The sequence below is a fragment of the Pinus tabuliformis genome, chromosome Q (assembly GCF_031772625.1).
Source record: "Pinus tabuliformis cultivar Carrire ecotype Pingquan chromosome Q, CPIR1, whole genome shotgun sequence".
In the NCBI taxonomy this organism is placed as follows: Eukaryota; Viridiplantae; Streptophyta; class Pinopsida; order Pinales; family Pinaceae; genus Pinus; species Pinus tabuliformis.
Genome location: NC_142296.1, coordinates 618,872,597 through 618,944,685, shown reverse-complemented (window position 1 = coordinate 618,944,685; position 72,089 = coordinate 618,872,597).

Here is a 72,089-nt window from a genome sequence, read left to right as displayed (position 1 = left end):
TGTGCTTCATCCGTCCAATGGACTTTGGGAACATTGAAAGAGGAGCATAAACATGTAGCTCCCGCAACTCGTGCCTGCCACGCAATATTCATCTTTCAATAGTAAGACAAATACAAAGATGATAGCCTTTATCTACAAAACCCTTCAAATGCATTCGAGACCCTGTGCTAGTATCGCAATTGCAGCGACAATCTACCATAAATTAGGGCGACAAAGTAAAAAAAGAGAATAAATACAAAATTGTCTTTAGCCCTACCCTGCGATTTTGCTTGCCACAGTTTTTTCAATTTGGTTCATACCACTTCTAAAACCCTTATATTCTTCATCGGAATCCAAGGAGGCAGGCAAGAGAAGGGACAGTTGTTCTAGTGTAGCCATATCAGGTTTGGTGACTCTACCCTCCTAAGTATGCTTTCTAAATGACGATCTTCAGTTGCAACAAGTTGTAACTTCCTGAAACGATGTGGTTTAGGGTCGATCAACTTCCTCAGACAATTTCCCAAAACCTCATCACACCAATTTTTGAACCATGTGACTTCTTCGTCTGATTCTGGTTCTTGAACGTGATAGAAATCACTGAGGACACGAACCATCCTAATTCCCCACATCTCGGTTTTTACCTGCAGATTCTTTACGAACAAACTGTCAAACAGCAAATAAAGAAAACATAGCAACGAGGTTTTCTCTTTCAAGCAACAAATAACTAAAACAGAGCAACAGGTTAATGTTAGAATGATTCAAGTACTTACAGGGGATTGCTGCCACAAATCATCAATGTCATTGGTCGTGAGTAGAGCTCCTCCGAGCACGCAGAAGGCAAATGAGGCGAGAATGCGGTTAGGGGTAAGGTGGTTACTGCCATAACTAACCCACGCTGATGAGAAACCAGAATAATGATGCATGTGGGAAACAGATGTCAAACGGAAAGAGGCAAATTTGTGCGAGATGTCAAACAACAAAAGATCCAAATGTCAGTCAGAGAATGAAAGTGTAGACAACTATGTTCATTCATAGGAAGGCCTATCGGCCTAAATATTAATAATACTAATATTATTAATTAATATATATTATTTCTTACTATATCATATATTGCATATTAGTCTCCCATATTTTTATATTAATCTCCTTACAATTATCAATTTTAATATTTTTTAAACTTTCCATATTCTTCCTCTTTTCTTTGGATCCACCCTTTCTCCTTTGACCTATCCATTTAGCAAAGACATCGAATCATTAATAATAATTATTAATAACTTTGGGAATTTTTACCTATCTATTTAGCAAGGACCTTTAATCATTAATAATAATTATTAATATATTGACAATAATAAATGCTACATAGTAGCTAGTTTTGTTTCTTTGTTTAAATATATCTAAATTAATGTAAAAATATTGAATTGTTTAAGTTTTAGAATTTGATTAATTTAGGTTTTACTAATTGATAAAGTCTTGATTTGTGCAATTAAAGAGTGAGACTCTGATTTCAATGCTTGTGCAAACATAGCTTTAAAAAGCAATAATTTTTGTTCACCTTGGCAAGAGATTTTGTTTTGGTCTATATGGGCAATTTTTGCATAATTATTTCCGCACCTAAGGATTGTTTTTCTGACCTCGTTGCCAAATAAAATGGAGACATGATGAGCTGAGGTCAATTGTGGATCAAGGTTCCAAATTCCATTATTATGTTTATGACCATTGGGTTTGGAAAGAGGGGTGGGCTTATGAACTGTTGTATATTGCAATAGTGGTAAGTCCTGATGAATTGAATTATCATAGATATGATTTCCCTGTAACTAGCAACATCAAGCAAGGATCTTTTTGCTTAAAAAAAAAATAGCGATTTGGTAATATTAAGGTGAATGAAATCATTATGATAATATTATATTCTAATAATATTTTGCACTTAAAAGTGTTTAAATTATATGTATAAGGCCGTAAAACTGCTTCTGCTTGGCTAAGAGCTCGTCTTCCTCGGACGTAAGGAAACAGGTTAACGGCCCAAGACCCAGAGGCATCTGGCAGGGGTGAAACCCTGCTCCCTTACGGACCACCAGTGGGTTATTACAGGTGGCGTGGTTTTCCTTGATAACAGTGATGAGTCAAACCGACATTCGCGGATAGCAGCCAGAGATGGCTGTCCTCACTGTTGGTTTGACACCCGAGTTTGATAGGTTTTGCCACCTTCGGAAAAAAAATGTATAAAAAAATTAGCTGCCAATATATGTATTTTGTTGTTCAAATTCTACATTTTTTTGAAATATGGCTCTGGTTATAGTCACCTCTAGGCCTCCTGGCAATTTCCAGAGTCACGATTGCTGACTTGCACTACTACGATCCAGAGATCAAGAGCCCAAATTGACGGTAGAGATCAAATAGCAGATATTTTTCAACCACCTTGGGCAGTTTTACTTGGACGGACTCTGTCACGTGTTTGTGGACTCGCGATATGGCCCTTTGTTTAACATTACACGTCAACCATGCAACTAACATTACACGTCAACCATGCAACTGCCCACAAAGGCACCCTTGGATTGATAATCTGAGATTTGACAGCTGACATAAGAATAAATTTCTAAATTCGAAATTCAAAAATTGGAAAGGTTTATATAATAGTATTATTTGAGGCCCCAATTTCTTTAGGGTTGAGGATAATGACGATAATGATTATATATATAACATCTCTTTGTTTAAATAAAAGTAAAAATGTTATTTTTAAAATTTAAATAATTAATACAATCAAATAAACATTGTAATGAAATCAAATAGAATCATCTCATAAAATGTTTAAACGTCATGAATTGACAGAATTGGGAAGAACGTCAATGTGGCATTTAATTATTTTCCAATAATTCGCAGTAACAACGGACAATGGTGGAGAGTTATTTTTACTCTAGCGGATGCAAACTTCATGGTTTAGTAGCGTTAAGAAATCATCTGAGCATTTTTCGTCAAACAACTGGAGGTTTGTTAAACTTAGTGAGAGTGATTAAACGGTTCTTGTTTTATTATTTTTTCCATAAATGCCTAGGGTGCAACCTCAGTACTAGTATGACAACAATGATATAAATAGTACATTGTATTAACATTGTTAAACACGCACATGGCAACGACAGAATATTAAATATAGGCAGGAGAGTTCATCTATTATTTGGCAATGATATGCATTTATAGTACATTCGTGTGACGGTTGGGTTCCACATCCCAAGGTGTCTTGGACTCTCATGGCTGTTCACATTCTACACCAACCCATAGAGGATTAGGTGTCCAATATTCCCCCCTAATCTGAAGGGTTATGTATGAGTCCAAGAAGAGAGCTGTAATACAAATTGTGCAAAAATGCATGGCAACACTACGCTGAATGTGCTCTCTGAAATGTTGGTATAAAGGGCAGTGGTTTAAGGATGACCACCAACACTGGAACGCTTAGTGCAGTTCCTAGAACTCTTTCAAGTCTGGCATGAAGCTCAAGTCTTTTGCTAGAGGAAATGCTCCTGATGTTTTGAAGAGGGAAACCTTCAACCATGAAAGGGAGGTCTCGCCCTTCATAAAGGGAGAACCTCAATCTAAAAATGGAGGTCTCAACTTGTGATGGTTTAAGGATTACCAACAACTTTGGAATGCTTAATGCAATTCTTGGAGCTCTTCCGAAACTGGCAATAAGCTGAAGTCTTCTGCTAGAGGAAGTGTCCCCAATTCTTTGAAGATGTATCACCGACTAAAGGCATGCTCAGGGGCATCCTTGTCTCTTGCTACAACTCTGAATTTGGTATGGCAGGTTGTGGCTTAGGCTCGCTTGATGTGGCTTTGAAGCTTGTAGATGACCATCATCCCTCCCCCTGTCAGAGACAAGGTGAGATGATGGAGAGAACTCAACTGCAAGACTGTTCAATACTTTAGAACAAGTTCGGACATATGACTGAAATATCTTCTTGGCTGTTGATGCCCATTGCCAAGAAGCGATCCATCCAAGATGAATTTTTGTTCTTGTAGGAGGTTTGTTTTTGAAGCATCTTTTTGAAGAATGACTGGTTTTATGACAGTGCTGACATGGATGAAGATCAAAACAATGATATTTCATATGGCCAACTCGGTCACAGTGTTGGCATTTCACAATCTGTTGTTGTGGAAGAGGGGCAGAATTTGGAACAGCGGGAGGTGAACTGTCATGAAGGAATCCAACACTCTGAAACTGGATGGGATTTGAGTAATCTGGAATATGAAAGGACACGTCCTTGTCATATCCAAGACTAGTTTTGTGCTTGTTATGGACAAGCTCTTCCCAAGGTCTGATGAACGGCTTGGGAAGTGTAGATTGAATTTTTGCGTCTGAAATGAGCACTTGATCTGAATCAACATTATTGACTTGATGACTTGCTGGTTGCTGATAGGATCCTGTTTCAAAGTGAGATAGGGGATTGTTCTGAATAAGAACAAGTTCAGAAAGATGCCTTTTCTGTTGTAACTCATCTTGCTGAAGTTGAGACTCCAGTTGCAAAAATTCAATGTTTTCTTGTGCATTTTGCAAACTGTTTTTAATGTCAGAAAGAACGTTTTTGCTAATTTTGACTGTATCATCAACATAACTAAGCATCAAAGTATTCAATAACTCTAATACTATATTAATTCTGGTCATTTTCATTGAAAAAAATCAAGTGAATCTCACCCGTGCTGCTCTCAAGTATAAAGAAATCGTTTCAACTGTAAATCAATTCCTTGTCTCTGCCAATCACAATCTATGCAATCGAATTCTTATGTTCTATTAACAACTTGTTTCACCAGCGTATCTTTGAGTGCTTTCCATCCTCAAAATGTCAACGCACCAAGGGATGCACCAGAATTAACTCCAATACATTTTAACACACAAAGCCAGTCAATGAAATCACTTCAATAGTCGTAATAGTATTCACAACTCGATCAACCTTCAATATTTGTTTCTTCTCCAACAATCCCTTATTCCAGCATAGACATTAAAATGGCTCTTCTGCCTTCCTCTTCACCAATCTTATTCCAACACGATTCTTCAGACTCTAGAAGTGGTAGCAGCCATAAATCTCTCTGGGAGATTAGAGAATACTGGGATAGACACCACTCAAACTGGGATCATTGAAGATTCTCCCGTCAAGATGCCTGGAAAAGACTGTCATGGCTAGAGGGAGAAAGGAACTCTTGAAGGTCTTAGTGGAACTTGATGAGCACTTCCTTTCGGCGTCCGAGAGCGATTATGAGGTCTCAAAGATGTTGGAAGCCAATCACTTGCATTATCACTCAAATTTTGCAGAGAATAAAGGTACAATTAATCATTTAAAACAGGTAATGCACATTATAAAATGGAACAAGTCATTTAAAACCCTGTATGGCTCAGAAGATAAGTTCGATTCCCACAGGGCAAGAAGGCAAAAAAGGAATTATAGCAAACCAAGAATTATTCATTGCACACTGCAGGAGTTTTCAACGCTGCATATATATAAGCTTCAACCAAATATATTTTATGCCACAATTCATAGTTTTCGAGTTCAACGATAAACTGCTTGATCCTCAACAACAAAGATCTTTTTCCCTCCCACGATGTTGACGTAGATGTCAATATGTGAGGAAAATATTAGGTTGCAGCTTTGACGATGAGCAGAAGTTGTTGTTGCTTTTAATTTCACCGAATGTATGAAATGATCAGTAATTTCCTCTTCTCTAATAGAATGCCATTGCATGTCTTGTTTTATTTCTCACATAGCTAGTCACATATTTCATCTTGACCATCAATCAACACATCTCAACCATGGTTCCAGCTTAACACCAATTCCTGCGTATTTAGGAAGCCATTAATGGATCCAACGTCTCTGGTCAACTCCAACAAAGGCGAGAAGAAGCTATTGTTGAATTTTCAGAAGGTTGTTGATTTTCTTCAGAAGAAACCTCAATGCTGCGCAATCTACAAAGCCACCAGGTTTTAAATCGCGGTGATGTCGAAAGCCAAAATAATGAAATTGAAGACAAAATTTTGAGCACACATCCTATCACCGAGCCTTTTGCTTCCAATGGTTGTGAAACCCCTCTTTGAAAATATTTCAAGCGGGGTTATTGTAGAAATGACGAGTTGTGCCGATTCCAGCATGTGGGATCCCAAATGTTGGACAGTTCTGCTGCCAATGGAGCCAATTGTGCAGAAACCCTTTTTTTCTCATTTCTGGCATTCTCTACAAATGTGAACGCTCTTTCTCTGCAACGTGGTCTCAAGAGGTTGTTATATGACGGTTACATTGTGAGTTGCAATAAAATGGTGATTTGAATGATCATGTAGTTCCTCATGACAATGATTATTGCAAACCCTGGTGCATCGAGCATTACTTCTTCTGGAATGGGTATGGACCGAATTACAATGAAAATGATATTCTAACTTCTTGATTCTCCTACCAAAAAGGTGTGAGAAAAGCAAAGAAGCGATTTAAGTGTCATATTGCTTAGACGAAGCGTTATCATGCAGAGGGCAGAGACAATTGTCGATGGAGAGGGTGTTGGTGAGCATGGATTTGCGTTGCAGCAATTTTAAAGCTCTTGAACAGAAAACGTGGTATCGCAGCATATTCAAACCAGGAGTCGAGTGTAATTCGCAACAGTAATCTAATCACAAAGCTCCAGAGAATAGAAAAATTGAGGAGAAACCAAACAATCAACAAATCAACAAGTAACTGTTCATGCAAGATCACAAGTAACGGTCGTTCCTGCTAATGAAATGGTCATGCAAGCTCACAAGTAACGGTTCTAAGAGATAGAGAGTAGATTTTCATTTCTAAACAACACCCTATACGCTGACAAAAACAAGCTCCACTAGTGCAGCGATATTACATAATTGATAATCTCTGGGCAAAGGGGCAGCTCAAATTTGGTTGGCAGAGGGGAAACCCATCAAAGCGCATCCGTAAATATAACTGGAGTGTCAAGGCTATTCGGAGAAAGACTACTGGAACATGACAAATCAGATACCTGCGTCACATGCATAAGAGGGACTTCTTGCAGCGCATGCAAAGGAATAACGTACTAAAAATATAGTTCTGAGGAGTATGGGAGTAGCGACAGGGGTAGTGTATGGGTCGAGGAGTATGGGAGCAACGTATATGCGTATGGTATATTCACAAATAAATTGCAGGAATCGGAGTAGGTTGCTACCTACCATATAGTCGTGACTCCTTTCTCATGCACCTCCACAATCAGCCCTCCACGACTCCATTTGCTTATAAAGACTCTGTGCTATGACCGGTGCAGATAGATTTTGGAAAGCGTATTAAGACGGTTCATGAAATTCAAGGTATGGTATAACATTCAACTCTCGACCAACTTATTCAACAACAAAGATTTGATAGAGATGGCAGCCTAGAACAGAGGTACAGGACTGACATGTATAGAAAGGCCACAAAAAAAGAAGCTCACATAAACAAGTGGCTCATACTTGCGTAGGGTAGGGGATCTCCCGCTTTGATACCATGTTAAACACACACATGGCAGCAACAAAATATTAAAGATAAGCAGGAGAGTTCATCTATTATTTGACAATGATATACATTTATAGTACATTCGTGTGACGGTTGGATTCCACATCCCAAGGTCTCGTAGACTCTCATGGCTATTCACATTCTACACCAACCCATAGAGGATTAGGTGTCCAACAAATACAAAGTAATCATTAAAAAATAAGATCATAACCAATAAAATATAAGACAAACATAATAAAATATTTTAAAATATAAATATGTATATCTTTATAATGTTAACTTTACAAATTTCTATTTGATTTTTAGTCAACTTGCAAAGTAATTGACAATCAAACTAACAATGCGTAATACCTATCAGCGGAAAGATAATAAGTTAATCAATAATAATAGTTAATGATATTATTACTACTAATAATGTTATATAATAATAATATTATAATATATATTATCATCCATCAATAACTTTTAGTTTGCTATTTATATACATTCCCTCTCATCATTTCAAACCTTTCATATCTTCCTTGCCCCTTTGTTAAATCTAACTGCTTAGACACTTTCTATTTTTTTGATTATTAATTATGGTCAAATTCTCCAATCCTAATGCTCCTCTTCAATTTATCATTACCTAATATTCTATTTAACTTGGTCTTGCGCTCATTTTTTTTTTTTTTTTTTTGCTGTGTGGTTCACGGGGCACCAGAGGTGGGCCGCTACGTCCACGTAGATAATCGGGGCAGCTCCACCCGAAGGGAACTGCCGTTCGGCCAGATCGGGCCTAACCCCGAGGGCGTCGAGGAGATTTGACCCCGTGACCTCCCAAACCGGGAGAGTACTATCAACGGGAACTCGACCATTTGAGCTATCCCTCGGGGCTTAGATCATTATTCTCAATGAAATATTTATATGTCCTTGATGATGGGTGGAGAGTCCATTCAAAACATTGGACTTTTTTTATAATCTGTGCAATTTTTTCTACAAGAAAACTCAACAAAATCTCCAACTATGAAAATCTTCATACTTAGACACCTAAAATAAAATAAAAAAACTATAATGAGTATAAATTCACAATATTTGTTGTTATAAGAAGTTAATTGTCTAAAAAAGAGTCATTATGCAAAAATAAAATATGTAAAATGGACAAAACAGAGCCCATCATATTCACCCTTGGCTTAAATTTGCTAAATCTCTATTGAACTTGACAAAATGACACAATTAAGTCTCATTTCATGTGTAATAATTTGGACCCTTTAAAAGTGTTTAGAATCAATACCATCCTTTATCACAACTATATATAATCTCGAGTTTAATGGTTGAATGGTCCTTAAAAATAATTCAGGGTTCAATAATTTTTTTAAAAGGTTGTCTTTGGCTAATTTATTAATGCTCAATTTCAGTACGCATGCAACATTAACAAGTAAGTTTAGATCTATTAATAGTCATTTTGTTGTTTCTTTTTCTATTTTTGGTGTAGACAATGATTCAAACACATCATCATCAAGGTAAATAAATTCTTCATAGGCCATTCAATTAATTCCTTATTTAACCGAAGGAAACAATAACATCATTAAAGGGTGAGGTTGGTCATTTATGCCAACCCATTCATGTTTTGCCTCCTACAATTTCTCAATGGAACAATCAACCCTATTGACATTATTTTATTTTATTTTTTTCCGAAGAAGAAAATTCATAATTTCTATTGATAAGAAATTACATGCTGTTGATGCCCATAGGCATATGCTGTAATGTGGTTTGTCGCCACTTATTCAAAAAGCAAAAAATAAATACATAGGGTTCCCATTGGGATATTGAGATAGGTACTGTGCCCATCATAAACGGTGTATAGTTGCTGTACATGAGATCATACTGAGATATACTGAGGTATATACAAGAATATAAGCAAAATAACAAAGTTCATCAAAATTTTCTGATTGAGGCCATTGCCTCACTGTAGTGGTCCATCTATATATGGTCTGTGATAAAATCTGTGCATCCCTGTGGGAGTGAATTCCTCGATCAACCAATCTCCTAGAGGACGATCTGCCACTTCTTTCGAGAGCCGGTCAGCGATTGCATTTCTTTCCCTGTAGATATGAGAAATAGTTATCTGGTCAAAAAATGTTTTGAAAAAAACAAATTCTTCCAAGATATGTTTCAAAGAATATGCATGACAAATGGACTTGTTGTTAAACCAATCAACCACAGTCTTTGAATCTCCATATATTTGTATTTGTTGGCAGTTTTTGGTCATGGAAAAATATATAAGATGACGCAGGGTCATAAGTTCTGCATGGTTTTTTGTTCCGGGTCCAAGTCCCAAGCATATCTGGAAGTAATGAAAGTCTGATAGGTGAAGAAGGATGCCACCACCACATCCTTGCCGCTGGGCAGCCCCATCAAAGTAAGCCCATGACACTTCTTTTTTTATATGTTCTGGAGTGATGCTCTTGGGCTGTTTCTGTTTGGTCACATTAGGTAATTCTGCATATGCCGCACAAATGATGGGGGGAGGAGGTTCCAATTTACAGTACTGTTCTCAAATATGATCGCATTCCTCCTGTTCCAAATATGCCAGGCCACCAAGAGGGGGAGATTCCAGGGTTTTTCTGCCGCCATTGAAGTCCACCACTGTTCCCACGCCGATTGAATGTCCACCCCCTGCCAGTCCGAGTTGATGTTTAGAGTTTGAATGACCGACGCCCAAATATCTCTGGTGGTCGAACAGGTAAGGAATAAATGGAGGGTTGTTTCTTCCTCTTGCCTACATAATACACACTAGGATGGGCCTGCGAAGGCCCTTTTCATAAGATTGGATCCCGTGGGGATTTTGTTCGCTAGTATATTCCACATTAGTAGTCTGGTTCTTGGCTGGGCCTGTAGTTTCCAAATAGCGGACCACCAGCTTTTGTGACTGTCCTGATTTTTTGCTTCGATCAATTTGTTGTATCCTAGCTTCGGTGAGTATTGTCCAGTTTTAGATATGGCCCAGATGAGCTCATCCTCTTCATCCCTTAATCTAATATGGGACTCGATTAAGGCCTGTATGTATGATTTCCAGTGTTCGTTCCACTCATATGGCAGATTCCATTGCTGATCAGTTAACCATGCTTGTGAGTATATAATGGAGTGCTGTTGGTCTCCAATCTGAGAGAGATATTTTATGCCTCTGTTGTTTAGATGGAGAACCAGCCCTTCTGGTACGTTGTGGGCATTCCCAGAACCTGGCCATGGGTCAATACCAATGCGGATAGATGAGCCATTTCCAATGCGCCATAAGAGGCTATCTCTGATAAGAGGCATGGCATTCAGAGTGGCCTTCCAAATCGCTGATATACCCTGTCTATTCCAATTTGGCCTCCGGATCCAGTCTGTGATGGTCAGAGGCCAAATATACTTGTGATGGATGACTTCCGCCCAGAGAATGTTCTGTTTTAATAATAACCATCCCTGTTTGGCTGCCAATGCTTGCGCAAATTCCAGGAGTGATTTTAGGCCCCACCTCCCCCCCACTTTTTTGGAGTAGTAATCTTGGACCATTTTTCCCAGGCGAAGATCTTTCCTTTTTTGTTGCCATTCCATAGGAATCTATTACATGTTTGTTGTATTCTGTTAAGGATTCCTTTGGGAATCCAGGATAGAGACATCCAGTATACTGGAGTGGCTTCAAGGACTATTTTTATAAGCATAAGCCTGCCTGCTTTAGATAGGAGCCGATGGTTCCAGCAGTTGATCCTCTTTTCAATTTTAGTGATGAGCCAAGTCCAGTTCTCGATCTTGTATCCATCTGGTTTTAGTCTGAAACCCAGATATTTGATGCCTTCCAACAGGTTTGTTACCTGGAAGGGGAATTTCTGGTTTGCAAGTTGAGTTTCCTGATTTGTACACCCCGAGAGGGATATAGTGGATTTCCCCCTGTTAATCTCCATGCCCGTAGCACTACAGAAAAGCCGTAGAATTTCATTGAGTGCAATGGAATCCCGGACACTCCCATTAATGAATATAAGAATATCATCTACAAAAAGAAGATGAGTGAGGAAATAGTGCTCCATGATTTTGAGTCCACTGATAACCCCACTCCTTTTGGCAGATGCGATGAGCCTGCTCAGCCCTTCCATAACAAGCAGGAAGAGAAGTGGGGATACATGACATCCTTGTCTGATTCCTCTGTTGATGTTGAATGGTGATGAGGCCGAGCCATTGATGAGAATGGCGAAGGAGACGGAAGAGATACATCCCATAATCCAGGCGATAAGATCAAGGGGGATGTTGAAAAGTGTGCAACAAGAAATGCTTGTTGAGAATGCAACAAGATGATGGAGCTTAGTGAAAAGAGTCGCCTTCACTAAGTGGGCCCGCAGGCAAATTATGGCGCAAGTTCTATTTTTGATCACAGTGTGGATGATCACAGTGTGGGTGATCACAGTATGAGTGATCACAGTGTGGGTGGCCACAGTGTGAGTGATCACAGTATGAGTGATCAAAGTCTATTTTTAGACTGGCTGTCAAAAATAGAAAAGTCAAATATTATTGTCTCATAATAATATTTGGACTATAAACTTGATCTTATTCTCTTGGAGCACTTCAGGATGAGCTACGGATGTGGTACATGCAGAGCCCAGAGGGAAATACGTGGTTACCTATGGGATGACTAATATTTTCATGCAGGACTTCAGTTAGAACTCAAGTGAGTTGAGTTTAGTGGACTGGAGGTGCAGTTGATGGAGTTGTGTTCAGTTTAACTTTGTTAAATTAGTTATATTTAGTCTAACTGATCAATAGACTAGAGATGAGTTGGGTGAATTAGTTATTAATTAATTCACAAGTTACTAACTCATAATGCAACTATAGAATACATCAGTTAACTCAGTTGCATGTCAGTGCATGTTCAGTTCCGCAGGGACAAGTGTTTGAGGATCAGATTTCTATCAGTTGTGACTATAGCTGTGCATGATGATTTGCACAATCAGAGGGATTGAGTATGCCAATGAATTGGCCAATACCAAGAATTGTAGCCTGTGCTCATGTCCAATAGAGTGTGAGTGATTATTTGCAGGTCAAATACGAGTTTGGTAAGCCATTCTCATCAGTTCTTGTGTAGGTATTGAGCTGGAGAGGCAGGCAAGCAGTGGAATAGATTTGGAGATCAGATCTGAGCTGTATTGTGTGTAACAGATGGAGCTGGTACTGGATTGCTTGTGATAAGCATTGTACTTTGTAATGTTACATGATTCAATCAATATAATATACAGATAGTGTGGGGTTTTTAGCGGGATGCTTTCCCCAGGATACATACTGTGTTAATGAGTTTGATTGATGCTTCTATGTGTGCCTGTGAATGTTTCTGCTTCTGTAAATTGATGATCAACATAGAGGAGATTATGTATTATACATGTTCCGCTTATAATTGTATGATCAGGATAATCTCTATGAATATGTGTCATATTATTCAAAATTTCTACATGGTATCAGAGCTGCTTGATTTGTAGAAGAGATTTTTACAGGATATCAAGCGAGGATTGATCATTTGATCTACTATTCAGGAAGTGTTTACATTCTATTTCTTCATGCAGAGTCTGTAATCGGGCCAGGTAGCCTCTGGATTCATCCTTCTTTTGGAAGGTGAGATATCCGGTGAATGCCCAGACAGTCAATCTTTGTACAAGAAATACTTTGTTCTCACGAATTCTAGATCGGAAGTGGTTGAGTTTTTTTGAGCTGGTGGAATTCGAATTTAATTCCAAAGTAAGAGATAAAACTCAGAAACATTAAGTGTGAGAATGGAGACAGTATGCCCCAATATCTCACGAAGTTCACCTAATGCCAGGATGCGCTGGGAAGTGTGGGGGTGACTGTCAGATGAGGATGGTGAGTCTAGCACTCCTTGACCTTCCTAACAGTTGGCATAACTACCAGGACTCGGTGAATGGAAGGGAGAAACTGCCAGGATGGGAGATACTTTGGTCGGATCTTGTGCAGGAGGAGATTAGACGGAGCACCAGAGACGGTTCTTCATCCATGCGGAATGAGGAGAACTGTGCCTTAGCGAGTAAGGTGAAGAAGGGGAAGGAGAAGGGTTCTCTTTCCGAATCCAGTTCTTCCAATGATGGGAAGAAGGTTGACAAGTTGAAGGTGAGATGCTTTCGTTGTCATGAGGAGGGTTCACGGGTCAAGAACCTGTATGCTCTTGAGGTTCAAGATGCATGCAAAGCCTTGAGTAGTGAGGCAATTGATGGAGACTTGGTGGTTGAGAGGGAGCGTATATTACCTCTCAACATGCAGAGCCAGAAGAAGTCTCAGACGATTTTGGAGGAGCCACGATTGGTGCAACAGCTTCAGGAGGTTGTGGAGAAGCCACAACAAGGGAAGCTGAGAGAAGATCGAGTAGAGACATCTACTCATGCAGAGACCTCCAATAGGGGGAAACTTCGAGCCAGGTGGGTTGAGGGATCGCATGCAGCCATACCTCCAGGTAGGAGGTGGGGTGATGTGGATTGATTGTCCCAAGGAGGAGGGGCAGGATCCTTGAGGTACCCAACCTCTTGGATGAGACTTTGCTATGGGAGCCCTAATGTGTAGTAGCAGGAACTGATTGATTGGGTAGAGACAGATGCGGATGGAGCGGCAGAGAGAGCGACAGTGCAGGGAATCCTAGGACAACACATAGCTAGCAGGCTGCAGCAATGCGAGAGGCACAAGTGTTTTGCACAGTGCTAGGTGGCACAGAGAGGTGTGAAATGGTGCGAGATGCATGGAGATGTTGCAGTAGCACAGATGTCAGAGAGGGAGCACTTGTCAGCAGTAGGTAGAGCTTCAGCATCAGAGGGTGTTTCTAGCCCAACAGGGAGGTCAGTTAGGAGGTGCAGTGCGGATGCAATGCTGGGAGATAGAACCAGCAGCAGCACAGATGCAGTCAGAGATCAAAGTGACAGAGGCTAGAGCAGTGAGATACTGAAGAGCACAGAGATGCAGAGTTTCAGTCGACAGAGGCAATAGCAGTCAAAGACTTTGATGACAGAGCAAGTGGACGAGCCATATGTGTTGCATGGAGAACATTCCAGAGTTTCAGGATCGGGTTTGAGAGGAAGCCTTTCTTGTTGAGAGGGAGTGTTGAAAAGTGTGCAACAAGAAATGCTTGTTGAAAATGCAACAAGATGATGGAGCTTAGTGAAAAGAGTTGCCTTCACTAAGTGGGCCCGCAGGCAAATTATGGCGCAAGTTCTATTTTTGATCACAGTGTGGATGATCACAGTGTGGGTGATCACAGTATGAGTGATCACAGTGTGGGTGACCACAGTGTGAGTGATCACAGTGTGAGTGATCAAAGTCTATTTTTAGACTGGCTGTCAAAAATAGAAAAGTCAAATATTATTGTCTCATAATAATATTTGGACTATAAACTTGATCTTATTCTCTTGGAGCACTTCAGGATGAGCTACGGATGTGGTACATGCAGATCCCAGAGGGAAATACGTGGTTACCTATGGGATGACTAATATTTGCATGCAAGACTTCAGTTAGAACTCAAGTGAGTTGAGTTTAGTGGACTGGAGGTGCAGTTGATGGAGTTGTGTTCAGTTTAACTTTGTTAAACTAGTTGTATTTAGTCTAACTGATCAATAGACTAGAGATGAGTTGGGTGAATTAGTTATTAATTAATTCACAAGTTATTAACTCATAATGCAACTATAGAATACATCAGTTAACTCAGTTTCATGTCAGTGCATGTTCAGTTCAGCAGGGACAGGTGTTAGAGGATCAGATTGCTATAAGTTGTGACTATAGTTGTGCATGATGATATGCACAATCAGAGGGATTGAGTATGCCAATGAATTGGCCAATACCAAGAATTGTAGCCTGTGCTCACGTCCAACAAAGTGTGAGTGATTATTTGCAGGTCAAATACGAGTTTGGTAAGCCATTCTCATCAGTTCTTGTGCAAGTATTGAGTTGGAGAGGCAGGCAAGCAGTGGAATAGATTTGGAGATCAGATCTGAGTTGTATTGTGTGTAACAGGTGGAGCTGGTACTGGATTGCTTGTGATAAGCATTGTACTTTGTAATGTTACATGATTCAATCAATATAATATACAGATAGTGTGGGGTTTTTAGCGAGATGCTTTCCCCAGGATACATACTGTGTTAATGAGTTTGATTGATGCTTCTATGTGTGCCTGTGAATGTTTCTACTTCTGTAAATTGATGATCAACGTAGAGGGGATTATGTATTGTACATGTTCCGCTTATAATTGTATGATCAGGATAATCTCTGTGAATATGTGTCATATTATTCAAAATTTCTACAGGGGAAGCCCAAGTGAGTGAGGATCATCTTCAAGTAGAGCCAATTTACTTTGTCAAAAGCCTTTGCTAAATCAATCTTGAGGGATATACCTTTGAGGTTCTTATACTTTATGGAGTGTAGAGCTTCCTGGGTAGTGTCAATGGCCTCTTGAATGTGGTGGTGATGGAGGAAACCAAATTGTTCTGCAAAGATATGAGTAGATAGGATGGGTTTGATACGGTTTGCAATGATGTTGGATATGATTTTATAGAGGCAGTTGCATAAAGAAATAGGGCAGAGGTCATTAAAGGATGATGGGGCATCTGATTTAGGGATCAGGGCTATGAAGGTGTAGTTCATAGGGGGGTGAATGTGCTTGGTGATCTTGCTCTCTTCAATGACAGCCAACAGGTCCTCCCCCAACAGTTCATAAAAGGCCAAATAGAACTCCACTGGCCACCCATCCGGACCCGGGCTCTTATCTTTTTTGAACCACTTTAGAGTACTTTCCAATTCCTACATTGTGACCAGTTGTGTAAGGTCCTCGAAATCCTCCTGTACAACAAATCTAGGAAAATGGCCAGCAAGGTTGATGATATCTGGTAGATTTATGGCTGTCGGGGTAGTGAATTGCCTTTTGAAATGTGATACACCCAATCTGGCAAGTCGCTGGTGTGTTGTAGCCCATCCATCCGATTCACAAGGCAGCTGCCAGATAGTGTTTGAGGCCTTTCTGCCATTTGCGAGGTTGTGGAAATATTTGGTATTGCAATCACCCGCTTTAAGCCAAGTGGCTCTACTTTTTAATCTCCACAGTTCCTCCTTTTCTTGCAGGATCTTGATTTTTTGCATTTCCAAATTGTTCAATAGGGATTTTGATTCCTCTGATAAGTAACCAGTCCCCCTTTCATTCGTCAATTGTGCAATCTGTGTCTCTGTATCCAAAAGGAGCTGGTCATCTCTCAGTCGTTTCCTCTTTGCCCAGGCCTCAGTCAATTTCTTAAGTTCATTGAGTCTGTCACAAAAATCCGCTTCCTTTCTTTGTGCCCTCAGAGGTGGTTGTGATCTCCAGAATTCCGTGACCATATTAATAAAATCCAGGTCTTGTAAATATCCAGCAAAAATTTTGAATGGGGAGCGGGGTTTTTTTATTGCACCACTGACTTGTAGGAGGATGGGTAGATGATCATATAGGCCACCCGAGCTTACCCATTGTCTCTACGGGGGAAGTTTTTGTATCAGGTCTTCATGCACCAGGAATCTGTCTAATCTCCTTCCCAAAGCTGCCTCCCTTGTTCTCCTGTTGTGCCAGGTGGGGACTTTCTTGTTCATTGGAAAATGGACAAGCATGTGAGAGTCTAATAACATGCTCATCTATTCTGAGATGGGATCAAGCTGAGCATGGTGTCCCTAGGATTCCCCGACTCCCAGGGAGAAGTTAAAGTCATTTCCCAATATGGTGGCTCTAGTGATGAGGTTGCTTCCCAAAAAAATTTTCCAGAAGGCCAGGCGATTCTGATTCGGACCATATATGTTGATAATGCGAATAGGAAACCCAAACTCTCCCATGAAGATGTCCATACCCATAAAACCTCTTCCACCCGAAGAGTATAAGAGCTTGAACTTTCTAGGGTTTATGCCAATGGCGAGACTGCTAGATCGACCATATGCGTCCATACCATGAAATATCCATCCTGGTAGAAGGGCTTGTAGGGTTCTCACAGCCGTATCCGAAGTGAAAAGGGTCTCCTGAAGAAAGAGGATGTCACATCTGGATTCATGGGTCAGTCTCTTGAGAGCCAATCTCTTTTTGGGGTTGGCTAATCCCCTGCAATTGAAGGAGAGCCAAATCATGGGGAACCAGTGGCCAAGGGCTCAATTGCTCTAAGTGCCCGTTCGATTGTGCATTGTCGCCCCCGGGCGACATCTGCCACTGCATTTTGTATGGCCGAGTTGATCTTAGATGGGCGGCCTCTTTTGGGTTTATGGTTAGAGTATCGGCCAGGGGAAGAACCAAGGCCCAGGAGTTTGGTTCGGACCCGAGGTCTGAGGTGGTAGGGGTGTGATCCAGAGCCGGTGGGGGAGGAAGAGGGGTTGGGGAGGGCAGAATCCATCCTATGAGAGGAGGGAGTGGTGGAGAAGGTGGGGGGGGGGGCAATGGTGCAGTGAATAGAGGGAAACGGGCCCGGTTCAATAGATGACGTCTGTAATGTGGAGTGCATAACAGAAAACATAACTTCTGATAAAATAGCAGAGGTCATGGGGAGAGATTCATTACCCGGAGCAGATGATGCAACCTCCGTTGTCTTGGACCGGGTGCGAGGTGGTGCAGGAGTCGATGAAGCCTTCCTTCTGTTGTTCGTCTTCTTGGTGCCTTCAGGTTCCACATTCGCAGGGGCCTCATTATGTGTCAGATCACCTTCTCCCTGATTGATATCACCTCTGTTTTGTTCCACAGATGGCTGTTGTCTAGTACCTTTCGTATTTTTCGAAGTCACTCTAGAAAGAAGAGGGCAGTCCTTGTACAGATGGCCGACTTTGTGACATCTACGACATCGAAACGGAACACCTTCATAATCCAGCAGCTGCTTGCGTGAAAAGTGTCTGCGATGCAGGGTAATTTTCTCCTCCAGCCCAGCCCTGGTGTCGAGATGAACAAGGATTCTAGCCATGGTCATAATTCCAGTTTTCTCATAGGATTTATCATGCTCAAGATAGGTGCCCAGCGCATCTCCTATGCGCTTGAAAACTTGAGGTGTCCAGAATTGCATGGGCAAGCCCGGTAGTCGAACCCAAATAGGCCCGACGCCCAATTGTTCTCGCTCCGGGTCAAACAGTGGATCCCAACGCTTCAGCAGAACAGGTGCCAACTCTATATGCCAGAATTGGGATAGAATCCATTGGGTGTATTCAGGTCTATGAAAATGTAAGGCAAACCATCCCCTTGCTAGGACTCTGATAGCTGGTAATTCCTTTAGCAGAGATCCCCAAATCTCCTCCGTCCATTGCTTTAATCTTTCCACAGAATATGTTCGACCACGAACCCGGCCGACCAGAACCTTACGGGCAGTGTCAATAGCATCCGCCATCTGAACGTCCTCTCCGAATGTTAGGTTGATATCTGAGTCAATGGCTCGAAGGCACCTCCCTTTTTTCTGTTTTTCTGAGCGCTTGCCGATGGGGAAATCCTTGAGGAGCTTGCGGCACGGGTCAGAGGTACTTTGCTGAGCAGACCCAACCGAACGAGCAGGTAGAAGCGGGGAGCTGAAGCATCCCGAGTGGATGGGGGAGCGGGGGTTCAAACTGCAAGAGCCGGGGTGAAAAGTGGGACGGGAGGGGCGCTGTGGGCCTTGGGGGTTAGCCGGCGTCAGTGAAATGGATGATGGGTTCGAGGGTTGAATGGGAGGCGAGTGCGACGGCAGGGTAAGCTGAGCAGCGGTCTGGAGAGGTGAGTCGAAAGATGGAGAAGTCTGCAGGCAGGAACCCAGTAGATGGAGCGTGGCCGGCGAGAGAGGCGGGCATTCAAGAACCGGAAGGTCCGCCAGGTTGACATCCGTATGATTCTTCTTCCCTGAGCGCGGCGGGTGGGGTTGTATGTTAGAGGCAACTGTCGCTGATGCTTGTTCTCTGCCCCAGGGTTCCATGGCTGGTCGGTTATTATATGCCCAAATATCCTGATTTGGCATGGGGTCCTCCTCGTAGTCCACGAGGTCCTCCTCTACCATAGCAACCTGACAATATAGTGAAGCCCAAAACTGCCGACCAGGGAACCGACAACAAGTAGGAAGGGTAAACCAGCTCGAGAATGTTCGTCGGGAAGGTAGTAAACCCTAGGGTAAACTGTTATGCTCTTAACCTGCAAAGTAATACAGAACATAGAATATGCGAAGAAAAGATACCCAGAACACAGAATATGCAAAGAAAATATACCCAGAACACAGAATAGCAATGATTTTATTACTCAGAGAGAAATGTTCACAGGCCTCTTCGAGGGGGCAACCTCCAATAGAGCAGAGCTCGATTACAAAACAAGACACGATACTCCTCGCAGGGAGTCTCTATCCTTTATATATGACTCATACATGCAATACCAAGGGCCAATACCGTGGGTTTTATTAATACCATCTATCTAATACTACCGCCCATTTACCATCTATCTAATACTACCGCCCATTTGCAACTAACTGTGGTCCCGTCATAAATTGCGGGTTAACCACTTACAAATATTAATATGGGCTTTATTGACTCTTGACTATGACGTGATCCCATGACATAAATAAGGGGGTTAGGGTGGGACACTAACATGCCCTCCCCCTTAAGACTAGCCTTGTCCTCAAGGCTGAAGCTGCGGAAACTGCTGAAGAATAGTGGCTGGTTCCCAAGTTGCATCTTCCGGAGAGGTGTCTTTCCATTTGACAAGGACTTCCTTAATCATGCGGCCGCGCAGGTGCTTGTCTCGTGTGTCTAGAACCTGTTTAGGTTGAAGCCAGATTGACCCTTCTTCGTCCAATTCAGGTAGACTGGTTTGAACTCGGCAATTGTTCCCAATCACTTTCTTGAGGCACGATACATGGAAAACTGGGTGGATTTTTGCTGTAGGTGGCAAAGCCAACTTGTAAGCCACTTCTCCAATGCGCTGAAGTACTTGGTATGGTCCGTAGAATTTTGGAGAGAGCTTTTGACAACCCTTGTCTTTGAGTGATGTTTGCTTATATGGTTGCAGCCTCAAAAAGACCTGATCCCCTTCTTGAAATTGGCGCTCTGAGCGATGTTGGTCAGCCTGTTGCTTCATACGGTTCTGAGCTTGATGAAGATTCTCGCGCAGATGGGCAAGCATGGTTGCGCGGTGTTGTAGGAGTTGATCCACGGCTTGTACTTTGGAGCACCCCGTGAGATAAGAAGTAGGGGAAGGCGGAAGTTGTCCATAGACTGCTTCATAGGGAGTCATTTTGGTGGTGGCATGATAGTTGGTGTTATACCACCATTCCGCCAGAGGTAACCACTGTACCCAAAGGTGTTGCTTTTCTGAAGTGAAACACCTAAGGTAGGTTTCTAGACATTTGTTGACGGCTTCGGTTTGACCATCTGTTTGCGGATGATATGAAGTACTGAGTTTGAGTTGAGTGCCTTGTATTCTGAAGAGCTCTTGCCAAAAATTACTGGTGAAGATTGGGTCGCGGTCGGACACAATAGAAGTGGGCATGCCATGCAATTTGAAGATCTGATCCATGAAAGTTTGAGCAACCAAAGTTGGTGTGAATGGTTGGGGTAGGGCACAGAAATGAGCATACTTCGACAGTCGGTCCACAACCACCATGATGACTGACTTGTTCCCAGACTTTGGAAGACCTGTAATGAAATCCATGGAGACCTCCGTCCAAATTGACGCCGGAATGGGCAATGGTTGTAATGTGCCTGGTGTGTTGACGGTTTCCCCTTTGTGGCGTTGACAGACATCACATTCTGCTACGAAAGTAAGGATGTCCTGTTTCATGCCGGTCCAAAAAAATGATCTTCTGGTGCGAGCATACGTCTTTTGAAAGCCCGAATGTCCTGCAATGGGAGATGAATGCAATTCTGCCAAAATGCGACTTTTGAGGGTGGATGTTGGTGATATTACGACTCTGTCCTTGTAGCGAAGAATATCATTCTGCCACGAGTAGCCCTTGCTGGAATTAGGATCTACCTGCAATTGAGAAATGACTTGGGAGAGCCCAAGATGTGAAAACCATTCCCTGCGAGCCTCTTCAATCCAGTCTAGAATGGGGAGGGAAATTGCGAGCAGAGTACTTTCCTCCTCAAATTGGCGCGACAATGCATCTGCTACCCTGTTGTCTTTCCCTTTCTTGTAAATGATCTCATAATCATATCCCAGCATTTTGGCTAACTATTTATTTTGTTGTGGGGAAGATAGGCGTTGCTCCAAAAAGTATTTAAGACTGTGATGATCTGTGCGGATTTGGAAACGTCGCCCCAACAAGTAAGGTCGCCAGGTCTCGACTGCATGTAAGATGGCCATCATTTCCTTCTCGCAGGTAGATTGGCCCAGATTCCTCCCACTTAGTTGTTGGCTGGTGAAGGCCAATGGTCGCCCTTCCTGCATTAAGACCGCTCCAATGCCTGTTCCCGAAGCATCACATTCAATGACAAATGATTTGGTGAAGTCCGGTAGTGCTAAGACGGGAGTGGAACACATGGCGGTTTTGAGAGCGGTAAATGCCTGTTGTGCTTCCTCGTTCCAGAAGAAGGAATTTTTCTTTAGGAGTTGCGTTAGGGGCTTCGCTATGTGGCCATAGTTGCGGACAAATTTACGATAATAGCCTGTGAGACCCAAAAATCCTCTCAAGCTTTTCAAGGTCTTAGGTTGAGGCCATTCTTGCATTGCCTGGATCTTTTTGGGGTCCACCTTGACACCTTCACGCCCCACAATGTGGCCCAAATACTCAACTTCTTCCATGCCAAACGCACACTTAGACATCTTGACAAATAATTTATGCGTGCGGAGCAGTTGCAAGAGTAGATCTACAGGCTGAAGATGTGCCGCCCAAGTGCCACTATAGATGAGGATGTCATCGAAGAAGACAAGGACAAATTTTCTGAGATATGGTTTGAGGAGGTGATTCATAAGGCTCTGAAAAGTAGAGGGGGCATTACAGAGACCAAATGGCATGACCAGGAACTCATAATGGCCTTCATGAGTTCTGAAAGCTATCTTGGGAATGTTGACTTCCTTCATGCGAATTTGGTGGTAGCCTGAGCGAAGATCCAACTTAGTGAAGAATTGAGCCCCATTGAGTTCGTCTAGCAAATCGTCAACCACCGGGATGGGAAATTTATCTTTGACGGTTAACTTATTGAGGGCCCTGAAGTCGGGACACATTCGCCACTCCCCATCTTTCTTGAGGACCATGACCACTGGGGATGAATAAGGACTAATGCTGGGACGAATGACACCTGCTTCCAACAATTCCTTGATGATTTTTTCTATTTCATTCTTTTGGGTGAACGGATATCTGTATGGCCGCACATTTGGGGGTTGGGCCCCTGGAACCAATGTGATGCTATGATCATGTTCCCCTCGCGAGGGTGGAAGCTCATGAGGCTTGTCAAAGACCATCCGATGTTTATCTAAAATCTGTTGCATCTCAGGATGAATTGGCAGAGGCATGGTGTCTACTACCTGGATGGCATTAAATTGAGCTACCACTCCATGATGGCCCTTTTTTAACAATTTTTCCATCCTATGCGAGCTGATGATAGAGGGGGCTCCCGCCTGTAGTCCACGGAGGGTGTGTGTGGAGTTGTTCTGCTTAAAACTCATATATAACTCCTGGAAATCCATTGTGATTGGCCCAAGAGTGCGGAGCCATTCAGCGCTTAGGACAATGTCGCAACCCCCCATGTGTATTGCAAACATGTGGGTTTTCAATTGATAATCCCCCATTTGAATTTTGACATTTTCACAGCGACCTTCACATTTCATTGTGCCCCCATCTGCAATCTGGACTTGGAAGTTAGAAACTGCCCGGACGAAACAATGTGCTGCTTCAATGATCTTTTGATGGATGAAATTATGGGTACTTCCACTATCAATCAAGACTACTACTGGGCGATGTTTAAGAAAACCCCTGATTTTGAGAGTTTGAGGGGAAGAAATTCCTGCCAATGCATTTAGCGAAATAATTGGTTCATCAGATACAATCTCCCTTTGGTTATCTTCTTCGATCGCCTCCGGTTCCTCAAGTGGTGGATCTTCCTCGGTGGAGCTGTAGTCAGTGGCATCTATTTGAAAAAACTTGTGCTCTTTGCATTTATGACCCGGGGAATATTTTTCATCACAGTAGTAACATAGTCCTTGCTTCCTTCTTTCGACCATTTCCGCAGGTGACACCTTTTGAATCTTAAGTGTCTGAGTCATATTGGGAGCGTGTGAGGGACGACCTTTAGCAGGGAAGTTGGGGCGGCTGGATTGGGCTGTTAATGCACGTTCCACCTTACGGGCTACCTGGCAAGCCTCTGTCCATGTGGGAGGGTGGTGGAGTAGAACCTGAGCTTTGATGGCTTCTTTAAGACCGTTGATAAAGCATTCCATGTAGAACTCATCTGTGAGACCCCTAGTGCGGAAGGCTAAGGCTTCAAAAGCAGTAATATATTCCTCCACTGTACCCGTCTGTCGGAGCTTAGTTAGACGCCCCAAAAAAGAGTCTTGTTCAAAGCGACTGCGAAGAGTTTTGGAAAATTGGGCCCAATTCTGAAAATGTCCATTGCAACGCTGATGCCATTCCTTCCATTGCCATCGTTCATTGTCCAAGTACATGGTGCCCACCATAAGCTTAGTCCCCTCATCTATGATATGATTCAATTGGAAATACTGCTCCATTTGTGCTAGCCATGCGGACGTGTGAGAACCGTCAAATTTATGCATATCCAACTTGGGAGGTCGATGATTGGGTGGTGGATGGGTGTGCCAGACGTGATGAGAGTGGCTAGACTCACCCTCATGGTATTCATGGCCATTATACGCCTCCTCGTGGGCTGGCTCCTTGCCCTTTGGGAGTGCATCATGTATCTGGTTACTTATTCCTTTAAGCTCAAGTTCGATATTCTTCACCGCAGTTTGGAGGGAGTTCACATGGTCTTCAATTTTGTTGATCCTTTCATTGGCCATCGCTTGAGTGCGAGTTTCTACCATACACCAACCTGATGAAAAATTGGGACCGCCTAAAAATTTTTTACTAAGAAATTGAATGGTACCACCTTGCTCAGCTCGTCGTCCTGATTCTGATGGGCTAGATCACCAATAAGCGCCTCAGAAGATCTCAGACTCTTTTTTTTTTGGAAAACTCCTAACGGAGTTTTACTCCTTCCTGATCAATACTGCAGTCGCCAAATCCTCAGAATGTCAATGCCACCAAAAGTCCTGCGAAAATTATATCCAGGGACAGGAACCCTTCACAACTACTCCGATCTGGTGGATCTGAGAGATCTGAATGATGGAACAACTGCTGCTGCTGATCTGATGGAGCTGCGGGACTGATGTCGGCTGCCGCTGCTGCACTTGCTGATATGGAATAGGTGATGTGTGATCCCCCGATAGAAAGGGAACTATGGTCTTGAGGAGTGTTAGGTGCTACAGATCGCAATATACATAAGGGTCTGACAGTAGTACTCGGCCCAATGTTTCAGGGCTCTAACTAAGGAGGATCGATCGTACCCTTAGCCGTACAACCCGACTACCCTATCGTACGAGCGAGTAATCTCTCCGAGTGCTGTTCTCGGTGTACTGTAGCCACAAGACGACCGAAGGTTTATCTATGGCGAGGTTTCAAGGGAGCTAGGGGGCTTCCTATATACTTAGAGGGTATGTGGAAGACAGTCCGTGCGCGGTTCTGTCTAATGCGCTACTACTCGAAGGGGTACCCACAGGGGTTACAAGGGAGTCCAACAGACGTGACCACCTCTTGTATTTCCTGCGTGCATGCCTCCCCAAATCCGCAGGTTTATGCGCTTAACGACAGATCCCGTGGTTTAAAGACGCCGGAACACGTCTCTAGCCAAAAAAATTTTGCTAAAATTTGGAGATCCCACCAAGCCCTGGAAAGAGCTCTGATACCACTTGTTATGCTCTTAACCTGCAAAGTAATACAGAACATAGAATATGCGAAGAAAAGATACCCAGAACACAGAATATGCGAAGAAAATATACCCAGAACACAGAATAGCAATGATTTTATTACTCAGAGAGAAATGTTCACAGGGCTCTTCGAGGGGGCAACCTCCAATAGAGCATAGCTCGATTACAAAACAAGACACGATACTCCTCGCAGGGAGTCTCTATCCTTTATATATGACTCATACATGCAATACCACGGGCCAATACCGTGGGTTTTATTAATACCATCTATCTAATACTACCGCCCATTTACCATCTATCTAATACTACCGCCCATTTGCAACTAACTGTGGTCCTGTCATTAATTGCGGGTTAACCACTTACAAATATTAATATGGGCTTTATTGACTCTTGACTATGACGTGATCCCATGACATAAATAAGGGGGTTCAGGCCGAGGATAGCTGAACGCACGAAGGGCCCGCGCAGGTCAGAGACCCGTGAACCATGGACCCGGCCTGAAAGCTGCCATGGGGAATAGGGATTGAAACGGAGTTGAAACTAGGGTTAGGTTATCGCCATTGCCACCGATTGCCAGAGCTCGATTTCCTCCTATCCCCCAATCAACCCTATTGACATAATGCATATAGGATTCTAATATTCTTTTCCACAAAACATTCCTAACAGAGAAAGTGGGGCACTGATGAACTAGGCATTGAATTTTTTGTGAAGGAGATGAGCTATTGGTTCAAGCATGGAAAAGGAACCTCCTATTCATTACTTTGTATCAATTCTATAAAATAATTAAGGCACTACTGAACTAGGCTCTTAAGTTCTTGTAAGTAGATGAACCAATAAGTTAAACATAAACAATGGACCTCCTCTACTGTCCAATTTATCCATTACATAAATGTGTTAGTGAATAGATATAGGTCAATGAAAAGAAGGGCATTACACTACATTGACCATATCTTATTTCTTTCATGTAACCATGATGCAAAAAAGTAAAATAAATAAAAAGGAGGGATGCTCCTCTAAAAATATTAATTTAAATAAACAAATTGTTCTCTCTTGCCATCAAGACTCAAAGCACTTTACAATAACACATTTTCTACTATTAATACCAATAGATACTTTTCCACTATACAAATCATTGCATAGTGTATGGAACTTAGTAATTGCCTTCTTTTCCAAATACAATCCTTCTCGAGGAGCCTAATTCATCGAATATATGAACTCCCCAGTGAAGGAAAACCATGATTCCATTCACCCAAGTTTCAAAGTTCATGTTAGTTGTAGCATGACCTATGTCATTATATTCAACAACTTTAATGTGTAAATATGCCAACCAAATTTTTCTTAAACACATTTATTTTTTATCATTGATTTCTATTTATACCAATTTTAAACAATAAGCTTTGATTCTTAAGCATAAATGTTGGTATTATGCAACTATAAATCATTTGCTTTGGGGTTCATTTCTTAGAAAATTTATGCTTCTTGCTTTAAAGAGGACAACCTTATGTCTTCTTGGGATAGACATTCTTGTAGTGGAAAAGGTTTGCACATAGAATGATATGGGTATGCCAAGATTAGGGGAAAATGGCACAATAATTGCAAATCCATATTCATACATGCATGTATAGAGCAACAAGGAAGTGATTCAAGACAAAATGCACCAAATTTGAAGGGATCCATTTGTCAATCTACATGGTGAAGACCATGACCAATGACTATTAATTGGAGTTCAAGTGTGCATATGCAATCAAATCATTATAGCTAGTGGTATTTGTTGAAGGTAATTAAATATTAATATGAAAGTAACATTCATTGTTACGTCAAATTAATGGGATGGAAGCGACACTTGTCTCGTGTAATGGGAGAACATGGGACACGGTGGATACACTTGAAGTATGGGAGGTTGACGATGATCCTAATCTTGGTTGTTTAATGAAATAGTATAAGGGGCATTGTTGCCACAAAATCTAGCAGACGTTGGAGAGGGAAACCCTACAAGGCATAAACTAGACCAAGAAGCAGCATTGGGGTAGTGGCCCACTGTCACCACAATCAAAACCCCCTACTCTTTATGGATTTTCACCAATGATCTTACTAGGAGGTCTTCAAGAAAGACACAATTTTGGTTCAAGGCTTCACAAGGAAGCACTTCACTTTCTATGAAGGATTCTAGAAAGAAGGGTTCAAGACCCAGGGTTTTATTGATTTGATGAGTGTTAAGGAAACTCAAGGTCAAGGAAAGGAGAAAAGGTTTCTTACAATATATGTTAGCTAAGCCAAGGCTCATGAAACCTTCAATAAAGTCCTTAAGTTGAGGGAAGAAAAACTAGGGTTTCCATCACAGAGAAAACACTTAGGGCAAGAGAATTTATGGATGAAATTGAAGTGGATGCCAAACAAATTGATAGGTTTTGTGGAAAACCCTACCTACTTGATGTTTAGACTCTCCAACCACCAAAATTCTTCCCTCCGTAGAAATTCACACCAAGCCCTAGCTTTCTTCTCTAGCCTTGAAAGGACCGATATTTATGGGAGAGAAAATATGAAGAAAATGTGAGAATTATCACCAACAATTTGGATTAGTTCCTTTTCCTTTGTGCATATGGAGTGAAGGATGTGTTATATTAGCTAATCTTGTTTCCAAGGAGGCCGAAATTTGATGCCCTAACAACAAATTTCAAGCTTTTTACCCACTCAATGAAATAATGGAGTTTTAGATAGAAACTAGGAGTTCACTAATAGGACAATTCTTAACATGTCATGTATGAGCAATGCATACAACATTCATCTAGATAACATTCAATTAATATTCAATAAAATTATGGCACAATTTTTGCATGAACTAGAACCAATCATTCCATAAGACATGGAATATAGATCTTCAACAATCAAGAGTATTTATAAGAGAATGTGCAAGAAATACATCCATTAATCCAAAGAATATCCAAAAATCAACTCCAAACATCAAAATGAATCCAGGATCTAATATATTCCACAATACAACAAGTGAAAATTCCTTTAGGGAGGCCAACATTCTAATGAATGATGGTGATGAGAGATAAAATGAGAGATCTCTAATATATATATGATCTATCATATCCTATTTTAGCCTACAAGCCTCTCTAATCATAAAATAACGTGCAAGTAATGGTCTAGCTCACAAGTTGACCTAGAAAATGCTGGAAATTTGATTTTATCTCCACAAATGCTAGCCAAAATGCTAACGTCATGCTTGCGTTGGCTTCTTGAGGGCTGACGTTGAGGCCTTTTGGTGCCATGAAAAGTGTAGAGGGCCTTTTAAATCAAGATATAAGGGTTGACCCTTGTATACTGTTGCAAACCATCATGTGGACCTCGAATATGGATTTGGGGCACAAAACTGGGTCTCATGGGTCTCCAAGTTGTGCAATTTCCATCTCTACTCCAACACTGAGGGAACTAAAGATGGTACTAGCCCTTCCATGTCTCAATGCATGAGACAAACCTCATCTGGGCCCTGGATCAACTGGCACACCATGTATACTGCTAATCTAGCTGGGGACATGATGGTCCAGGTGCATCATCCCATGAATAATAAAGAAAATGTAAGAATGCTCCATTTTTTGAAGGTTCCCATGGCTATGAATGATGCTCTATAATTGTACGGAGTCCCATGACTCAACACATCAATTGTGGATGTCAATATGTCCCTCTAAAGGACCTAGACCCCAATTAAGTTGCCCATAACTATAGATGGAACCACCTGCAAATTACTCACAATATCCAATGTTGCAACTTTCATCATGAGTTACATTTATCATTATTGCATCTAAGTGAACCAAGCTTGAAAGAAATGGGCATAGTAACACTTCAAATATGGCTTCTCTTCCAAAATTTGGGCCTTAGTCACGTAATGGTGTTATCTCCCTAGGTAGGAGTGCTAATAGATGACCTTATTAGGTGTTCCCAAACCCCAAAGGGAAGTGATATGTCCTTGGTCAACCCTTAAATCATTAGGTACCATGTGAATAATGATGGAATGGAAGGGGAAAGAACTCCACGACAAATTACCATGGTCAAAGGTAGAAGCTATCATGGAATACCTCATCCTAGGTGTATAGATGTGAGGAGGGAGTAATGGTGGATGCATAAGTTACCTCAACCTTTTTTTCCACCCCTCTATATTGTCTTTTACTTTTTCTTGAATTTTCCTTGTATTACTGTTAAAATAACAACAAGAAATTCCAATTTAAGTTGTCCTTGAATTAAATTCCAATTTAAGTTCTTGAATTCAATTGTGAATTAAAATTGTAATTCTTTTCTCATAACAACTTGTAATAGTTAACTAAGTTAAGTTGACTTAGGTAGCTTAGGAAATTCAAGTTGGAAGTCTATCTTGAGTCATGCAAAGTGTTCCTTAAATTTTAGGGGCCTAGGTTGAGTTATTTGGAGTTGTAATTAGATAGCTCAGTCTAACTGATAACTGTTAGAGGAACTAGTAGAAGTCTAGTAGTGGATTAGAGCAATGATGCATCAACCAATACCACACTAGTTAACTGAAGATTCAGTCACAAATAATTCATGCATGTCAATTTAGAGGAAGACTCATTTGAGACTAGAGTGTAGAGACAATGTACTATCAATTGTATAATTTTTCGAGTTATACAGATGGTGCATGCAATCAGTTGAGGACCTAAGTTTGGATTGCACAGTTATGGAGGAAGGATTTCCCAAGTGCGCAAGGAAGTAGGGGCTTGACAGGCAACAAAATCGTTTAAGTGTTGGCTAGAGTAGACTTGTGAGGCAGAATGTTAGATCATATTTGTGCTGGGATTGTTCTAGTGTGAACAAACATTGTATTTTATTCTTATATCTTCTGGTTAATGCAATATATATAGTCGGGGTTTTGAGTAGTAGCTTTCCCCAAATAAATATTGATATCACATGAGCTATTGAATCTACAAAAAAATCTACATGGTATCAAAGCTGAAGACAATATAGAAGAGGAGATTTCGAGTTTGTTGTGCAAGTGAAATTCGAATTTGTAGTTCATACTTCAGAGTTGACAAATGGATTTCTACGGTTTGAGACTTGAGTATGCCTTGGAAGGAAACTTAAATTACATAGCATGGAAGGATAGGATGGAAGCAACACTGTAAGAAAATGGCTTCAAGGAATTCATTGATCAAGATATTCCTAAGCCTCCAACATCGGATGCTAATGATCTGGCCGAATGGAGAAAGTGTGTGGCAAAGGCGAGGCATATTATTTTTGAGGGATTTCCAGGCTACATTGTCTCGAGTCTCCATGGAAAGTAAACTTTGTATGCTATGTGGAAGGCATTGACGACCTGTTTCAGAATAGCAGTGACCATAGGAAGTTAGCACTGAAGGACAAACTCAGAAATATCAAGATGGAGAAGGGCGAATCAATTCTGAAATACTTGACCAAGTTCACTCATTTTTGTGATGAACTTGGAAGTGTTGGGATTACTATTTTCAAGAATGATATGGTGAGCCTAGCTCTTTTAGGATTCCCCAAGAGTTGAAAAAGTTAATGGGAGGGTGAATTTTCCAGATTGGGAGCGACTGTGGTCGGATTTGGTACAGGAACAGATTCAGAGGAACACCAGAGATAGATCCTCATCAAAGACTGATGATGAGGAAAATTTTGCCTTAGTGGGTAAGGCAAAGAAAGAGAAGGGGAAGGTGTCTCATTCTAAATCAAATTCTTGTCATGGAGGAAAGGAGAAGGATGTGTCGAAAGTCAGGTGCTTTCATTGTCATGAGTTGGGACATTTTGCTACAAATTGTCTGCTCAAGAAGTTCAAGAAGAAGTCCTCAGGAGGAGCAGTAGGTGAGGCTCTTGCCTCACAATTCGAAATGGAATTTATCCTCATCACATGCATGGTTTCATTGATGATGGGTAGTGTATGATACCTAGACAACAGAGCTTCTTTCCACATGACTAGTAACAAGGAGCTCTTTAGTGAATTGGAGAAAAAGGATCTCCAGATGGATATCGAGATGGGTGATAACGAGAGGTATAATACTACTAGGTTGGGTACAGTTACCTTTCAGAGGGAGTCAGGTGATCCCTTCACTTTGCAAGATGTTATGTATGTTTCTGGTTTGAAGAAGAACTTGGTATTTGTTGTCATGTTGGAGGATAGAGGCTATGATGTGATATTTAGTAAGGGAAAGACATTCCTTCGTCACATAGCCACGGGTAGGTAAAGAGGATATGGATTCGGGTGAAGAATATCTACAAGTTGGAGGTAGAATATTATGTTGCCTTGAGTACGAAAGCAAAGAAGGTGCAGAGCCAAGACATTGATGAGTTGTGGCATAGGCGGTTGGGTCACTTGCATCATGGCGCTTTAAAAATCATGTAGAAAATTTCTACAGATCTTCCCAAAGGTACACTAGAGCAAGTTGACACATGCAAAGGGTGTACTTTGGGAAAATTCACCAAAGCTTCCTTTCACGACAAAGACATTCGAGCACAGGCGATCCTAGATTAAGTCCTTTCAGATGTGTGTGGACCATTCTCGAAAGCATCTGATGGGACTCAGTATTGCAACAAGGATAATACAACCCCTAGGGCTACCAACATTACTTTATCAACCCGGGTTTCGTACGAAATCGGATGTGACAGTGCTATATGCACACTAGATGCAACAATCTACTCTTGTCACTTTTCAACTGGGGCGATAGATCACTAGGGTTTTCAAATCAATCTTATATTGACTAGAAGGAGTCTGGCTAGTGACAGTGAATGTAAAGCTAATATTTAATGAAAGAAAGTAAAAGCTTGCATATTTAGGAAATGAAAGTGCTATGAAATGCCATGAAATAATCTAGCTAAGAAATGACACACATTACTTACAAAAAAGAACTAATCTAACCTTGCATTCTATCATCTGGTGATTTGGACCAAGTGGACATGGGAAGTTACCTTATCACTCTATGACTGATATATGCATGCACTAGCTATCTCATGTTAAAATGGCAGAAACAAAGTCTTTTGATTTTTGATTTAGAAATGTAAATACTAAGTTAAACAATCTGATCTTTGTAGGGGAGAAATGCATGGAAGAGCTAGTCTAAAATGGCACTGAGAGGCATGGAAGTCAAGTGGAAGGTCTTCCCTATGATTAGACTATCATTTCAGCTCAAAATAGGTTTAAACAGGTTGCTACAAGAACTGCTATAGGATGTCCTAGTTTACTACAGGATGTCCTGGTTTTCTATAGGAAGTTAGATGAAGGCTATAGGAAGGTAGGGAAAGTGAAATGAAGTGTTGGAAAGATGTATGATGGTGAAATAGGGTGTAGGGAAGGTGCACATTACCCAAGGCTCAACCCAACACTTTAGGATGGTTGGATTTACCCAAGGTGGCTACAAAACAAATATTTGAATTAGGGGTTGGTAGGCCTTGGAAGAAGGTGGAGAAGACTTAGATGAAGCTGGTGGGATGAGTTCTTCCCTGTAGATGAACAATCAATGCAAAAAAAACATGTTCTTCTCTTCATTTATGCATAACTTCATATAAATAGGGAAACAATGAGTTGAATTTGAGAAAATTTATTTATTGATGGCTAATGACTAGATCTATGAAATTAAATGCCTTCTTAAACTACAACAAACTCAAAAATGACAACTGCAGGTGCTTCTAAGAAATCATAAACAATAACCTATTCAACAATGAACCCTAATTTATGCAATGATCAAAAGATAAATTTGTTTTTGTGGTTGTGAGAGTGGGGCCCTTAAACCATGATTCCATGAGGGAGGTGAGGAAGAGGCCACTATCACAAGATTTTCTGAAGTATTCTTTCTCACTATTGTACCATTGATCTACTTCTTCAACTAATGGAAACAAGACTAAACAATCATTCAAATACTTGTTAAACTAAACAAAGCATAAATAACTTCAACGACTAACTATGATTTTAATATAAGAATACATGTACAAAAAGAGGAACCTCTGCTGCTAGGGTTGGGCACTGACCCAAGAGCTTCAACTCTCTGAGTCAAATCAATGCTGGATGAAGGTAAACCTTCCCATTATCATCAAAATGTAAAATACAACATGAGATTAACAATCACAATATTTTAGCTCTAAATTGCCTCTTGGATACAAAAAAAAATCAAATACTAATGAGGCCCTTGGCCTTCTTATTTATACAAACTGAAGCTACCAACAACTTCCTAAAAATTAGGGAGAATTGGCTCCCAAACTCGATAATGATTTTTCTTCACTGTCACTGGCTTGGCTGCTTGTAACTCTGAGCTGATGAGATATGGTGGAGGAATATTTGAATGATTTAAGGAGTTGAGGGAGATAAATCTCCTAAATACCTCTTTCTTTTCCACTTCGAGTTCCTGCAGTTAAATTAACCCAAAACTGCTCCAATTCTTGCAATTAATGCATATTAGGTCACATGACATAAAATCTCACGTTTACCATTCTCATTAAGAAAAATATAATAAAATATGTAGGTAAATGTGAGAAAAGTTGATTTTAATAAGTTGGAGAGTGGCATTAAGACCCATATAGTTTACCTATTGATGAGCCTCATAATCACCCCCTACTGAAGGTGTTGCTCATCCTATGAGCAACTTAGTCTATGTCCATATCTTTCATAGCTCTTGTGGCCTCTCTAACATCCCATGCCTTTGTTGATGGAGTTTCCTCTTGAGGGTAGAAACCTGCATGTTTCTCTATTTCTTCCCACTGCTTTCTTTTCTCCTCTTACTTCCTACCTTTTAAAAAACCCATCAGCAAGGGTGGAGTGAGTTTCAAACCAATCCAATTGATTTTTAGTCTCTGCATGGAATTCTTATACAATGGGGCCATTTCTAGTCTATTTCTCAACCTCTTAGGGGAATGGTACTCTCTGATCCTTAGACTATGTGGTAGGTTGCTCCATATCCTCTGACATGCTTGCTAGCTTTCATTTCCCAACAACCTCAAGGTGTTTTCAAAGTGGGGGATGGCCTATTCTTGTGTAGCTAGGTATCTTGGTGAAAGTTGGGCATCATTGGAGATGATGTTGTGGTTGCTAATGACATCCATGTAATTTATATGTCCTGTTCTGATGTGAAGGGGCTCCCCTTCTTCTTTTTCCAATATTCTCTTCACCTCCTTTGCCCTGGCCGCCTCATGACTCATCCATGATGCAAGGGCCATTAGCTGTAAATCCCACAACTTTGCATTGGGGTCCCACACATTCAAATTTGTTAAGGCCAAGTTATGTAGGTAAAATTCAAATATCTTGGCTTTATCTTCCAGGTTTCTCTTGTCACATAGTTCAATGAACTATCTATAGTCTTGGAAAGACATAGTCCCTTGTCGTGCTAGTGTCTTGATCTAAAATGGCAGCCATTGATCTTTGAGGTATAATGCATATGATTTTGATGACATCCTGCAAAGAAGTGCTTCCATGGAGAGGCTTGCCATGGTGGCCAATTGAATCTCTTTTTCCCGTAACTACCTCCTTAGCCATGTGCTTTCTGCTTGTAGTTGAGATCTCATAATTTGTTCCATGTCTCTCATCTCACTCAACTCCCTGCCCATCTCTAGGAGTTTTTCTTCCATATGGCCCACATTTTCTACCTTCTTTGACTTGGCAATTTGCATCGAGTGATGTGTCCTTCCTCTCTCTTTCTCATGTTGATTTTTTATCTGCCTTGGACAAGTGGTTTTCCATGGGTTAGTCTCTAACTAGGGAAATGTGTCCAAAATAATTATTTTCCTAAGTGTGACTTTATAAAGCAAAAGTGACTTTATAAGTGGTAAAGTCAATGTTAAATTATAAAGTGAAAAGTGACTCTAGACATAAAGTACAATGTGGGTACTTTATTTAATGGGTGAGTTAAAGAATAGAAAGTGAGAATTAAATGCACATTTATTCTCATCCCTTTATCTAAATGAATATGAGCCATTAGATCTTAGGGTTGCCCAAAAGTCATTTAGGGAAACAAAAAGGGGAAAATAAAAGAGAGACTGCATTCATTCTTCACGAGTAGTTTGGAGAAAGGAGGCTGAGAGCTGGAGAAAAGTTCTGAAGGAGAAATTTGTTGCAGTAAGCTGAAGGAGTGATTTCTGGGCAAAGTTGGGCATGGAAATCAAGGCATAGAAGACAACAAAAGGTACAGTATGAGCAACATTGAATGTTGTGAGCTACAGTCCATACATCAGTATGGAAATCCATACAATACAATCCATACATTCATATTTTAACAATACATATCTTCAGATTCAAGTGGGAACGGAAATCGAGGTAAAGTGGGCACAGTGTTCAAGGAGTTTTGGCTTGAAGAGATAAGTTGTATTTTGCTATTTTGTTTTGTCTGCAAATGTATTTTCACTGAACTTGAGAGATAAATAAATTTTAATATCTCTCTAACAGGTTTTCTGATCTGAAAATGGAATGTACTTGTTTAAGGGTGCAAGGTATCCATTTCCCATAATTTCAAATGTGAGCTATACACTCCAGTGACCTCTGAAAATGTGAAAACTTCTTATTTCTTATACAGAGATAGACTGTAGGGGCATTCACCGGACATGTCACCTCTAAAGAGAGGATGAGTTCCAGAGGCTACCTGGCCCTCTACAGGCTTTGCCTAAAGAAATAACGAAGTAAGCACTTATAAGTCTTTGACATACACATACTTGAAGTTTGATGTCTTGCGGAATAAGACAAATAACTTTCTGTAGCTGAATAGGTGATTATGGGTGTATGCAAGTTATGTATATTTGCTGTTTAACACTTTATATCAGTTTTTTTAGCATATCATGTTCAGCAAATAAAGACATGAAAATGATAAAGCAGTTCACCCCCTCTGGGCTACATCTGTTGGACCAAACCTCTCAAACTAGGCTTGTCCTCTTGCATTAAAAATGCTACAAAGGCTAATAAAGAATATGAGTGTCTCAAAAGATAGATCTGACTGTAAATACAGAATCAGAAGATAGGAATTAGCTAAACATGCTCTTTCCCAAACACTAAACAGTGAAATTGTACTTTAGACAGTACTTTCCCTAATTGGCCCTAGTGGCCTTTTAAACTTGCGTGGAGAATTTTGAGGTGAAGATGACCTTAATTGGTTCTGAAATCTCTGCCATTAGACTCAGAAGGTTGAAAATAGCAGACATAGGCTTTTGAATCACAAAAAATGGATGACCATAGCCCCCAAACAGCTCAAGCACTGAAATGGCCCTGGTGGCCCTGAAAGCTTCCATTAAGCTAAACAGTGAGAAAAATGCCTCAACAGGAAAAACGAGATGTAGAAATGGATTTATAATGCTGAAAACCTTTAGGAATGACCTTCGTTCCACATTCAATGGCTGCATAATTCCCAATGAAGCTCCCAAACTGATTTGGCCCTAGTGGCTCCTGGAACTTCCACGAAGCAAAATCACCTACAAACGACCTCAGATGGCTGTGAAACCTGTGCCAATGGCTTCAGAAGGTCGAAGAGACCAAAAATATAAAAAAAAATTCGTCCAAAACGGACTTTCCTAGCCAAAGTTATGGCTCATTAAAGTTTCTCCAGTCTGCCCTAGAAAAACTCCAGATGAAACTGGCTAACTGCCAGGGAACCCCGACAAATAGGCAATTCCGCCATTTTTGGAGCGCTCCGCTAAAAATCTGCCAACTTGACTGTTAGTTAACTCTGCATTCAACGCGCGCATGTGACCGGGGTATGTGGTTGGAGGTTTGTATCGAATTCTGGGCCGAACGGTTAGTTTGGGACTACGTGTTGAGGCCGCGTTTCAAGGGCATGTGACCACGCTCAAACTTATCCGTTGTTAAGTGCTGGCGGGTAGGCTTGGGCCCATGGTTCCGGGGCTGGGTCATATGGCATGGGGGGCTGGCGCTTAGGGGCTGGCGCCGTTCGGGCCCCGCCTTAATACAAAACCAAACTTTATAAAAACATTTCCGCCACCCATATAACAAATGTAACTCCGGTGGGGCGTTGGTAAGGCATGGTTGTTGTAGACTGTAGGTCGCGGGTTCAATACTCAGAACTCCCAAAAATTTAAACATGCGCCCGAACATACTTGCTGACGTCATCCGGGCCACGTGTCGGCCTCCGGGCCTGCCACGTGGCGGCTTGCCATTCGCTGCCCAAAACAAAATATTCCAAAGAATATTCTATTCTAAATTTTTTTGAAAAAATTCAAAATTTCAATGTTATTGGGCAATTCTTCTTTTTGGCATAACTTTCTCATACGTCGACCATTTTCCGAACCGTTCATGGTGGCGGAATCAGGAAGACGATCTCTATCCGGTCGTTCAAGTTCAAACCAGTTATGAGCACTTTAATTTTTGACCATTTTACAACACTTGGTCCTGAGCTCCTGATCATTTTCCCTTGAGAAGATTGAAGGGGTTTTGCTTGGGTCTAAGTTGACTAAAATTCAGTGTGTATTTTTATGTATGTCGCTGGTCTGGTTATGTCCATATTTATTTTCAGCATGTGTTGACAATGCCATGTGTTTTAATCTGAAAATTTCATTTTCAGAATTCTATATGTTGAATGTATGTTTATGGGAAAGGGAATTTTATTGAATGGGAGTGATAAGGTGAAATTAAAACCAGGTTGGGATTGTAAGAAAATTTTTTTTAGTCATCACATTTCGACATCTCAAGCTCAAATAAGAGAGGGATTGCAAATTTACGTGGTATTACTCTTCCTCCCTCAATGAACTTGTAGTAAGAGCTCAGATTTGTCTGTGGGTTAGGCTCCTACAACTCTTGGAATTCCCCCTCAGATGTTTTTTGGAGAAGTTGCACCCTCCTACACTTGTGATATTTCTTCCTTGCCTTCCCTCTGCCCCTACTATCGTTCCTATAGTTTTTTCTTTGTTTCTTGTAGGACTAACAAAGTTTCTTGTAGAAGGTTTTTTCCTCTATTTAATGGTGTCACATGTTCCTTCTCTTGCTTTGTTGATGTTGACCTGGTGACATGCTTCCTAACATAGGTGATGGGAACCTTTGGGGTAGCTTGTTTTGATGTGTCCTCTTCAAATTTCATTCCCAAGGAAACAAGTTCTTCCTGCCTTTTTGGTGACTCCTCAATTATGATGGGAGTCCTTGTGGGTGTTTGTGGCCTCCCTTTCTTGATACTGATGCTTCTTCTTGTTTTGAAATATAGGGGAGTTTTCCTTTGTTTTTTCCCTTTTGACTTGATGGGTGTGCTTAGGGTAGTCAAGGTAGCAATTGCCTCCTTCTCAGTGGGATCAGGGGTCAACCTTGGAGATTTCTCCTCTTCTTTGGTATGTTCCTCAGGGCTTGCCTATTCCTCTTCACCTTTCTCTTCCTCTCCTTCTTTTCCTTCTTCCTCTGTTTTATCTGTTTCTGCCTCCTCTTCTTCTGCTCCTGCCTCCTCTTCACCGCTAGAGGTTGGGTCCTTATCATATTCAAGGGCTTGGATTTCAATTACAACCTCTCTGTCCATGTCTCTAAATGCGGACCATAGAATAAGAATTCTTAATTGGCTCAAGGCATCCTCTAGTATTAACTTAATGAGTCCATGATGTACCAATTGTTGATGTTTCCATTCTTGTACCTGTTGGCTCATGTCTATCATTGAATGCAACAGGAAATAAGGCACAATGAGCCTTTGGTTTATGGGTAGCTCCTCTCCAAATCTCAACTTATGGAGGAGTCTAAATTGGTAGCCATAGACCACACTAAGTTTCCCTTCATAAGAAGTGTATTTGAGAATGTGATAGCTCACCTCATTCCAAGGATAGGGAAGGCTCTCCCTTATGACCCCATTTTTGTCCTCAATTGGTTCTTCATCATATAGGAAAAATGTTTTTTTAGAAAAAGTGTTACTAGCCGTATCCTCCTTTCTCCATTGCACCCCTTGAGGAAGTGTGGTGACTCTGCTAATCACCTCAAGGTTGATTGTAATTGGCAATCCCTTCACCACAGTAGTAACACTGGTTCTAGCCTGAGGGTTGAGTGCCATGGAAAATTCCTGAGATATATCATCATCATAACCTTTGAAAAACTCAAAGAATCCCAACCAGTGATGCTTCCAAAATATATCTACCACATGTGGATGAAGGTGGATCCTGGATGTGTCTATGGGTTCCCTTTTATTGAATCTTGCTCCCATTTCTCTTCTCTGGTTAGATGACTGCAGGAGGTTTTATAGGCCAGCCTTAGTGTGACTTCAGGGTGACTAAGATTTTAGAATTTTTGGTGTATGTCTGCCATTTTTACCCTTTCCTATCTCCACGCAATTTTCTTTAAACTTCACAGAACTCTGTCTAAATCGTAGGCCCATTGTGATTACTAGAAAATTTCAGACTTGTCCATTTCTTTCTTCCCTAGCTATCAAGTCAAAAACACAGGAGAGATGGGCCACCTACCTTTTATTGTGATGCTTTGGATGATCAAAATTGTTGACCAACTAGACCCTAGGCACCCCCTTGCAGGTTTTTTGTGAATTTCCAGTGCTTCCTGTAGCTCCCAGAGTTTCCTGTAGTTTCCTGTAGCTCTGTTTCCTATAGGGTGGCCAAAACATGATTTTCTTCCTTGGTGGCTCTCCAAGGTGGTCTTGGTCTCTCTAATCTCGAAATGAGCAATGGGTGCATGAAAGTTTGGAATCTTTTCTATTTATGGTTGATTCCTTGGAGCGTTGTGTTGGATTGCAGTAGTACAAGATTTCCTCATTGGGACCATGGGTGATCATGCAACCTCCCCTCGTAATTATCACCCACACTCACATAACTAAATCAACCACCTTTTTCAATAATGCTCCTTGATGTGACATACCAATGTGGCATGATGACTGGGAGTTTACTTTTTGCCTTTGAGTTGAGGGTGGCCAAGTTAACTAGCCACCTCCAGCTTATAAAGTTTTTTTTTTCACATTCCTAACACTTTTAGCATATCGTATTGGGGAAGAGTTTGGATTGTTAGGATATTCCGACACATAGGAAATAGTTAAGTATAACTTGGTCTAGTGTAGAGTTAGGTAAAGTTTGTTTCTTTACTCTGTACTTTTGTAACTTACAATCCAACGGTCACGATATGTTCTAGACATGAAGTGATTCGACGGTTCATTCTCTCCTTGGTATTACCGACACTTGATCATTGGCTTAACATTCGATTGGTCCATGATCTCTATTTAAAGAGCATGGAGGGTCATTTGTAGTGTGACCATTCATGAGAGAATCTTATGTAAATTTTCATTCTTTTATTAGTAAATTGCTTGAGGTGGCCACGTTGGATCAGGCCATGGACTGTTTCCATCTTTGAGGGTTTTAACCACGTCAAGAACACTGGTGTATTGATCTGTGATCTATTTGTGAGAGGTGTGCTTTGGTGTTCTATCTAAGGAACTTACCCTATAAATTCCTACATGGCATCAGATCTATTTGAGGGCCGCATCTGTTGGTGATCCAAATCAGAAGTCGGTACAACTGCATCCGACTGTCGTTTCCTAGATCTACTATTTCTGACCGCTTTCGGGCTAAGAGGACTGCACTATTGTGTTAGGAGCATCTGTTCTAGTGAGAAACCCCTTTTGTTTCACGCAAAAGGGTTTCCGGTAGCCCTAGCTACGTCATTTTTAAGATCTGGAGGTCTACAATATTTATTTGTAGTTTTAGTTACTTATATATCTATTTATTTCGGTTTATATCTCTATGTTTTATATTATCGGATCTATACCTTTCATTTTTGCGTATGTTCTTTGGCCTGCGACTGTGCGATATGGGCAAATCAGAAACAAAAAGGAAGGATTTTTCTCATGCTTATGCTCTTTTCCTCTGCGTCTTAGTGTGATATTGGAAAGTCAGAAACATTGAGGAAAATATTTAGTTTCCGGCGAAAGCTAACTTCAAGCCATAAGGTTTGGTTTTTTTTGTATGTCTTATTCAGTTGTGTGGTTTTTTGATTTGTAGGCAAAAATAGTTTTTTCAAGTAAGCACGCACCCCAAAGCTTTAGTGACTAAAAAAAAAACCTTCCTCTTTTCCAAAAATTACTAACCTTTTACGCTAGCTCACTTGGTCCAAAATTACTTTATGAGAATAGAGGTCTTGAGTTCAGGTCTTTCTTTTTGTTGAGTTACTTTTTTAAAAAGCACATGTAACTTATGTCTTAAAGTTATTTTATGTAAAAGTGTTCTCACCCATTATAAAAAGTGAGTCACTTATAATTCTAAAGTCTCTTTATCTTTTATTTAAGTTACAATTTAGTGGGTAGCTCATAAAGTACCATTGTAAATGTGACTTTCAATTATTTATAAAAGTGGGTCACATAAAATCTGTTTGGAAAGGGTTTTTTTTGTTTTTTGTTTTGTTTTGTTTTGTTTTGTTTTTTTTTAAATCTAACATTATCATTCACTTCCGCACATTCATGCACTTCGTTGGCATCTTCAACAACTTTTCTTCAAAAAGCCATAACTTCTTCATCTGGAAGCCGTTTTTAGAGCTATTTTTTTTGAATTAGCCTATTTTTTCGATATCTTTCTTTTGTATCACTTAGTTTCAACATCTACAGCTTCAGTTTCTTTTAAAATGGAAAGTCCATGCCAAGTTATTCTTGACAACACCGACTACTTCCAATGGTGGTCCTACATTGTGGATTTACTTAGAAGTATAGGTCTTTATAGAATAGCCTTAGGCTAAGAAACTAAACCTAAAGATGAAGATAAGAAAGCCAAATGGGAAAATAGGAAAGATCAAGAACATGGGTTGATAGGGATGTCTATTTCTCTAGACCTTAGATTCTATATCACAAAACTTGATACCTCTAATGAAGCAATGTTTGGAATTAAAAATGAAATTAGAGCCCATCAACTCGAAAATGAATTTCTTATGTTGGACCCCAATAATTTTTTTTCCATTAAAGATTTTTTGTCCAAGTTAAAGACCCTTAGACTTCTCTTAGAAAGTGTTAAGGTTAAGATAGAAGATGGTAGCCTTATCTATTCCATTCTTACTAAATTGGGACCAGCCTACTCTGTGTTTTTTTCCACCTTCCATTCTACTAGAGAAGCATTTGTTTCTCAAGGAAAAGACTACAAGTTCCCCTCTTTTGATGCCTGGAAAAACTCTTACATCTTGGTCTTCTTAATATTGAAAAATCTAAAATTCTACGAAAGTCGTAGCTACCCAACAACAACCAAATTCAAAGAATCCTCAAAAGAAATATTCTAAAAAAAATGGTCCTAAACCAAACAAGGGTCCTAAGAAATTTTAGTCTCAAAATGAAAAATCAATTCAACAAAATGATAAGGCAAATAAAAACAAGGGGAAGAAGACTGATAGACATTGCAACTTTTGTAATCGAGATGGCCACTTAGAATCCAAATGCTTTAAGAAGATGGAAGCCTTAGAAGTAGCAATGAAGAAGCATAACATCCATTTGGAGCACTCTTCAACTTCAACTTCATCTTTAGGAATTGCACTTTCTCCATGTGGTTGTCAAGCATCTCGGTCTAGTTATGCACTAAATGTATATTCTTCTTCTCATTCTCATGAGTGGCTCATTGATTCTGGAGCTTCTTATCACATGGCCAAAAACAAAGCCATGTTTTCTTCTTTAAAGGATTGTAACACCAAAAATATATATGTTGGTGATGATAGATCTCTTAGTGTTGTAGGGACTGGAACTATTCATCTAGACAATGGTCAATTTAATGATGTATTATATGTTCCAACCTTTTCTTGCAACCTTATATCTGTATATTAGATAACTCATTTAGGTGAAGGTAAAATCGTTGAATTCTCACCTCATGATGTTGTAATTAATGACCTAAGAGATCCTAGACATATTTTAGCTATTGGGATTGCTGATGATTGTACAAGGTTGTATAAGTTTAACAACTTTGGGTCATCAACTTTTCCCTCGGTATTTGTTTCTCATAATGATGGAGTGAGCAAACTTTGGCATGAGCGATTTGGTCACTTAAACTATCGCTCCCTTCAAAATCTATGTAAAGAAATATGGTGACAGGTCTTCCTACAGTATCTTGCAGATATGGTGTTTGTTTCGGATGTGTACTCAGAAAACATCATCGAGATAGTTTTGAAAAGTGTGCCTCTTGGCACGTCTCAACCCCTTTACAGCTTGTGCATAGTGATTTATGTGGTCCACTTCCAGTTGTTTCATTCTATGGCTACAAGTATTTCTTAATTTTCATTGATGATTTCTCCAGACGCACTTGGGTATACCTCTTAAAACTCAAGAGTGAAGTATTTAACATGTTCTTGGCCTTTAAGGCCTTTGTTGAGAAACAATTTGGACATCAAATTCGTAACCTAAGATCTGATAATGGTGGAGAATATGTTAACAACAAATTTATAAAAATTTTCACTGAGCATGGAATTCAAATGCAACATACTGTTCCATATACTCCACAAAAGAATGGTGTAGCTAAAAGAAAGAATCTCACCTTAAAGGAAATGGCTAATTGTATGCTTCAATCTAAAGGACTTAGTATTAATTTTTGGGCAGAAGCAATTAACTCTGCAAATTACATAGTAAATCGCACTCCTACTAAGGTTTTAAAGAATATCACTCCAGAATAAGCATGGAGCTCAATTAAACCATATGTAAGTCGCTTTCGTGTTTTTGGAAGTGAAGCATGGGCCCATATTCCAGATGAGAAACATAAAGCTTTAAAACCTAAGATTGAAAAATGTATTTTTGTTGGATATTCTGAAGATGTCAAAGGATATAGACTTATTCCACTTAAGTCCAAAAATGTTATCATTAGAAGAGATGTAAAGTTTGCTGAAAATATATCGGCCTACCAGCCTAGTTCGGTGGATGTGCCACCTCTCTCTAACCCTTCTACTTCTGATAATATTTCTTCTTCAGATGATGGCAGCGAGGATGATAATCCCCCCCCCACCTTCTCAAGATCATCCTTCAGCTCCTCAGCTTCCAAAATGGGTCCGTGCTACTCAGGATGCAGTAGGTGCTTTTGTAGGTGATCTTATAGATCAACAACATACACGTTCTCAGTTCGATAGAGCCTCTTCTTTACTGGCTCAAGCTTCAACGAATTATGATCCTGACACCTTTGTAGAAGCTTCAGGCCATCTAGATTGGGATGCAACTATGAATGAAGAATATCGTTCATTATTGGCAAATGATACATGGGATCTTGTTTCTCTTCCAAAGGGACGAAAACTTGTTAGATGCAAATGGGTTTACAGAACCAAGTTTGGACCAGATGGAAAAGTTGATAAACATAAAAATCGTCTTGTTGCTAAGGTTTTTTCACAAGTTGAAGGCATTGACTATACTAAAACCTTCTCCCCTGTTGCCAAAATGAACTCTATCTGCCTTGTTATTTCCCTTGCTGCCTCTTTCAAATGGGAAGTCCATTAGATGGATGTTAAACCTTCCTTATTGCATGGGGACTTGCATGAAGAAATCTATATGGAACAATCTCCTGGATTTATACAAACAGAATCCAGCCTTGTATGTCGGCTTAAGAAATCCCTTTATTTTCTCAAGCAAGCCCCTTGGGCTTGGTATGCCAAAATGGATAGCATTTTTTTAGATATTGGTTTTTCTAGGTTTCATTCTGACAATACTGTCTACACCAAGAAAGTGGGTAAGTCTCTTATCATTCTTGTTTTTTATGTTCATGATATTATCCTTATTGGCAGTGATCCCAACGTTATAAACCATGTGAAGTCTAGCCTTGAAAAGCAGTTTGAAATGACAGACTTAGGACACTTGCATTATTTTCTTGGTCTTCAAGTCTTGCAATCCAAGGAAGGTATTTCCCTTTCCCAATCCAAGCATGCCTGTGATCTTCTATGCCACTTTCACATGGAAGACTGTAAGCCAACCCCTTCTCCCTTTCAGTTTGGAGCCAAAATTTCAGTCACTTGTATTTCCCCTGAAGTTGATGCTACCTTATACCGTCAACTTGTAGGCAAACTTTTGTATCTAACCCATACTCGTCCTGACCTTTCCTTTGTTGTTGGCCTTATTTCTTGATTTACACAAAACCCACATGAAAGTCATTGGAAAGAAACTAAAATAATACTTTGTTATGTTCGAGGTAAAGTTCAGTTTTGGATTCATTACAGTGCAAAAGCATCTCCTCTATTGGTTGGTTTCACTGATTCCGATTGAGCTCGTGACCTTGATGATCAAAAGTCTACTGCAGGTTATGTATTCACTCTTGGTTCTGGACCTATTACATGGGATTGTAAGAAACAAAGTGCCGTTTCTCTTTCTTCAGCAGAAGTAGAGTATTGGGACGTCGTAGAATCTAGTAAGAAAGCCCTATGGCTTTGTCAAATCCTGTCAAAGTTTGGATTTCAGCAGCAACATCCGACTACACTTTGGTATGATAATCAAAGTGCCATTCAACTATGAAAATATCCAGTCCAACATCAGTGTAGAAAACACATTGAAATACACATGCACTTCATCAGAAAGCTCATTCATGACCATGTTCTTGAAGTGCAATATTGTTCAACCGATGATCAAGTTGTAGACATCTTTACAAAGGCTATCATAGAGGCGAAGTTGACTAAACTTTGATTTATGGTTGGAGTTCAAGAAGTTGTCACTAGGGGGGGATATGCTCTAATGACTCCTTCCTTCTCCTTTTGTGTCATATTTGTACATCCTTCAATCCTATCCCAAGTTGTTCTTAAGGGGGGATGTTAGGATATTCTGACACATAGGAAATCGTTAAGTATAACTTGGTCTGTTGTAGAGTTAGGTAAAGTGTGTTTCTTTACTATGTACTTTTGTAACTTACAATCTGATAGTCATGATATGTTCTAGACATAAAGTGATTCGACGGTTCATTCTCTCCTTGGTATTATCGACACTTGATCCGTGGCTTAACACCCGATTGGTCCATGATCTCTATTTAAAGAGCATGGAGGGTCATTTGTAGCGTGATCGTTCATGAGAGAATATTATGTAAATTTTCATTCTTTTATTAATAAATTTCCTGAAGTGGCCACGTTGGATCAGGCCGTGGACTGTTTACCTCTTTAAGGGTTTTAGCCACGTCAAGAATACTGGTGTATTAATCTGTGATCTGTTTGTGAGCAATGTCCTTTGGTGTTCTATCTGAGGAACTTACCTTGTAAATTCCTACATGGATGAGGTTCGATACATGTGCCTACCTTTGTTGGTCGATGCAAGTTGGAGTATGAACTTGTCGTGCTTCTTGTTTAGGTGATTCCTCAATCATTTTTTGTTGATTTCTTCTTGTTGATGTAACTGTCTTTTGGTTGTTTCCTGTGTGTAGGTGCTTGGTATCCTTGGTTCTGTTACTGAGCTCTGGCAAAGAGGCACAAGTCTTGTATAGATTATGGAGCCCCCTATTTTCATTGGTGGTGAAGGAGAATGCAACAATGGCCTGTTGCAGTTGTAACACAAGCTGCTACAGGAGATCCTGTAGCTGCCTTTTCTTCATCATTTTTTGTTTTTTTCACTTAGAGGGAGGTTGGGTGGTGGTGTAGGAGTCGAGAAATGGTGATGAATGAGATTGAGTGATGGGTGTATGAGGCCAATGATGACATGTCCTCTGGCTACTCCCCTTTTTTTGTATATTTTTTCATTTTCCTAAATATATATATTTTGTGGACATAGGGGGAGGTATGGATATGAGTGGATGTTGGGTGAGATATGGTGAGGTGTAGGGTCCTTTTTTTCAACCTAGAATATCCCTACATCATTGTTCTCCAATCAGGACACATTTCTTGTAATATTTCAAGACATCCTGTAGGACTACAATATCTTCTTGTAGCAGCTATAGAACATCCTGTAGAAAGCTAGAAAATTGCAGGAATAATTGAGGTGATGATTGACTTGTTGTCCTTGGAGCTCTTAGTCCTTTGTTGTCTTTAAAATCCTGCAAAATCATAAAATTTTACTAGTGGGCAGGTTTGAGGTCCCTTCCATGGCATTTTTGTTTTTTTTGAAAGACACATAGGTTGCCCCAAAGGATATTTTCAACCTGTATGCCTGCACTAGGCACCTCAAGGGAGGTGTTCACCCATGGATCCTTTTTTTTTTTTTTTTTTTTTCATTCCTGGGCTGCCTCAAGGACTTTTTCAACCCAAGAGTTGGCCTCAGGTGCCTCATAGAGGTTTTCACCTAGGCCCCTTATTATTTTTTTCTTTTTTTTTTTTCAAAAATAAAAATAGCCTTCGAGAATTGGGTGAGATGGAAGCTGATACACTTCCAATCACATTCACTTCCTTACTGATGAACTCCTCCGTTGACAGAGGTCTTTTATAGGCTTTCAATCTGTACCCATTGACAAGAAAGGGGATACCTTCTTCATCAATGGTCTTTATTTGCACAACCCCATTGTCATGGCACTTTTCTATCATATATGGGACCAACCACCTGGTCATCAATTTTCCTTTGAAGTCCTTGAATATGGAGTCATATAGCTGAGCCCAATCTCTTTCTTGAAAAACTTTGTCCTTGATGTTTTTGTCATGCCAAACCTTTATCTGTACTTGAATAAGTTCAGTGTGTAGGAGGGCTTGCATCCTGAATTCATCCAAACCAATGCGCTGGAGCAACCTCTCTTCTTGTACCTTGTAACATCTAAATCCAACTGTGCTTCCATTCTCAAAGTTTTGTACTCAAACTCAATGGAGAGCAGAGCCTTCTTTCCATAAACCAAGTCATAAGGGGTGAAGCCAGTGGTTGTCTTCCAAGTTGTATTATAGGCCCAAGTGGTCTCCACTAGTCTGTCAACCCAATATTTTCTGCTACTTCTCACAACCTTGGTGATGATGCTTTCCAATGTCGGTTAGTAACCTCTACTTGTCCATTGGCTTGAGGATGATAAGCAATTGACTCATTGTGTTTGATCTTATGTTGCCTCAACAAATTCTCAATCAGGTGTGACGTGAATTCAGCTCCCTAATTAGTGACTAGTTCTCCAGGGCACCCAAACTTGTAAAATACATCATGCCTTAATAACTCAACTACTTTCTCTTATGTTGCTACCTTGATAGCCTTGGTCTCAGCCCACTTTGTCAAATAATTAGTGCATACAATTATGTACTTTTTATGCCCTGATGGTGGATCAATGGGCCCAATGAAATCCATGCCCCACTTGTCAAATGGATCTAGAGTCATCCGAGGTTGCAAAGCCATTTTATCCTTGGGAGTAGATTTCCCCATTCCCTAGAAATGATCACATTGGCTGATGTATATTCTTTCATATTGTGGAGAGTGAGCCAGTGGTAGCTAGCTTGCAACTTGTAATACCTTGAAGGTTGTCCTCTTGACTGCAAAGTGACCTCCACAAGGCCCATCATGACAGGCTAGAAGGATGTCAAAGACTTCCTCCTCCTTGACACATCTCCTCAACATTTGATTTGGGCCTAGCTTGAAGAGATTTCCCCTAATCCAAGTGAATGGGGCACTCTTTCTTACAATTTTGCTTTTTTCCTTGGAGGACAGATTTAGAGGGAACTGTGAAACCATTGGGGAGTTGGATATGTCAGCAAACCATGGAGAGAGAACTAAAATAGAGAATAAATTCTCATATGGCAGCTGCTCATCAACCATTCCTTCCTCACATGCATGCAAAGCAATTCTAGACAAAAAAATGAAACTACATTTTCTCTACCAAGCTTATCAATGATAGCTAGATCAAACTATTATAATAAAAACAACCATCTAATAATTCTGGCATTCACATCAGACTTGTTCATCAAATATTTGATAGTAGCATGGTCAGTATGTACAAAGGTCTAGTAACCAGTGATGTAGTTTCTAAATTTGTTGAAGGAATGGACAACAACTAGGAGCTCTTTTTCAGTGACAGTGTAGTTCAATTCATCCTTGGACATATTTTTAATAATGAAATAAATGGCATAAGGAAAATTGTCATTTATCTGGCCTAGAGATACTCCTATATCTTTGTCAGAGACATAAGAATGGATGTGGAAAGGAAGAGCCCAATTTGGGCCTCAGAGTATGGGTGCAATAGTCAACTTGTCCTTTAAGGTTTCTAGGGCCTCTTGGTAGCTTTCTAACTAGCAAAATTCAGAGTCCTTGGCCAATAGTCCAAACAATGGTGAGGATACTTTGCTAAATTCCTTTATGAATATCCTATTGTATCCAACTAAGAGGAAGAAACTTCTGACATCCCTCTGCTTCTGAGGAGTACGAACTTTTTTTATGATAGAAATTTTTATTTGGGTCCACTTGTAGTCCTTCCTGGGATATTGAGTGACCTATAATAGTCCCTGCATTCATCAAGAAATCAAACTTCTCAGGACTAAGGGATAGGTTCATTTCAATGCAATTATTTAATACTTTCCCCAAGTTAGAGAGAGCCTCCAGGAAATCACACCTACAGTGAGTGAAATAATCCATATATATTTCTACAGAGTCATGGACTAGCTCAAAAAATATGCTCAGAAATGCCCTTTGAAAAGTGGCAGGGGCATTACATAATCCAAAAGGAAGGACCTTATAAGCAAAGGTACCGCAAGGACAAGCGAATGTGGTTTTATCTTGGTCCTTTGGGATGATGTGGATCTGATTGTAACCACTAAATCCATCCAAGAAAGAGAAGAAATTCTTCCTTGCAAGACCATCCAAGACTTGATTAATGAAAGGTAGAGGGAAATGGTATTCTTTAGTGGCTTTGTTTAAACTCTCTGTAGTCCACACAGATCCTCCATTTTCCATTCTTCTTTGAGACCAAAACTAGAGGAGACACCCACTCACTATTTGAGATGGGGTAAATGAACCCTGCATCCAAAAACTTCTGCAATTCTTCTTTAAGTATGTCTTTGAGGGTTGGGTTCATTCTCCTATGAGGCTGGTGCACTGGCTTGCAACCTTCCTTGATGTAAATGTGCTGAGTACACATTGAAGGGTGCACTCCCTTCATTTCCTTATAACTCCAGGCAAAGGCATCCAGGAGCTCTCTTAGCATGTCACATAACTCTTTTCCTTGATGTGCAGAGAGAGGGGTTGATTTTCAATGTTTTAGCTGGACCAGATTCTATCATTTTGACATGAGTAGGACTTGAGTCAGTGATCTGAAATGAGGGTTTGAACAACTTGTCATGCTTACAAGAACATCCCACTCCAAAGCTTAAACAAACATGATCTAGCTTATGCTGACAATTGCAGAATTAAGTACTTGAAACATGTGTATGTGTTTGTTTGTTTTCATCTGTTTAAGTGCTTTAACTTGATTTGTTTCTTCTGATATTAAACACATATGTCAGACATATAATGCAGCAAATAAACATCACACATAACAACAAATTTAATAAGGATTTCACCTGATCTCGTGGGCTACGTCTCCGTGAGCTCTTGTCAACTTGACTTGGCTCTTTGGGATTATGGCTTGAATTACTTTACAAGTTCCACACTCAACTCCAGAGGTTACTGAACTGAACCAATGGGCTTATAAAACCATCTACATCCCTTTCATGGCTATCCTCATTGTGCAAGCAGATCTAGGCTCCCTTGGACTTGATTCCTTCAGCAGGTGCATTGAGCTTCCCTGAGCTTCTTAATGGAACAAACTCCTTCAAAATGCTTCAAATGTCTCTGAAACCTCTGCTACTATCTCTAGCATATATCTGACATCAACAAAGGACTGTTCATTTGCTCAAAACAAGCACTGCATCCCCGATCTAGGCCTTCCTCCACGGATGGCACTGGGTTGTTTGAAACTTCCCTTCAGCATCTCGGCCTTTAGAAGTCTCCAAATGCTTTTGAAAACCCCTTGACTAGATTCAGAAGGTTCATTACAGTCAGGAACGAATGTTTGTTTGTTGAGAATGGATACTGGTAGCTCTTGTAACAACCTCCAACCCCTGGTGGTCCTGAGCTCCAAAATCTCCCTGAACGAAAATCTCCTTGAAGATGGCTTCTTCAGCTTCTCTAGATTGTTCCAATGGCTTCAAAAGGCCCAAATTAGTCTAGGTAGACTCTTGTTTCACTCTCTTAGGTCGAAAATTTCCTCTTGAGTTCATTTACTCAGTCTCTCCTAGAATTACTCCACCAAAAATGGAAAACTGTAGCTAACTAGAGTTAAATTTGGCAAACTGCGCAAATTTGGAAGTTTTCCAAGAGAAACCGCTAGGCTGACTAACTGCACCCATCTGGCGTTCATGTGCCCGAATTTTCTGGGTGGTTAACGTTAAATACTGGCGGGTTTTGTTAGCGTAACCGTCGGCGTGTGACCAAGTTGGAACCGCTGGCGGTCTATCCCCAAACCATAAATGTTAACTGTTCAAATATAACTGCAGACCCAATATTATTAAGAACCACTACATAGCCGAGACGGTTGGAACTCTTTGTTTTCCCGCGGGAGGTCACGGGTTCGATCCTACTCGACCCCATAAAACTTTTACAATGCCAATTCAAGGCCATGTGGCGAACTCCGAGCTTGCCACGTGTCGGTATTTGATCTTGCCACGTGTTGGCCCTTGATTGGTCAACCTAGAAGGAATATTCCAGTGAATATTTTGGAGAATATTCTAGGGAATATTCCAAGGACCTCGAAATATTCTTTTTTTAATATTTCCAAAAATCAAATTATTCTTGAAAATTACAGTTTACTGGACATTTTAAAATGTGATAAATCCTCCATACGGTGTCCGTTTTTCGAACCATTCACGACGCCAGAATTAGGAAGACGAGATCTATCCAATCATTTAGGTTCAACATACTTTCTAACACTTTGAAATTTGAGCTATCACTAAAGTCCTGGATCAATATCTAATCACTCCTCCCTATTGGGAATCTTTTGGACCCCAAAAGACTAATATACTGATCTGAACAGTAGAGTAGAGTACATCACCCTCTTCTTTCAACCTCCATACACTTGCTTGCATAGCTAATGCCTTTCAACAAAAACTCGAAGGTAGATGACACTTCCATTCTTGGATGCGCTTTTCCTCCTGTCAAGAACTTTATTCCTTGAACTCATTCAGAATTTACAAAAGGTAGCTGAACATCGTTTCCAAGCCACTTCGATGAAAAAGTCACAAATGTAACCATGGAAACTTTTGTTGTTGCAAATCTTCTTCTGTAGACGATGTCGAAAGAAGAAAAGAAGTTAATGAATAAATTCTTATTTCAACAAAAGAAACAACTTTCACATCCTATGAATCATCATCAGGTCTTTACATCATGTTTACAAATGATCAACTAAATCACAAGTCGACAAAATCATGCCTTTCAAACATTTGACCCTTCAAGTCAAGCATGTACAAAAAGAATTTAAACGATGCTTTTACAAAGATGAAACACTTCATCATTATCTCCCTTTTACAATCTTGGAGATCAAATCAACTTTTCCCAGTCAATATTACATTACATGCATGTTTAAAACAAAGTAATCAACCCTTCAATTTAATCACACATACATGTTCAAAATAATAGGAAATCATCATCATCCCTGTGCTCATGCATATCATTCTCATGCATGCATTTCATCCTTCAACTTTCTCTTAAGTACAATCATAAGTACCAGATCCTCGATCACATGTACATGTACTTTCAAAGATGAAATGAATATACTTTTGCTACAATAAAGTGAGTCTCATACTCTACTTTTCCATCCTGCAACTTGCATTCCATTTACCAAAGAAATGCATATAATCAAAAGACATGCAACTTTAATTGGATAGGGATTCTAACCACTTCTTACCAATCCATTTCAAAGGTGCTTCCTTTAACTACAAATTAACATCAACATGTGAATAATCTTGACACATATCAATGATGGAAAATTCCTTTCCATTCTTGCCATACTCTTTCTCCACTTTCTTCAACTTTCGTGGAAGCATTGTTGGATTCAGAGTCCAACACCTTTCAACAGTATGTCCTTGCTTATGGCAATAACTACAACACATGTGCATCTTCTTGACAACATGGTTTGCATTATTCAATGGACCTTTGGCTTCTTGCCTTATTTCCTTCAAAATTTTCCTGTATGTGGCCATTCTTTTCCAACATCTAGAAACACTATGGTTAAACAAACCACAAAAAGAACATGCAATTCTTTTCCAATGCTTATGTGGAAATTTACCATGCTTTACATGATCAAAGGAAATATGATTAAAATCAGATTTATACCTTTCTCTTTCACCTTTATTACCTTCATGAGGAGGTGAATCGAATGAAGAAGAAGCTCCCTTTGGAACACCATCAACTCCTTTAATGGTTTTAGAGCTTTCACAAATCTCTTGTTCAAGTGCATGCTTATGCACACCTTCTTCCTACAAGGTATGTTTCAAACTATTGCAATCCCCAAGAATACAATCTTTACCAACTTGGGATAGGGAACTTGAAATGAAACTCCTAGGAACTGTTTCAATTACCTTCATGGCTGCTTTGGAAATTTCTCCATAAGATTGTCCATAGCCAAGACCCAAATACTTAGGCCTTTCCTCAATCATTATTGGCTCAACAATACCTTGTGCAAGTTTGCCCAATCCTTTTCCTTCATATCCCATTTTGGACATTAACTTGGACCCTATGCCTCTTGTATGTTTTTCAAAAGAACGAACATAAATATTCTTAGAATAATTTGAAGACAAACTAGAATTGTTTGCCTCTTCTTCAAGCTGATACTTGGCTAAGGCTTCTTTGGCAACAAGGAGTTTTGTCTCCAACTCATGCATCCTTTCAAGGTTCATATTTGCAATATGAAGTTGGCTTTCCATTTCTTGCAATTGGTTAGAAAGCAACTGCTTCTCTTCCTTCATGGAATTCAACTGCTCTCGAAGTTTAGTGCTCTTCCTTTCATCCTCATACATTTCTCTCACCATATTCATCATAATGAAAAAGTATTGTTTCAAGCCTTCATCAAAGAATCTTGTGAAGGAGGAATATTTTGAGGACTCACTTGTGGATGTTTTCATTAGAAAAATGAACAAAATAACTTCAACAAAATTCAGAATCTATTAACAAATCTATGAACCATATGATTGCATAGTCAATCCCTTATTCAAACAACCCATTTTGCATCAAACCTCTTGTGCTTCAAGAATTTCCTTGAGGTCCTTAGGGTAAGGAGAATGCCTTCAGCCCTTCTTCCTTTTTGTCCTTTCTTGGACTTAGCTATTAATAGCTTTCTCTTCACCTTTCCAAACTCAAACAATGGTCAATTTAGAAATAATCAAACAGTGAAATCCTTTGTATTGTTTAAACACCTTTCAAGTCAAACAAGCAAATAGATTTCTCTGTCAATCAAGCATCCTACTTTGATACCATTTGAACTGAAATGAGGGTTTGAACAACTTGTCATGCTTACAAGAACCTCCCACTCCAAAGCTTAAACAAACATGATCTAGCTTATGTTGAGAATTGCAGAATTAAGTACTTGAAACAGGTGTATGTGTTTGTTTGTTTTCATCTGTTTAAGTGCTTTAACTTGATTTGTTTCTTCTGATATTAAAAACATATATTAGACATATAATGCAACAAATAAAAATCACACATAACAACAAATTTAATAAGGAGTTCACCTCGATCTCGTGGGCTACGTCTCCGTGAGCTCTTGTCAACTTGACTTGGCTCTTTGGGATTATGGATTGAATTCTTTTACAAGTTCCACACTCAACTCCAGAGGTTACTGAACTGAACCAATGGGCTTAGAAAACCATCTACATCCCTGTCATGGCTGTCCTCATTGTGCAAGCAGATCTAGGCTCCCTTGGACTTGATTCCTTCAGCAGGTGCACTGAGCTTCCTTGAGCTTCTTAATGGCACAAACTCCTTCAGAATGCTTCAAATGTCTCTGAAACCTCTGCTACTGTCTCTAGCACATATCTGACATCAACAAATGATTGTTCATTTGCTCAAAATGAGCACTGCATCCCCGATCTAGGCCTTCCTCCACGGATGGCACTAGGCTGCCTGAAACTTCCCTTCAGCATCTTGGCCTTTAGAAGTCTCCAAATGCTTCTGAAAACACCTTCATTGGATTCAGAAGGTTCATTACAGTCAGGAATGACTATTTGTTTGCTGAGAATGGATACTGGTAGCTCCTCCAAAAAATCTCCTTAGATGAAAATCTCCTTGAAGATGGCTTCTTCAGCTTCTCTGGACTGTTCCAATGGCTTCAGAAGGCCCAAATTTGTCTAGGTAGACTCCTGTTTCATTCTCTTTGGTCGAAAGTTTCCTCTTGAGTTCATTTACTTAGTCTCTCCTAGAATTACTCCACCAAAAATGGCAAACTGCAGCTAACTGGAGTTAAATTTGGCAAACTGCGCCAAATATGGAAGTCCACCAAGCAAAACCATCGGGCTGACTAACCGCACCCATCTGGCACGCATGTGACTAGATTTTCTGGGTGGTTAACGTTAAATACTGGCGGGTTTTGTTAGCATAACCGTTGGTGTGTGACCAGGTTGGAACCGCTGGTGGTCTATCCCCAAACCATAAACGTTAACTGTTAAAATATAACCATGGACCCAATACTGTTAAGAACCATTGCGTAGCCGAGATGGTTGGAACTCTTCGTTTGCCCGCGGGAGGCCACAGGTTTGATCTCGCTCAACCCCATAAAACTTTTACAATGGCAATTCAGGGCCACGTAGCGGCCTCCGAGCTTGCCATTGTCGGCCCCTGATTGGTCAACCTAGAAGGAATATTCTTGCGAATATTTTGGAGAATATTCCAAGGAATATTCTTTTTTAATATTTCCAAAAATCAATTTATTGTTGAAAATTGCAATTTACCTGACATTTTTAAAATACGATAACTCCTCCATACGGTGTTCGTTTTTTGAACCGTTCACAGCGCCGGAATCAGGAAGATGAGATCTATCCAGTTGTTTAGGTTTGACATGCTTTCAAACACTTTTAAATTTGAGCTATCACTGAAGGCCTAGATCAATATCTGATCAGTTAGCTAGGCACAAATCAGTCCAAGGCTTATCTTTAGATTTCTTTACTAACTCCTCAAGAGACATGGTGTTGGGGGACCACTTTTGGAGGATTTGATCAATCAAGTCGTCTTCATAAGGTTTCCCCCCTCCTATAATAACATCTAGGGTACAAATTGGGTAGGATGTGGCATGGTATACTTCATCTTCCTCCTCCTCTTCCAACCATAAGGGTAATTCATGCTCTAGAGATAGTTTAACATGAGGGTACAAGACCAGTTGTTTGGACAAATGCCCATTTTAATGGTCATATTCCCATCCCTGCAACTTATGTAAGCATCAACAGTGGCTAGCCATGACCTTCCAAGGATTAGAGGATAACCATTGAATTTGGTATTAGGTTGGAGAACTAAGAAGTCAACAAGGTATCCCCAAGAATCAATGGAGATCATCACATCCTCAACAACTCCCTCAAGAGATACTGTGGATATGTTTGTAAGCTGCAAGATTGTTGTGGTCTTCCTTAATGATCCTTGGAGATTTAATTTAAGAATGGTATCCTTATTCATCACATTGATGGCAGCCCCAAGATCAATCAAGGTATGGGGGACAATGATGCCATCAATGTGCACATCCACCACAAGACTTCTAGGGTCTAGATACTTTGAGAAAATCACTCTCCCCAACATTAAGTCAGACAACTGTCCAATGAAATTAATGGTAGGGGTGTCTTTCTTTCTCCTCTCAAGATGTTTGGAACATTTCTCCTTGATTACCTTGTTTTAGATGGGAACATCCTTGATAGCTTATAGGAGTGGGATTTTAACACACAAATTTTTCAATTCACCCAAAAATGTAGTCTCTTATTGGGTGTGGTGGCTAGAATGGATTAGTCTCTTAGGAAAATGAGGTGGATTGGCTTGAGGAACAATCTCTTCCCTTTCCTTTTCAATCTCCTCAGGTGAAGATGGAGGTTGGTTATCTGGAAGCACTCTTCCAGACCTGAGGTTGATTTTTTGAATTTCCACAAGGATGTCTCTCCACTATAGACCTGTTGTGCCTGCTTGTTGTTTGGGTTTAGATTTGGCTAAGTAGACATCTGAGGTTTCTTAGGTGGAGCAGGGTGAAGGAACTAGGGTTAAGATGGAGGTGGAGGTAGTAAGGCTGGAGATTGGTTGAATGGGGACCTCCACCCTTGTGATGGGGTATTCCACTGAGGTTGTGGGGGAGCATAGGCTAAAATGATTGATTAGCAGGTTGAGAATGGTATTGAGGTGCATAAGATGAGGGAGAAGGTGTGGACCATGAAGGATGAGTAGGAGGACACCAAGGGGGAATGAATGCATTCTAATTGGGGTTGTAATACTAATAGGATGCCCCTTACATGCTATGCTGGCATGGTCGAGGTCCTTGAGGCCTCCTTTGGTTGATATAGCAGAGTTGTTCAATCACACCTTCAGTTCCTTGATACACAACTTTCAATCCAGGTAGAGAAGGGCACTTGTAAGTGGAGTGGTTTTCCTCACATACAAAGAAGATCTCTATAATATTCAATGGACATTCATTTCTAGGGTGCCTCCTAGTGCATCTAAGGAAAAAGACAACTAAGGCTCTTTCCGCTTCCTCCTGTTTCCTCTTGATTTGTATGGTGTCCATTTGTAGAGAAAGCTTATGAAACATTTCACTCTTAAAGTCTTCCAACATGTTCCCAATTTCACTTTTGATGGATGTGTTGGAGGAGGATGAATTGGCCAAAACTTGACTAGCGCTACCCTTCTTTCTGGCTGCCTTAGAATGATTTTTGAAAACTGCCTTGATATCATCATAAGATAGTTGGTAGATGTCCCCTCCATAAAACAAGTTTAGGATTTCTAGGACATATTCCTTGATCCCTCTAAGAAGGACTAACTTGAGTGATTCAGGATCGAGGGTGCATCTCGCCCTTTGTAGTTAAGTTGGAATCTTTCCTCATAATCTTCCAAGGATTCATCATGTCCCAAGGTCATTATGAAGATTTCTTCTTTGGTATCCTTGGACCTACAGTAGTCCCTATACTTTTCATTGAAGGATTGTTGCATCTGAGCCTAGGTAGTGATGTTGTCCCTAAGTAAACCCATGAACCAGCACAGGGCTGCATCCTTAAGGGTGGATGGGAACAATTTTAGCTTCTGGTCATTAGAGGTATAGTCATAGGTTCTGCAGATGACAACAAACTCAAACAAAAAGGTATTAGGGTATTCTGAGGTTAAGCCATGGAAGTGAGGAAGGGCAGAGGGGCTTATGTTTTTCATCCTAGCATCTCCATTGGTTTCCCTGATGGGGAAATCACCTTCATTTATGTTTGTAGCCATGTTGTAAGTGTGTGGAATGGTTTCTTCTTCTTCTACCCCAATAGGTTCTTCAAAGATCTCTTGTGGCTCACCTAATGGGTCCTCCAACTCCCTTGTAGTCAGAGAGGGAAACTAACAACCATCGAAGAAGAGGGCAGGTTGACTGTTAGATGGTGTGGGGGTATTTGGATTTTTTTTTCCTAAATTGCCTGTACTCTTACAAGACATTTTCTTTTTAATTTTATTTTATTTCAGAATTACTTGAAAAATAGAAAGAAAGTAGAAATTGAAATTGAATGCAAAACAGAAAGAAAGAAGAAACTGCAACTATTTACTGAATCTCAAAGAGGAAGGAAAGCAGAAATTATATCTACCTAGACACCTCCCCGGTAACGACGCCAAAAAGTGATGAGCCTCAGTATTCTAGCAAGGATGCTGAAACTCCTAGGGCTACCAAATTTACTTTATCAACCCGGGGTTTTGTACAAACTTGGAGGTGACAGTGTTATATGCACAATAGATGCAACAATATACTCTTGCCACTTTTCAACTGGGGCAATAGACCACTATGGTTTTCAAACCAGTCTTCTATTGACTAGACGGTGTGTGGCCACTGACAGTGAATGTAAAGATAATATTTAATGCAAGAAAGTAAATACTTGCCTATTTAGGAAATGAAAGTGCTGAATGGAAAGTGCTACGAAATGCAATAAAATAATCTAGCTAAGAAATGACACACATTACTTGCAGAAAAGAACTAATATAACCTTGCATTCTATCATCTGGTTATTTGGACTAAGTGGACATGGGAAGTTATCCTATCACTCTATGACTGATGTATGCATGCACTAGCTATCTCATGTTGAAATGGTAGAAAAATAGTCTTTTGATTTTTGATTTAGAAATGTAAATGCTAAGTTAAACAATCTGATCTTTGCAGGGGAGAAAGGCATGGAAGAGCTGGTCTAAAATGGCACTGAGAGGCATGGAAGTCAAGTGGAGGGCCTACCCTATGCTCAAACTATAATTTCTGCTCAAAACATGTTTAAATAGGTTTCTACAGGAGATCCTGTAGCTACTACAGGATGTCCTAGTTTATTACAGGATGTCTTGGTTTTCTATAGAAAGTTAGTTGAAGGCCATAGGAAGGTAGGGAAGGTGAAATGAAATGCTAGAAAGATGCTTGATGGTGAAATAGGGTGTAGGGAAGGTGCACATTCATTAGGGGAATTTTGAGGTCTAAAATGGACCTCCTAAGGAAATTATAAAATAATAGTGGAAAAAATAAAATAAAATTAGATTACATCACAAAATTAAGAGGGAAAAAGGGAAAAACTATTTTTTCAACTTATCTCCCTATGAGTTTACTCAAATTTCAAGTGGGAACACTCTTTGGATGCAAAATTTGATTCCTCTTCCAAGGAGTACCCATATTGCATATTTTTGATGGACCCTACTACACGAAAAATGAGAAACACATGAAAAATGTGATTGCAATAACGTTTTTCATGTATTTCTCATTTTTCGTGTAGCAGGGTCCATTGAAAGTATGAAATATGGGTACTCCTTGGATGAGGAATTAATTTTTTCATCCAACAAGTACTCTTGCTTGAAACTTGAGTAAAACCTTAGGAGATAAGACGAAAATATGACTTGAAAAAGTAATTTTATTATTTTTACCTTTTTACTCCAAAAATGGTGAATCATCCCCCATGGTTGACATCATCATCTTGAATGCTATTGGTCCTTAAAAAGTTTATTTTGGTTGTACATTTTTCTTAGGAGGCCTATTCTAGACTTCAAAAGTCCCCTAATGACCCAAGGCTCAGCCCAACACTTCAGGATGGTTGGATTTTCCCAAGGTGGCTATCCATCGTGGCTACAAAATAGAGGTTTGGATTAGGGATTAGTAGGCCTTGGAAGAAGGTGGAGAAGACTTAGATGAGGCCGGAGGGATGAATTTCTCCCTGCAGATCAACAATCCCTGCAACAAAACATTTTCTTCTCTTCATTTATGCATAACTTCATATAAATAGAGAAAATATGAGTTGAATTTGAGAAAATTGATTTATTGATGGCTAATGAATATATCTATGAAATGAAATGCCTTATTAGAATACAATAAACTCTAAAATGACAACTGCAAGTGCTTCCAAGAAATCATAAACAATGACCTATTCAACAATGAACCCTAAGTTATGCAATGATCAAAAGATAAATATGTTTTTGGGGTTGTGAGAGTGGGGCCCTCAAACCATAATCCCATGAGGGAGAAGAGGAAGAGGCCACTGTCACAAGCTTTTCTGAAGTATTCTTTCTCACTACTGTACCACTGATCTACTTTTTCAACTAATGGAAACAAGACTAAACAATCATTCAAATACTTGTTAATCTAAACAATGCAAAAATAACTTCAACAGCTAACTATGTTTTTAACCTAAGAATACATGTACAAAAAGATGAACCTCTGCTGCTAGGGTTGGGCCCTAACCCAATAGCTTCCGCCCTTTGAGTCAACTCAGTGATGGATCAAGGTAAACCTTCCCATTATCATAAGAATGTCAATTAATACAACATAAGGTTAACAGTCACAATGTTTCAGCTCTAAATTACCTCTTGGCTACAACAAAAAATTGAATCCTAATGAGGCCCTTGGCCTTCCTATTTATGCAAAATGAATCTACCAACAACTTCCTAAAAATTAGGGATACTTGTGTTGTGTGTGGAGCATGATTGTTCAGAGGTCTTTGTTTTAGCCGGATGTATACCCCAGGAAGTTTGTACACCCCTCCACGTGGCGGGGTGCGGGGGCTTGTCCCCCCCGCGAGGGTCCGGAGGGGCTGATCCTCCCCCGCTGGGGGGTCCGGGGGCTAGCGGTCCCCCGGAGCTAAAAATAGATGTAAAATTTCCTTGTAAAAGTATAGTAATTTCTAGTCAATCTGGGCCGTTCATTAGGCAGATGATTTGATGATAGAACTTATGTTTAGTTTAGGGTTTTTTGACCTAGAAGAAAACCCCTCTCTTTGTATGAGGGCATTGTGTTTGAGGCTGAGATATAGATGTGTATTTTGTGAGCGAGAAACAGAGAGGTGAGACTGTGAGAGAAAACATAGGATATTACAGCGGATCTACTGTAGGTTGTGTCTCTTCATTTTGTTGGATAATAGAAAGGAAGGACTGGCTGTTCGGGGTGGACGTAGCCCAAACTGGGTGAACCACGTATATCTGTGTCTCTCTTGTTTTATGCGTTTTATCTGTGTTTATATTTCTGGAATATTTTATGTGTTCCATTGCTCCATAATATATAATTTTCTAACAACTGGTATTAGAGCCGAAGGTCTATTTGGCTGATAAACTTGCAGGAAAGAAGGGTTCCTCGTTCAAGTGGGAGCAATGGTGGAAGATGGTAAGTTTAGGGTCGAGAAGTTTAATGGCCAAAACTTCTCGCTATGGAAGATGCATATGGAAGGTTATCTGTATCAGAAAGATCTGTACTTACCATTGAGCGGAAAAACAAAGAAGCTAACGGCTATGACAGATGAAGAATGGAACCTTATCGATAGAAAGGCACTCAGAACAATACAGTTGTGCCTCACTGCGTCAGTCGCCTTCAACATTTCGAAGGAAACAATGACAGAGGGTTTGATTTAGGCATTGTCGAAACTATATGAAAAACCCTCGGCCTCAAACAAGGTATTTCTTATGAAACGGTTATTTAATATGAAGATGTCGGAAGGTGGATCTGTTGTAGATCATTTAAATGATTTTAATATAGTTACAAGTCAGTTAAGTTCTGTAGGGGTAAACTTTGAAGATGAAGTTAGAGCTCTGTTATTCTTGTGCTCATTACGAGAAAGTTGGAATGGTTTAGTAATGGCCATTAGTAACTCTGTCTCTAGATCTAGTACTTTAAAGTTTGATGATGTTGTCGATGCTATCCTTAGTGAGGAAATGCGACGAAAAAGCTCCGGTGAGACATCGGGTAATGCTTTGAGTGCAGAGTCTAGGGGAAGAAAAATGGAAAGAGGAAAGAGCTCAAGATATCACAGTAAATCAAGGAAAGGCAGATCCAAGTCCAGATCGGGGATAGTGTTCTAGAAATGCGGAAAGAAAGGACACCTAAAGAAAGACTGTAGATCTCGGAAGGGAAAAGAAGGAGATGCACAACAAGAAAACAATCATTAAGCAAATGTGACAGGTGAGGTGTTACAATATGCTTTGGTTCTTTCTTTCAAAAATATTACTGATTCCTGGGTGGTAGATTCAAGGGCCTCATTCCATGCCACACCTGATAGGAAATACTTTCATGACTATGTTCAAGGAGATTTTGGACAAGTTCATTTGGGTGATGATAAACCCTGTAAAATTGTTGGAATGGGTAAGGTTCTTGTAAAACAGCAGAATGGAAACCAATGACTACTAAAGGAGGTAAGGCATGTTCTAGATCTAAAGAAAAATCGGATTTCAACAGGGCGGTTAGGTGGTGAAGGTTGTGTGACAACTTTCACAGATAAAGCTTGGAAGGTCACCAAAGGAGCCCTGGTAATAGAAAAAGGCGAAAAGGTTGGTACATTGTATTTATGCAATGGTATTTCTAACTCTGTTAATGCTTTAACTTCCAAAGGAGCAAATGCAGCATTATGGCATCATAGGCTCGGACACATGAGTGAAAAGGGGATGAAGATTCTTCACTCAAGGAATTTGTTGTCGGGTTTGAAGAATGTTGATTTGGACTTCTGTGAGAATTGCAACTATGGAAAACAGAAGAGAGTCAGATTTCTCAGAGTTGGGAAAGAAAAGAAGAGTGAAAAATTAGAGCTTGTGCATACAAATGTATGGGGACCTGCTCATGTATCGTCTCTCAGTGGCTCTTGTTATTATGTTACCTTTATTGATGATGCAACTAGAAAAACTTGGATTTATTGTATTAAGAATAAATCTGATGTATTTGATACTTTCAAGAAATGGAAAGCTTTGGTTGAGATTGAGACAAGAAAGAAATTGAAGTGTCTTAGATCAAACAATGGAGGTGAATATTGCAGCAAAGAGTTTGATAGGTACTGTTCAGAGCATGGAATTCGCAGAGAGAAGACAGTTCCAAGAACACCACAAGAAAATGGTGTGTCAGAAAGTATGAACAGAACAATCGTGGAGCGTGCAAGGTGCATGAGATTGCATGCAGGATTACCTTTACAGTTTTGGGCAGATGCTGTAGATACTGCTGTTTATCTAATAAACATAGGGCCTTCAAGTTCCTTGGATGATGGTGTTCCAGAGGAGGCATGGACCGGAAAAAGGTTAAACTACTCCTTTTTAAAGCCTTTTGGTTGTGAGGCCTTTGTCCATATTGATAAAGAAAATAGAACAAAACTTGAGGCAAAGTCAAAGAAATGTACCTTTATTGGATATGGTGTTAATGATTTTGGTTATTGCTTATATGATTACGAAAATCACAAAATCATTAGGAGCATAGATGTAATATTCAATGAAAAGGTCTTGTATAAAAATCAGTTGCAGGAAAAGAAACAGGAAAAAGAAAACAAGTAATACGCAGTTCTTGATGAAATCACTGAAAAAGTAAAGGTGCCTGAAAATAATAATAATCAACAAGAGCAACCACCACAATAGCAACAGGCACCCCAAACACCTGAAAATGGTGTTAAAAGATCTACCAGGATAAGTAGACCCCTTGAATGATACTCTCCTTCATTATATTATTTATTGTTGACTGATTCTGGTGAACCCGAATGTTATGAAGAAGCAAGGCAGGTTGAAAGCAGGAAGAAGTGGGAGGCATCCATGGAAGAAGAGATGGACTCCTTAATGCATAACCAGAGTTATGACTTAGTCAGGTTGCCTGCAAGAAAAACTACATTGAAGAATAAATGGGTTTACAGGTTGAAGGAAGAAGATGGAGGAAAACAGAGGTACAAAGCTAGACTTGTGGTGAAGGGGTTTGCAAAGAAGAAAGGTATTGATTTTGATGAAATATTTTCTCCTGTTGTTAAAATGACTTCAATCAAAACTATTTTAAGTCTAGTAGCAGCTGAAGTTTTGCATCTTGAGCAGTTAGATGTAAAGACAACCTTTCTCCATGGGGATTTGGAGGAAGAGATATATATGCAGCAGCCACAAGGATATGAGGTGAAAGGGAAGGAGAAACTAGTGTGTAGATTGAAGAAGAGCTTGTATGGCTTAAAACAGGCTCCAAGGCAGTGGTATCTAAAATTTGACAAGTTTATGTCTAAACAAGGTTATACTAGATGTCACTCTGATCATTGTGTTTATCTGAAAAAGCAAAATGATGGCAGCTATATTATATTGTTATTATATGTAGATTACATGCTTGTTGCAGGGTCTAACATGCAGGAAATAAATGCGCTCAAAAGAAAATTGGCAAATTCATTTGCAATGAAGGATTTGGGAGCTGCAAAACAAATCCTTGGTATGAGAATCACTAGAGACAGGAAAAATCACAAATTAACATTATCTCAGAATGAGTACATACAAAAGGTGTTGAAAAGATTTAATATGCACAATGCAAAACCAGTTAGTACACCTTTTGCTAGCCATTTCAAACTTAGTAAGGAAATTTGCCCAAAGACCCAAGAAAACATGGATTATATGTCTAAAGTTCCATATGCATCAGCAGTTGGAAGCTTAATGTATGCAATGGTCAGCATAAGGCCTGATATTGCACATGCAGTGGGAGTTGTAAGAAGGTACATGAACAATCCAAGAAAGGAACATTGGATGGTAGTGAAATGGATTCTTAGATATTTGAAAGGTACCACAAATCAAGCATTATGCTTTGGTGGTTCAAACATTTCTCTACAGGGATATGTTGATGTAGATATGGCATGTGACAGAGATAACAGGAGGAGCACTACAGGATATGTATTTACTGTTGGTGGAACAGCTGTCAGTTGGGTTTCAAAAATCCAAAGTGTTGTTGCGTTTTCAACAACAGAAGCAGAATATGTTGCTGCTACAGAGGCTAGTAAAGAAATGATTTGGTTACAAAGGTTTATGGGTGAATTGGGTAAGGAGCATGATATGGGCATGTTATACAGTGATAGCCAAAGTTCCATTCATCTTGCAAAGAACTCAACATTTCATTCCAGGACTAAACACATACAGCTCAAGTACCATTTCATACGATCAGTGTTGGAAGATGGAGAGATGAAGCTAGAAAAGATACACACTAGCCATAATCCTGCAGATATAACAAAAGTTGTAACCAGGGAGAAACTGAGAACATGCTCAGTTTCAATTCATCTTCAAGGATGACGATGAAGATGAGAAACAGCTAGGTCCAAAGAGCAGTCATTGTCCAGCAAATGAAGCAGGGGTGGAGTTGCTACAATCATTCTCCAAGTGGGAGATTGTTGTGTGTGGAGCATTATTGTTTAGAGGTCTTTGTTTCAGCCGGATGTATACTCCAGGAAGTTTGTACACCCCTCCACGCGGGGGGGTGCAGGGGGGACTTGTCCCCCCCGGCTAGGGGGTCCGGGGCTAGCGGTCCCCCGGCAGGGGCTCAGGGGCAGCGCCCCCAAAGCTAAAAATAGATGTAAAATTTCCTTGTAAAAGTATAGTAATTTATAGTCAATCTGGGCCGTTCATTCGGCGGATGATCTAACGATAGATCAAGGCATTGTATTTGAGGCTGAGATATAGATGTGTATTCTATGAGCAAGAAACAGAGAGGTGAGAATGTGAGAGAAAACAGAGGATATTACAGCGGATCTACTGTAGGTTGTGTCTCTTCATTTTGTTGGATAATAGAAAGGAAGGACTGGCTGTTCGGGGTGGACGTAGCCCAAACTGGGTGAACCACGTATATCTGTGTCTCTCTTGTTTTATGCGTTTTATCTGTATTTATATTTCTGCAATATTTTATGTGTTCCATTACTCCGTAATATATAATTTTCTAACAACTTGGCTCCCAAACTTGTGAATGACTTGTCTTCACTATCACTGGCTTGGCTACTTGTAACTCCGAGCTGATGAGATATGGTGGAGGAATCTTCGAATGATTTGAGGAGTTAAGGAGGGAGAAATTTTTTGTAAAATCCCCCTTGCTTGTACACTTCTAGTTTCTGCACTTAAATTAGCCCAAAATTGCTCCAATTCTTGCAATTAATGCATATTAGGCGACACGACATAGCATCTCACCTTTACCCTTCTCACTAAGAAAAATATAATAAAATATGTAAGTAAATGTGAGAAAAGTTGATTTTAATAAGTTGGAGAGTGGCATTAAGACCCATACAGTTTACCTATTGATGAGCCTCATCAACATCCATGGCTAAACACAGGTATTATGTTATATATTTTTGACAATTTTCTCATAAATGTTGGATCTTTTTCATGCAGAAGAAAGATCAAACTTTTGTGAATTTAAAGCATTGGTTGAGAAAGATGTTGGTAGGAAGGTTAAAAAATCTGAGGAGTGATAATGGTGGATGGTATTTGTCAAATGATTTTAAAAACTTCTGTGCGGCAGAAGGGATTAAATGGGAGTTGACAACACCCATAACCCACAACAAAATGGGGTGGTCGAAAGGAAGAATAGAAGCATTGTAGAGGCAACACGGGCGGTGTTGCATGATCGGAGCCTATCATTACACTTGTGGGCTGAGGCATGCAACACAACTGTTTATTTGCAGAACAAAAGCCCTCATTGTATTCTTGGGACGAGTGCACCAGAGGAGGCTTTCTCAGGGAAGAGATCGGATGTGGGTCACTTTTTGATTTTGGCTCATCGGTATATTTCCATGTGACCAAAGATGCACGAAAGAAGCTTGAGTCGACAACAAAGTTGGGGATATTTGTGGGGTACACTGATACACCTCACAATTATCGAGTGTACCTTTCGACCAACAGGGATGACAATGGTTCGCAGGGATGTCAAATTCGATAAAGAGAAGGCCATGAGATGTTCCCTTGAGAGGGAGCTTCAGCTACATGTGATTAAGGAGCTTTTAGCTCCTAGGGAGGAGTCTCAAATTGATGTGGAGTAGCCACATGCAGATGATCTAGGAGTGGAGACATCTACTCAGGCAGAGTCTTCCAAGGATGGGGGAAAGCACACTAGATAGGCTAACATGTTATTGCAGGGTGCGAGAGAAAATGTGGGAGCACCCACATCACAGTGCAGGTAGAGGAGGTCACCTGAGAGGCACACTGGATAAATGGCTCTTATCAGTGGATCCGTTGAGATAGAGCCATCTTATTTCGAGGAGGCAATACATCAATCAGTTTGGTTTGATGCCATGGTTGAGGAGTATGACTCCATTTTTAGGAACAATGTTTGGAATGTGGTCCCAAGATCAATAGACAAGTTAGTGGTGAGTTCTAGATGGCTTTACAAGGTAAATAAAGCAGCATATGGCAGTGTGGAGAAACATAATTCCAAGTTCATGGCCCGAGGATTTTCTTAGGTGGAGGGGATTGATTACAATGAGAACTTTTCTCTTGTTGCAAGGTACTCATCAATCAAATCCATTTTGGCATTTTTAGCACAAATGGGTTAGTATATACGTCAGATGGATGTAAAGACTACCTTCCTTAATGGCATGATTGAGCAAGAGGTGTACATTGAGTAGCCTGAAGGTTTTGAGATCTTTTACCGAGAGTCGCATGTGTGCCAAATCAATTGAGCATTGTATAGGCTAAAACAAACACCCTGTGCTTGGTACACTAGGATCAATAGCTACTTCATCGGGTTGGGTTTCACCAAACATGAGGCAGATGCAAACCTATACCATATTGTGGTGGAAGGTAAATTTTTTATTATTGTTTTATATGTCGACGATTTGATTGTGATAGGTAATGATAAGCTGATCAAGTCTTGTAAAGAGTATCTTGCAAGAGAGTTCAAAATGAATCACTTGGGGCTCATGCACTATTTTCTGAGCATGGAAGTATGGAAAGGTGATGGGGAAATTTTTTTCTCTTAGGTAAAGTATTGCAACGAGATATTGAAAAGGTTCCACATGGAGAGCAGTAAACCCATGGAGATTCCTCTAACAGGTAATTGGAGGAAGGAGGATGCTACTTCGGGTGAAGTAGGGGAAGCTATTGTTTATAGACAGCTTGTGGGTTCACTCATGTATTTTGTGAACATATGACTAGACACGTGCTATGCAGTTAACCAACTTAGTCAAGCGATGGTTAGGCCAACCAAGCTCTATTGGGGGGCAACCAAGAATGTGTTGAGATACCTCAGAGGCACTACTCAGTATGGATTGTGGTACAAATGGACAAAGTGAGTGAATCTTTAAGGCTTCATAGATGAATATTGGGTAGGTATCCCATTCGACAGGAAGAGCACATCAGGAGGGATATTTAGTATTGGGTTAGCAACTGTTTCTTGGTACAATAGGAAACAAAGATCAGTTGCACTCAGTGCGACAGAGGCAGAGTACATGGTTGCTATTCAAGTAGCTTGTGAGCCCATCTAGATGAGGAAGATTCTAGTTGGTTTGTTGGTCAACAGATGGATCCAACTATGACTTACTGTGATAATAAGAGTTGTATCAAACTCTAAGAAAATCTAGTTTTTCATGATCGATCCAAGCATATTGATATATGGTATCATCATCTTCGAGATTGTGTGCAGAGGTAGATTATGTTGTCGGAGTATGTTCCCACAAAGGAGTAGGATGTTTCCATTATGACTAAGGCATTGTCAAGATGTAAATTCGAGTTTCACAAAGACAAGATTGGGGTAGCTGATAATCCCTTTCTTGTTGAGAGGGAGTGTTAAAAATAGGAAGAGGAAATTCCAATTTAATTTGTCCTTGAATTAAATTGTGAATTAAAATTGTAATTCTTTTCTCATAGCGACTTGCAATAGTTAACTAGGTTATGTTGACTTATTTAGCTTAGGAAATTTGAGTTGGAAGTCTATCTAGAGTCATGTAAAGTGTTCCCTAAATTTTAGCAGCCCAGGTTGAGTTCTTTGGAGTTGTAATTAGATAACTTAGTCTAATTAAGTTATAGTCAGGTAAACTAGTTCTAATTGTTGGAGGAACTAGTAGAGGTCTAGTAGTGGATTAGTGAATCAATGCATTAAATAGTACCACACCAATTAACTGAAGATTCACTCGCAAATAATTCATGCATGTAAGTTCAGAGGAAGACCCAATTGAGACTAGAGTGCAGGGACAATGTACTATCAGTTGTATAATTTTTCGAGTTGTACAAATGGTGCATGCAATTGGTTGAAGACCTAAGTTTGGATTGCATATTTATGGTGGTAGGATTTCCCAATTAAATATTCACTGATTCTATTAGGAATTGTGCAAGGAAGTAGGGGCTTGGCAGGAAACAAAATTGGCTAAGTGTTGGCTAGAGCGGGCTTGTGAGGTAGAGAATTACATCATACTTGTGATGGGATTATTCTAGTGTGGACATGCATTGTATTTTCTTCTTAGATCTTCTGGTTAATGCAATATAGATAGTTAGGGTTTTGAACATTTTCTTTCCCCAAAGAAATAATGTGTTATGAGAGCTTGCTTTGTATGATGTATATCAATTATCACCCCCTTTGGGATGGGGCATTTCATCTGCCACTAGGGGTTGGTACATGCAAAGATTCCTTGTCTTCTATGAGATAGGCCAACATTGGCCCAAGAACCGAGTGATGACCATATGATAGAGGTAGAGCTCATGCTTGGATTTTTCCCACATGCTAATTTGTAAGTCCCGAGCATCTTTTTCATTTTTTTCTTGTGGCCATCATATGTTCTTTCTTTTTCTTTTGTTGGATCAACCTCCGAGGGTGCATTTTTAGGCCCTACCCAAGCTATAAGGACGTGTGTATCCAAATCCCAATGAACCAATGATTATTTGACTCAAATAAGGAAGGTGGAATAAGGGCTCATAATGTAAGATGGAAAGTGGTAAGTATGGAATAGAGTTAATAGGGTTACACTACCTCAATCGTGGCTTCCCAAGTAGTTCCCCTTCCTAAAACCATGGGCCATTAGGGGAGGTCCCACTAGACTATGATTGAGAATTAACCCCCCATTTAAGGTGAGGGAATAATATCATGGCTAAGACCCTTCTTTCTTCCAAGTTACCCCATAATCTATGTCAAAGTGCCAAAATACAAATACGCATAAGTACCCGATTTCATAACGAATAAAATACCTTTTGATCAGAAGCTCACCTTCCAACATGTGCTCTTAACAAATGGGAGAGAAAACATATGGCTGATGCATATGGAAGAGATATGAATGGCACGTCACATCTGCTACAAAGTGGCTTTCAGGGCTACTGGCTCGAAGAGATGAATAGGAGAAAATAATCTCCTAAGGGTCACCCACTTTTGGTGGGTAACATCTGGCTCCAACTAGGACATGAGCTCACTGTAGAGTGCATGATCCATGTAGTTGAATGAGGAGCAAGGAAAATTTTAGGGGCTAATATTCACAGGTGGGCTAATAATCCATGCTTTTTCCAAAAAAAGATTCGACAATTTCCATTTTTAAAAAAATGAATTCGCCCAAATTTTATAGTATAAAATTATTTTACCTTAAAAATCACTAATTTTATATATTTTCTAATATAAAATAATTATAAATATAAGCATTTTTACAAAATTATCATCAATCATATTGAAATTTGGATAATAGGGGCTAGTAAGATTTGCCAAGGTTGCTAAACTTTAAGATAAACTTTCATCCTTAAAATTTATCATAACGAGGAGTTCATGAGAACTCTAGCAATCTCTTGGAACTACAGACTTGTAACCTGCACACTACAATACAATTGTTTGGGAGCATGTGCACCCAACATACTATAATCACCCATGCTATTCATATTAATAATAATACACACATAAAGTAAATCTATGCTAAATGCAGGTCTAATCTAGCATGAGAACATGATGTGATGATATTAGATATGCAACATGAACATGCAATGCATCCTACACTACCATGCATAACACGTGAGATCACCTGTCTAAGAAAGGGGTGATATGGTTAGCTTTGACCGAATAAGGCAAAACCTCACCATCAAGTCTAGCTATATAAAAGTAAGCCACACTAACCTTTCCATGGATCTTCATAGGATAGGATGTTTTTCAACTAAAACCATGTCCCCAATCTTGAATTCCTTCTTAGGCTTTTGTACCCATTGCTTCTTAGGTATAGCTGACTTAGGATTAGGTCTCTTAACTTTGTAGCCATTTTCTATAATGGAGTAGGTGGCTTTAATCTATATAAATGACATTACAATTAGTTTTCTCAGTAAGAGGTTAAAATAATTATTATCATTATCCAGATGAAAATAAGATTTTATTGTTTTAGTTTTGTATCAATTGTGATAGGAAACTTTAATGTAATATAAATATCATAATAATTAATTTTCATCATGATAGTATAAAATAATTTTATTATGAAAGGAAGAAAAAAATTCATTGTTTGATATGTTGGATGTTGTGAAAATAATTTATCTTACATTTTAATATTGTTTTTTATTTTCTTCATCTAAAAAATATGGGTATTGTTTCTC